This window comes from Grammomys surdaster, unplaced genomic scaffold (assembly GCF_004785775.1).
Source record: "Grammomys surdaster isolate TR1022 unplaced genomic scaffold, NIH_TR_1.0 345, whole genome shotgun sequence".
NCBI classification, from domain to species: domain Eukaryota; kingdom Metazoa; phylum Chordata; class Mammalia; order Rodentia; family Muridae; genus Grammomys; species Grammomys surdaster.
In genome coordinates, this window is record NW_021604764.1 from 2,987,704 (window position 1) to 3,054,256 (window position 66,553).

The following is a 66,553-nucleotide window of genomic DNA, read 5'->3' on the forward strand; positions in this document are numbered from 1 at the left end:
CTCTCCCTGTCCCTCTCCCTCTCCCTGTCCCTCTCTCCCTCTCTCCCTCTCCCTTTCTCTCTCTCCTTCTCCCTCTCCTTTTCCCTCTCCCTCTCTCCCTCTCTCCCTCTCCCCCTCCCCCTCCCTGTCTCCTTCTCCCCCTCTCCGTCTCCCTCTTCCCTCCCCCCTCCCCCTTCTCCTCCCCCTCTCCCTCTCCGTCTCCCTCTCTCTCTCTCCCTCTCTCCCACTGGCTTGGGAAAACACCAACATCTCTCTTTATCTACCATGTTTAGAACCCATAGTTGTAAAGGGATTCTTTTTTTCATACTCCATACTTTAATGATATCTGAACACTGAAAAATTATCTTTTTTTGCAAACAGCTATTAACAGACTTAATGGAGGAGTAATCCACCTTTTCAGAATAACCTTGAAAAAGAATTAACTTTAAGCTTCCTAGAGTTAATAAAAGTGATAGCTATTAAGAAAAAAAAAAGAATTTTTCAGTGATCAGATAAATTACTTCTTCAAGTATTGAAACAGGTTATTCTTCATCTTGCTGATCTTTGTCCTTAATGTTCCTTCATATAGATGTCAATCAAAGGAAGAATGTTAAACTTCGACAGTTGCTGACAGATAGTGTAGGTTGAGTATATTTGATTGCGTACATACATTCTGTTTTCTAGAATGTTTGCTGATAAATGAAATCAAAGTAAAAGTAAACCTCACCATATTCGTTCTTTCCTTCTAATCAATGAGTAAAAATCACAGCATTAGGAATTTTAGCCAATTACAGTCTGAAGCTTTAAATAGTAGGTTTCATGAGTAATGCTTAAACAGGTATTTCTAGAAAAGTGTTTGGTAAAGCTAAGTATACATTTGATGTGGTAAACTTTGAGCTTATGCTGTATTCCAGACTCAGTGGAAGTCAGTTACTCACCTGTTACAGACTCAGGTTACAGTTAGAGTCCCAGGTTCTAGTTTTGCTTCTGACACTAACTCTCTCTGTCCCTTTAGATGAACTCTTTTTGAGGATTCAAATTGCTAGTTATTATAAGCTGTATTTCCTTCCCTTCACCCTAACCCCAAATCTAAGTATGTTGAAAAGTTTACCCCTGCATGTCATCTGTGTGCTTTTATTTGGAATAGAGCTGTCGCAGGTCTAATTATTGAAGATGAATCATACTGAAGAAGGGTAGACCCCTGGTCTGATGTGACTACTAGCTTTGTAAGAAGATGGCCATGCCACACAGAGACACACAGAGCATAAGGAGATGTGAAGATAAAGATATTGCTGAAACACAGAGTGTTGAATACCACTGTGAGAAGCTAGGGAGACCATCTCATAGGTTTCAGAAGGAGCACGGCACATCTTGATTTCAGACTCCCAGCCTTGAGAACTGGGAAGCAGGAAATCTTGTTGTTTTGAGCCCCACAAAGTGTGATACGTGGACACTAACATACTAGTCCTTGCAAATGAAAATCTGACTAGAAACCTTATATGAAAACCGTTTCATTATTCTACATCAGGGGACATCCGACTTTCTTCATAAAGAGCTAACTAGAAAATACTTTAGACTTTGCATGACAGTTTGTGTTGTAAATATTCAACTGTTGATTAAAAGCAACAACGGGCAAAAGTTAAGTTAATCATTGTGGCTATGCTCTATTAAACTTCTATTTATAGGTACTGAAATTTTAATTTCATGGAATCTTTCCAAATCACAAATGATTATTTTTAATAAAATTTTCCACAATCCACACACACACACACACACACACACACACACACACACACACACAGAGTTCAATTTCTTTGTCAAATACTACAATTACAGGAGTGAACTGTATAAACATAGTAATAAACTATTACTTAGCCCTGGGAAAAACACAGGATAATTTAAACTAGACACTGTTTCATAATACATTCTTGTCTAACAATGAAAAAAAAAAGATCCTGTTTAAGGACCTCATTCAAGTCTATTGACAGATGACAAAAAAGAGAAGAAAGAACCCAGATAGGGAGATAGAGGACGATATAATAAAGTACAAAGGCATCTGGACCCCATCCCAGTGTGACCCAATGTTGGTGTTCAAACCTCTTGTAACATTACCTGACAGATCCCAGACCAAATTGTAACATGAAACATTCATTTAACCAGCACAGAGGAGCAAAGCACTTCATCCATGTAAAGGTTAAGTCAATGAAATTATTCAAATGGTGGAACAGGATTTGAGGACTTAACCTACAAGGATATGCCATCAGCCTGGCACAAGAAGAACATAGAATATGCCTGCTACAGAATGTCCAGAGCGTACAAGCCCAAACCCAGCAATCTGCTTTGTGTTACTTTCTAATAAACGTCAATGGGGAAAGTGTGTTTATAACTCACAATATAGGGGGAGGAAATCCAGTAGCTTGCCATATGGGAATACATGCTCCTTGTTGATTCCAGGAAAATGTCAAGTCTGCACAACCGGCCAAAGTTTTTCATGATGAGCTGTGTTCGTGTTGACTCAATAAGAATAGCAGGCCCCACAAAGTTCCATGAGTGTGATACTCACAGTTATTTAGCAGCCAAACTAATTAAAGCACTCTGAATCAACAACCTGCTTTAGAACTGGACGTCAGAATTGGATGTCAGCACGAAGACTGAGGTCCAGCCTTGTCCTTCTATTTACCTTATCCTGGGATGGCTGGATCACAGAGTTTAATTTGGGTATTCCTCTGTTTCAGGGATGACTTAACAGGAACCATTCACTTCCAAAGCTAGCATAGAATCATGTCTTCTTACTTCTTCAAGTTTTTTTGTGCATTTGAATTTGGTTTGCCTGGCACTTGTTAAGAATGGTACTTGGCCTAGAGGTAACAATGCTGCATAAAGACAGCTCCCAACCGTGAGGGCTTTAGATTTCTGTGAAGAGTGGAAAGTCTCTGTAAAGCAAATAATTTCATCTAAATAAGCTGAGGGAATAAAAAAAGAAAGATAAAGATATCGAGTAAAATACAAAATTAGAGGGACAATGAGCCCAAACTGAGAGTGAAAAAAAGGGGTTCCAAGAGAGGATGGGGTGAAAATGAGAGGGGTAAACATAATGAGAACAAGGGGGAAGAGAAGCTCAGCCCACGGGATCTGCATGAGGAAGAAAAGTCCAGAGGCAAGAAATGCAAGAGCATGTCTGGAGCAGATCTGACCTAAAATCTCCAACTCAGAATATTCCAGAACAGAGAAAATTAGGTTTACCTGGACAACACTATTAAAATCTTTAAGTTCACAGTGAAAGCTATAGCTCAGACCGTCTATTCTTGTTGTTATGTGATGCTCATATCAGGATGGAGAATCTAGTTTTAGGGGTTATTTTTTTATTATTGTTTTAATTTTAGAAAACCAAAATACTCCCCCTCCCCCTCCCTTGGCACAGGCTTTGTTTGTGTTGGACTGGAGCTTTGCCTTGACTCCAAGTAAGTCAAGCAGAATGACAATGACTTCTCATCCTCCTGCTGAGCCTACATTCTTCTCTTCTCCCTGGGGCCTCCACACAGGACACTCTATAGCTACCCCAGAGTCACTTTTTAGAAAGAAGGAAAAGGCGGTCTAGAAAACAAGAGCTGTGCCTGTTCTGCCCATCTTGACTGTTGGGCAACAAGCTGTATAGGGTTGTAGGTAAAAATACTCCTAAATTGGAGGGGCGCTATCTTATTGCTACAGTCAGTTCAGGCGTTCTTAGGTTTCAGCCTTGAAGTGCTCTAAGCAGGGAAAGGCAATTGTTTGAGAAAATGTAGCTTTATCTCTTGTTGTTTCTTCCCCTTAGTTTCTAAAGCCTTGGTGATGGGCATCTGTCACTGGATGCCCAGATGGAGCCCCACTGGGTCAGGTACTCTCCAACCACAAGTGGAAATATACAAAAACACCAAGAAGGAACCATGGCAACAAAAGTGTCTGTTTAAGCTAGCAAAGCCTTGATTTCTCTCCATCCACAGTCGAATCCCTGGGAAGAACACTAGCATGAAAGAGGAGGTAACCTATCAATACCATGCACACACAACTTTCTGACTCTGAAGATGTGAGACTTACTTATACAAGCTCGAGCACCTGACCATCAGGGTCCTTCCTGGCCAAGCTGAATTGCCATGTAGCACAGAAGTCAAGACTGCCTGGGTCTGCACACCAGTGCTATCACTTACCAGTTGTGTGACCTGAAATAAGTCATTTAGCTCGTTTATTTGTTTTTTTTTTTTTAACTTCAAAACAGAAACAATCATAGTATTTAGGATTAAGTGAGACAGAAGTCAAGACTGCCTGGGTCTGCACACCAGTGCTATCACTTACCAGTTGTGTGACCTGAAATAAGTCATTTAGCTCGTTTATTTGGTTTTTTTTAACTTCAAAACAGAAACAATCATAGTATTAGGATTAAGTGAGAAAATGTCTGGCTACGGTTGCCGCATGTAATATGTAGTCAGTAATGATCATCAGCGATAGGCCTCTCATTTAGCAGTCTTAAGTCTAGAAAGTATATTTTTCCTTAACAAAAGAACCCTGATGATTAGAGCAATAAACTGAGTCACACTTCAAGTTATCTGCTATGTAGCCACAGGGAGTAAAGCATCTCATTACTACTAAACAATTCTACAGAACGCAGACTGTATCCCTACCACTGGACCTTCACCCAGGCTATTCACTGCCCAGGATAGCCTAACTCCTCACATACCATCCAGTCTGAGCATAATACACAGCTCTCCACTCGTCATCACGTATTCCAGCTCTTTATAATGAAATAGCATCATGTAGCCCTAGAACACTTAAATCCGTATAAAGAAAAGCACAGTATACTCCTTCCCTTTGGAGTAGCCATAGCAGCAGGCGTAGAAATGAGATGAAAATGAAATGTATTAGATTAGTTGTGAAATGAGCTTACATGTTTCAGAGAAAAGACTGCTGAAGCTAAGTACATTTAAATACCAAGCCACTATTAAACGGTGTGTGTGGATTCTTTGTTGGTCTGAGATATTTAGGGTTGGTCTCTGTTATGGGAACTCAAGAACTCTCCCCAGGGATGCTATGTACAGCCAAGTAGCTTATATTTTTAAATGGAGGCCTGAAATCGAGTCTGTCTCTCATTTACCAAGCCACGGGGCAACACATTTTCAGGAGGAAGGACAGGGTGACATTTTCCAATTTACACAAGGCATCGTGTAGGCTGGCCTCTGACTGACACATCTCCATTTTTCAGTGTGTGACAGAGGCTAAATGACCAATTGTTGACACAAAGTGTGTTTACAGAAGCGGAATGATGCAACATCGACATTCTGAAGCCTAGCTCTCCCTATGACAGAGCCATCTATATATTTCCACAAGAAAAAAAGTGAATGAAAGGGAGTTTTTAAATAGTTCATCCTGTTGGGATAGGACCCACCACAGGCTAACCTGTAACTGGCCTTCAATTACTAATGGTTGAAATTTAAATAAAATTTAAAAGAGTTATAAACAGCTACTGCTTGGTACTATGCTGGAGAGGTGTCGTGGAGAGGTAAAGGTCAAACTATACCATCCGATGCTCCAGTTCAACTTCCTTAATTTTTAACATTTTACATTTCGCTTTTCTCTTCACTCTTGGCCCTATTTACATCATGAATTTATCCAGAGGCAACATGGGCCAGTGTATCTAGCATGCCTAGAATGTGAACATATTTATTGTTAAAGAGGAAATTGGAGAGTCCCCACTCCTTCCATTAGGAACCCAGCCGCTATGCTGCCCTTCCTTTACGGAGTTTCCTTTTACCATATTAAACCCTCCAGTCTTCCTTTCATGTTACTTTAAGACACTGATCAAAATCTTTTGTTCCAACTTCCCTTCCCCATAAAATAAAAATTAGATTTGTTTCCAGGCTTTAATCCTGCTAAGATAAAGTGAATCAGCTCTGTTTTCATTACTGTCCAGTCGGTTCCATCAATCACTGAAGGGAATCACTAAAAGCAATCAGCGAACAAGGTCAACAGCAGTCAGCAGAGGGCCAGCACAATGGTACTTTAGCAGATCAAAATGAACACTGGGAACAGGATGACAGCGCTTCACAGCCCTGAGAGGCCCAGGACAGCTTCTTACGAAGTCGTCTCTAAATGGGGAGAAGATAAAGCAGAGAAAGGAATTATCTTTATTGCATAACAGGTCTCCCAATACCAAGCTTGTCAATGAACAGAAACCTATAAGCTTCTGGTGGTTAAGAGAATCGTTTCTTGGTGCAGTGACTCAGAATTTGAGATCAAAAGCCTACACTTTGGGACATCTTACTCCTCTCTGGTCATTTGTGTTGTCCCATCTGAGAATTGTGGGTTTTTTTTTTTTATGCAGATATAGTCACTAATTGGATGACAAGCAACATGAACCAAGTCTATTAAACTTAAGAAAAATAGGGGGAGCATATTTGAATGGGAGAATTATGAGAATCAACTTAAAAAAAAAGAGCCAGGCTTTAAAATGATAGAATCCAAGATGTCTCATGGGGAAAGCATCCAGAAACTAGTCAGTGGTCTACCCTGTATAAGTTCTGAAAAATTTCCTCATATTTGTATCCCCGTTTGAAATACAAAATCCCAAGTAATGGTTTAACTGGCCTAGCAGTAGCTTTAGGCCTTCAACCTCCTAGGGCTGGACAGAGACCTTGATTTGGGGCCCCACTAAGACTGTAGCAAAATGAAAGGGTTGAGAGGAGAATGAGGAATACCAGTGTTAACTACCCATGCAGGAATCTGGGTGGTGTTATCAGCATACAAGACAATGTATCTCTGGTAGCCAAGATGCCGTCAGTGTCCACTACTGAACAGATTGTTTTAACCCTAGAGGCCAGAATTCATCTTCCTTAGGTTAACAGACATCTAATAAAGCACATGTAGACTCGCTTCAGTAAGCAGTACTGTACTTGAGGCAGTAAAAATATATCATTTCTTGACTACATGTTATTTGTTCTCACGTTTTCCCTTATACCAGCTATGTTTCCTAACACCTGACAGATATTCTATAGTCAAAATTGATAAAGTGGGATCTCTATAGAGAAGGCTCATTGCATTTGAATCTGTACTCATTTCTACCCAATGTGACCTTGAGGACGGGTCACACCCACTTTGGATTTTTCTCTTCATCTATAAAATGAAATGGTAGAGGTAGATGCTTTTTAGAAATCTGTCCAATTCTCTTCAGTTTAACATCATGGTCACAAACATACAGGATGACAGAGACTCATCTAACTTAGAAGAAATGTTTATAATTTTCACAGTGTGAAGTGGCTCTACCCTGAATCTGGACTGAAAGTAAAATCCAACTTACTTGGTGGCATTTAGGAGAAATTGCCAATATTGTAGAAAATCTAGATCACTGTTATCAAACTTTAAAAGAAGGGCGGTAGAATCAATTTTTCAAATAAAGTCCAACATTGAATTCCAATGTCTAAAACAAAGAAAGGTCAAAGTACTCTGAATGAAACAAAGGCGGGAGACGGGGCCCACCCTCCTTCTCATCCTCTCCCATAGGCTCCTGGCGGCATCATTAGTTGTAACTCATCCACTTGCCGACTAACCATGCCTAGACTCCTCTGTACCCTGAAATAGTTTTAAGATGAAATTATCAATCTTCCTTAGGTAATTAAAGTAGAAAAAGGCATTCCTTAGAGAAATAAAGTCAATTGCCTTAAATGTTATTTTGTAAATTTGTCAACAGTTAACTTTAATTTTAAAAATATAGCAATTAATCCTCTACATTACTAAGAGTATGTAGAATATTGTTTTAAATAAAAATTTAGGCTCTGTGTGTTCATTTTTAAACATATAGAACTTATTTAACAAATTGAACTATGAAATATGAAGAAACCGCTTAACACGTTAGGATATGATGATTAGACTGTCTCAACAAACTGCCAACCTTAGGGTCTGAAATAGAATCTATAGACTAACTGCACAGGCAGCCAGGCACAGGCAGGCTCAGTGACATCCACTAACCTTGTTCTTTTTTATGACATTTATTTAGTGTGTGCATGCCACAGTGCATATATGGAGGAGATACCCATGGGGTCAGCAGATAACTTGTAGGAGTCGGTTCCACTACATAGGTTCCAAGGATCAAGATCAGGTTGTCATTCCTTTTCCTGCTGAACCATCTTGCCTGCCCAGAATCTGGTTTTTACAAGTTTCTTTGAATAGCCTCAGCTACAACCTGAAACTTCTTTCTAGATGATTGTGGTGTTCCATGCTTCTGTATTTACATCCAGAGGAAGAGGCTGGCTTGGTGAGGCTATGAGGCAGGTTTCCTCTTTGTCAGAGCATCACAGCCTTGTAGTTTCACTCGTTCAAAATTCTTTACATTTGCCCACCCTTGACTGAACCATTTCCAAGGGAGGAGTTACCAGGACTGGCTGAAGACTGAGCAGAGCCCACCCTGACCTAGGAGGGCTGTTTTCCTTGATCACATGTGAAAACAGATTGGCCATCAGAAGAGGTGATCTAAATTCCTAATGAAATAGGAGGGCAATGGAGGCCAAGTAGACAAGACTGGTGTCAGTTACATGAAGGAAGAGCTGACTGAGTTTGCCAATAGGTGGGGTACATCAGAAAACAGAAGATAAGGCAGGTCTTACAACTTGGCCTTCAACCGTTGGGTAGAAAGGGTGAGATAGGCAAGAGTGGTGAAATATCAAGTTTGGGAAGGATGATCAAGGCTCCCGCTCTTCCATCTTCAAGTGAATTTCAAGATAGCTGCTCATTTTCAATGCAATAACAGATTAGCAGACAGATAGGAGTTTAAAGGTTTTAGGGACAGACCATAACTGGAAACCGATTTGCAATCATACATACTTACGTTCATACAGATATGCATACATTCATATGCACACACATTTTTAAAAGCAACAGATACGAGTAGAAAATACATGGATATAGGAAGGAATAAACTCAAGGTAGACTAGCTGCAAACTAGGATTTACAGGTAACTGTTCAAGAAGACACAGGAAGTAGCTAGGAAATCTAAAACCAATCCCCAATGTACATGTCAGTTGACAACTCTGTCTAAAGCAGTAGTTCTCAACCCTCTCAATGCTGTGATCCTTTTACAGGTTCTCATGTTGTGATCCCTAACCATAAAATGATTTTCATTGCTACCGCATAACTGTAATTTTGCTGTTATGACATATACTATAAATATCTGTGTTTGCCCATGGTCTTAGGTAACCCCTGTGAAAGGGTCCTTGGGCCCTCAAAGTGGTCTCCACCCACAAGCTGAGAATCACTGGCCTAAAGGGAAGGATATCAGGGTAGAATCAAATGGTATCCTTTTTGAATAAGTACAAACCAAGAAATACGGTAAAAAACAAATCCCCAGGTGAATTGCAGGGGAGTGGTTACACGGCCCCTGAAATGGATGTTGATACACACATCTCAAGCTGCTCTGCTCGAGGGTATGAGGGTATCGTATCCACAGAGACCATCCCAATGGCTTCCTTTCCCCATGCAGTATGAGATAATGTGCTGAAGTGGTTGCATGTTCCTGGTGAGGGGTAGATACACAGATAAGAACAAGCCACCCAAGAGTAGGGCATCCCAAGAATCCCAGGGAGCTGTCTCCTCAGCATGGGCTCTGTAAAAGGCTTCACTGTATGATGCTATACTTTGAGCACCTTAAGAGATTTGGAAAAGCACCTGAAGGGACAGTAAAAACAGTAAGGAGTCTGAACTAAGATACACTAAGTGGAAAGGATAGTCCCTAGAGCTGTAGGGTTGCTGGAAGAAAATCAGGGCGTAGAACTGTCTATGAGCTAGTTATTGGTCACAACACAGTAAGCCCGGAGAACCTATTGCTAGCTCTTGGTTACATTTGAGAACTAGACAGTAAGTCTCTATTTGCAGAAAACACTGCATGCTTTGGCTGCAGTCCATGGAGAAAAGGAGGGTGGGACTCGGCTGGAAGCGTTCAGCCTGCTGGCTGACTTGGCAGCACAGGAGCTACTGGGGAAGAACTGCTGTGTGCTACCTGAACAGCACTAAAGTGATACACAAGAAAGACATGACCACTGGATAACAGTGGCACTACTTTTGCAAAAATATCAGCTACATGTGCAGGACATTTACTCTGTCCAAATTCTTTTTGGTTATTTTAAGCCATTAATCACCAGTTCTATCAGGTGGTTGAGAATACACATCTTTATGTCCAAAATCATTTTAAGGTATAACTTTGTATTTCAGGTCACCAACTATTTGGTGTCTGTTTACTGACTTGGGGATAGAATACAGATGAAAGGTAAGGTTGAGTGGTAAACAGGTGACGTTAAATAGCTAAAAAAAAAAAAAAATCCAAGACCATTCCCCAATGTCACGGTAGGGGGTCAAAGTGGTACAAAGACTCTATTCAAAGGGCAAGACGACTCTATTCAAAGGGCAAGACGTTTTTTTCCCTTTCAGTTTGGTTAATGTGGATACTGATACTCTATTTCTTAGTGAATAATGGATTTAAATTCATACATATTTCTAAAAACACTTTGTATATTAGCTTCAAAGGGTCCTTTATATACTAAGTTAAATCTCCCATTCTAACAGTAGGAATGGCAACAGTAACAACTTCCATAAACTTGGTTGTGTGAAATAAATGTATACAGTCGCTGAGAATACACACATTGCTAAAGTATCCAGGGCCCAGTTCCCCAATTTTAATAGAGATACAATTCTTAGAAGTGTGACCAAAGAGCAAACAGAGTCTACCAACCACTTAAGAACATTAATGGCTCAGAAACTAAGTTAATTACATTTAAAATCATTAATATTTCAAAAACACGGGTTTTAAAGGGCCTCCTTATAAATTTCAGTAAATGTTGCTTACAGCAAAAGAAACACAGAAAACATTAAAGTTTAATGTCATATAATAGAAACATCTTGTAAAATTGGATATGGAAATCTAATGAACCCCAACATCTGACTGTTTGATTAATATTAAAAAAATTTATAATTGTGGACTTTACTGGGACAATATAAGTTTCTTAAAAATCATGAATATAAAATTTAACAATAGAGGCAAAAGATAAAGACATCTGAACCAAAAGATTAGATCAAAACATTTATTTACTTATGTTTTTGTTATAAAAACAAAAATAAATCCAAGCAGATAATGAAATAAACATATTCTTTAAAGTATCCTCTCCTGGTTTCTCTGTCCTAGAATGTGGTAGAGTCCATGTTTAATGTTCCTGGAACATTCCTGGATGCTATGAAGTCTCCATCTTGTAACCATGCTTCTCCAGCTCAGCGCTGCAACAAGACAAAGATCAGTATTAGAATCTTTTTTTCTAAGCGCTTTTAAGACAGAATAACAAAATCAAGCTTGGGTCACTAGGTTAAAACATTACAAAATAGCTTTATCTGAGTTCCTAATAAAACCGGCTATAAGAAAATTGAGTATTTGTTAATATAATAATTTAAAAATATGTTTATCCTCTAATTACATTTTATTTTCATTTTCTCATATATAAACCCACTTACAAAACAAATGAAAGGCTATTTACTATCCTCCAAGAACCTTGCAAATACTAAAGTCTTATTTCTAATTTATATATATTTCTGTATACTTAAATAGAATTTAAAATATTCTTTCAGATTTAATTATTTTATGTGCATGAATTTTTGCCTACATGTATATGTACATACTGTTTGTATGCCTACTGCCCACAGAAGTCAACAGAGGGTGCTCAATACCCCAGAAATGGAATTGCAGATGGTTGTGAGCCATGTAGGTATCAGAATGAGTCTGGGTCCTCAAGAGCAACAAGTGTCAAAATCACTGAACCATCTTCCCGATCCCTAATGTAAGTTTTTGTTGGCTGTTTACCTGGCTGTTTGGCCTAAAATCATGAAAGCAAGATAGATATACTACCATTCAGCTGCATTTTTAGACACTTCAACAAAACTAAGACTTGGAAAGTTCACATAAATATCAACACTTTATCAATTGTACAATAATCCCAAGTATAAACTATATAAGGAATCAAGTAGTTCCTGTTCAACAAGTGGTGAATGTTCATATGTAAAAGTGAGTTACACACATATCATATGCCAAAATTTATTCAAAATGAATTGAAGGCCTAATAGTAAGAGTTCAGCTATGCAATTCTTCCTGAAAGACATGGGGATAAATCTTTACTATCAATTTAATAATGAGTTCTGATACCAAAAGTACAAATAACAAAAGAAAAAATAAACTTGACCATCAAAATTTTAAATTTTGAAAATGATATAACAAAGTAAAAGAGACAACCTAGCAGACTATCTGACAAGGCTGTAATACCAAGAATAAATAGACTCTCCTTTCTCCCAAATGTTACACACAGTCAAGAAGTACACAAAAACCTTAGTCATCAGGGAAATTAAAATAGAAATTACAAGGAGATACTGCTTTGTAACCTTCACTTACAAGATTTAAAGAAAAATAAATGAATAATAACATGTTTTATCATTGCTATTGGGAAAACTTTTCAGCGATTATAGACAAGTCTGACAGTTCTTCCAAAAGTTAAAACAGAATTACCATACAACCTAGAAATGTCACTTCAAATTCCCCCAAACCTGAAAATAGTGCTCAAATACATGCCCATGTGTGTTCATAGCAGCACATTATACAAAGCATATAAAAAGTAAAAATATCCCCATACTGGCAAGCACATAAAATATGGTATATCCTACATTAGAAAATTATTAAGTTATAAAAGACAATGAAGTACTGCTATATACTACCATATTCCTGAATTTGGGAAAGACTATGCTAAGTAAAGAAGCTAGATACACAAAGACATATCTTTTATAGTAGAGTTTATATTAAATGTTCAGAATAGGCAAATCAGGTGAACTTTTATCAAATAGAATAAAGTAGACTGCTATAACTCCAATCTCCAAAAACAAGAATCACTTATTGAATTCTCAAATTACTTCTATTATTCTAATTTCTGCTCAGTTATTGAACAGTCTGAAAATAAATGTTGACAGGATCCAATTCATGAAAAATAGTAAATATGCTTCTATTTAACTACCTTTTTAGAAGAAACTTAAGTTGTATGCAATTTCTCAAAATATTCCTGTTTAGAAATCCAAAATAACGAAAGAATCATCTCAAAACTTTTAAGAGGACAACTATCCGTGGAAGCTGGATATTCCATGTTTAAAATTAATACTGAACTACAATTAAAATGTGGCTGAAAACCTACCGTAACTGATTGGAGAAGTCATCTTCTACATTGTCATCATCCCAGTTATCCTCCCAGACATGTGCATCTTCATCTTCATCTAAGCCAGCCCAGTCTGAAAATGAAAACAGATATCTAAGTAACAGATATCTCATAGGTTATTTCCACAAACATAAAATTTGCCATTAAGTACCCCTGCAACTCAAAAATAAAAAACAAAACACTAACAATTTACCTAAGAAAGACTGTAATCTTCCCCTACACATCTGCAGTGTTTGCTCTCTTGCTCTCACCTCCTCCATACATAGCAGTGTAGCTGCGCACAATGAACTCAAGTGATTTTGTCAGCACACATCGGCCTCATGCAAACTCAACCAGGTCAAATGCAACATCAAGTCATCCAACGTCAAGCCAGGATGTGGACGTGGGTTCCTAGGCCTAGCTGAGGAGCTACTGGCAAGTAATAGCTGCTTTGAGAGTAAGAGCCATTTTTATTGTTGTTGGTGGTGGTTTTTGTTTGGGGCCTATAGTAAGTTGACCATGCTCCAGAGGAAGCACATACTGGACTTGATGGGTGGAGGAAAAAGATACAAAGTTGAGTAGGGTGGGGAAGGAGGTAGATCTAGGAAGAATTTGGGGGAAAGAATGACTATGATCAAAATAACACTGTATGAAATTTTCAAAGAACTAAAAAGAAACATATTCAAATTACAAGCTACCACTAATATTTAGCAATCAGAACGCAATACATAACTCAGAAGTGTTTTGAGAGAGGATCTCATACAGATCAAGAGTGGTGTTAAATCCATTGTGTTGGGGAGCATGGCCTTGCATTCTTCATCTTCCTGCCTCCATATCCTAGGTGCTGAAATGACAGATGCACACCAGGAAGCCCCACCTGACTTTTGATAGAAGGAAAAACCTAAGTAGGTACAGGGGGAGAGAGAGAGTACTGCTGTTTTTACTTTAATTTTTGTTCTTTTTCCTCTTTCCTTTTGGCTTAGAACTAGAAAAACACCCATGTAAGTATCTCTAGGCATTCTTACAGAGAGTAATTGTCTACTGATGGGTTGGAGAGATTGCTCAGTAAAGTGTGCATGCCTAAGGAACTGAGTTCAGACTCAGCACCTGCCCTGGCAGATGTCTGTAATACAGATGAGTTCCTGGGCTCAGCGAGAGGGCATGGAGTTAAGAAGAACAGAGAAAGACTGCTGATATTCAACTGTGGCCTCAGCACACCTGTGTACACACATCTGCATATATGTGTACACACACATAAAAAGAACTTCTATTGCTAAAATAATACTAAAAGTACAGAAGCTCCCAAACAATTATTCAAGCAAAGTACTAATCAGTTAGCTTTATACGACCAAACATTTAGTTAGTACTTCTAGGAAGTGACCTCCAAAATCTTTTTCTTTGTGCTTTTGAATACTAACTCATAGAATGCCTGAATTAGGAACTGCATCCCTAATTTACCCTCTACTTTTAGTATATCCTTCAGTAATAGTTCAGAAATACACTGCTGATTTCCAAATATATCTCCACTGTTAAAACTATCCTTTACACCTTCTAATTCTACATGTAACTGACTCTTGACACTAATCTAAAATCTAACTGGCCTAGAGATGGAAAAGCAGAGAAATTTCTTTTCTATACATGCACCAAATTCTGTTTATTTAGCTTCTAAAATAATTCTAAAATTGATCTTCTATTCCTTTTTTTGTTTTTCTGTTTTTCAAGACAGGGTTTCTCTGTATAGCCCTGGCTGTCCTGGAACTCACTCTGTAGACCAGGCTGGCCTCGAACTCAGAAATTCACCTGCCTCTGCCTCCCAAATGCTGGAATTAAAGGCATGTGCCATCACTGCCCGGCTCAATCTTCTATTCCTATTACCTTTAATCTAGAATGAACATTCACACTAGACAAGATAAATCCCTGTTGCTGAAGACACCATGCAATTAGGGCACATGAACCAGAAGACTTGAACTGGCTGTGATCTGAAAACATTCACCTCCTGCCTGAGGAATATATTTCACAGTATCAGAAGGTGCCATGCAAGCTTCCAAAGGAAAGGAACCAATAGTCCTACCCAGCTATGCTACTTACCTATGAACCACAGGATGACCAGCCTGATACCATAACCCTAAGCAAGTTTGATGGTAAGCCAAATGCTCTAGAATTGGACTTAAGGCCTTCTGAACAGGAGGGAAATCATGCTTGGGGCTAAAAAATCAGCCAACTATCCAAGGCTAGTGAAGTCATGGGTCTCGGAGGAGAATCTATAGCCACCACTCTACTAAAGCAGCACAACCAACCCCTAATTACATTCTAAATAGTTGTACATGTACCCACAGATAAGTTCTCCTTATCACAGAAATTGCTTTCAACAAATGGAGACTATTACAAAAAACCCCAACTGATCAAATACAGACAGCAAATGACTGACTGTCCAGCCCCAAATGATACATCTGCAACACAATTCCTAACGTTCAGGGATCATTCCAGAACAGAGGGCACAAAGATTGTAAAGCAGAGGAATAGGAGGTCTGCTGTGAGATTGTGTCTCTTTACAATGTCAGAAACTACACCTGTGAAGTCCCACCAACAAGGCTGAGACCTGAACAAGAACACCAATAGTCCTGCTAACATGGAAGGGGAAAGCTCATAAGGCCTCAACAATAAAGCGCTACAGACAACTAAGGAGTGCTAAGAGCTGGACAAGTGTCCCCAATGCCAAATAGCCCTGAAAACATGCATGTACAAGTGACATTAGACAGATTATGGGTTGTACTTATGTATTTAGGAACACACCATCATCACTACCACCACCACCACCCCCCACCATCACCACAACCTCCTCCTCTTCCTCCTCCTCCTCCTCCTCTTCCTCCTCCTCCTTTCTCTCCACCTCCACCTCCACCAAAAACAAGAACAAGAATTTGAAAGAGAGCTGGGGAGGGGAGGATTATAAGACAGAAACAGAAGGGAGAACGATGTATTATATTATAATCTCAAAAAAAACCATTAAAAATAAAAACCCCAAAATATCCACAATATTATTTTTCATTTGTTCCTTCTACTTTAGATCCTGATGAAAATTTAGCCTTCAAGGGAATGACACTTTGACCAGCCCTACCCCCCAACCCCCCCAGTCTTTTTCTGTCATTTTAATGACACCAAACTATCCCCAAAACAAAAATAGATGCCCCTGAACTCCTGCTTAGGTTTATACAACTGCTATAATCCTGACTGACACACTGTACAGGTTAACACATTTGTTTTAAATAAGATTACTTTTCCAGGTGTGGTAGTGTCTACCTGTAATCCTAGCACTAAAGCAGAAGGAGAAGTTCATGAATTCGAAGCCAGCTTTAGAAAAGTCCTGTATGAGAAGTATCAAAAATAAAGTTGTGTGGGTTGGGGGTGGGAGTGGGATACGACAAAAAAAATTTTGAACATTCAAATCTACTCACAGTTTCTTCATGTTTGTCATGTGTCTTTATGCATACTATATAATGAAGAATGACCCATGAGATCTTAATTTTTAATTAGCTCCTCATTTTACATTTGATATTTTGAAATGACTTAACCCTTTCGTTGGTGTACGTGGGGTACACATGGGAGTGTGGGAATGCACAGGTGCACGTGTGGAAGTCTGGGGCACTAGGATGCTGAGGGTCAAACATTCGATGTTGTTATCTTTATACCAGCTTTTGACCTCACTCACTACTTGACGTATACTTCTTCACTTAATCCAAACACTATTCATTTAGTCACCATTATAAAGGCTATCATAGCTTCTTGAAGAAATGGTTGATTTCAAATCTGTGACATGCAAACCACCAGGCAAGTTAGATTGATTTTTAATGCTAGAAGAATGTCAAAGCTCAGAGTTTTCCTGAAACAAGTAACACTGAACTAGGAAAAACAACAACATGTCCTTTTACAACAAATACCAGACAGAAAAACAGATAATATTCTTTACAGTTACATTTGTGTAAGTACAAAAAAATGACAGAAATGATCATTTTGCAAAACTTCATTGCAAATTAGCAATGAAGATCACTAACCACTATTAAAATTATGGAATGAAAAATGGGTAGATAACAAACAGGACAGATTGCTTACTCATTATAAAGGGGAAATTGGTGAGGCATAGCCATTGTCATCTTAGCCAAGTGCACAAACAGTATCTCTACTAAGTTAGAACAATGTAGCACGTGCTTCTTAATGTCAGCAGTAATAGATACTCATCACCCCTACAGACCTTGGATACAGTTAATTCTGAATCTATAAGACAAAAGAGAAGCTGAGACTTTCTATATCTGGCCTCTTCAATGAAGTCATCAACAAAGGGCCCAGGAGTGGCACCACCCACAGCAGGCTGGGCCCTCCCACATCAATCATTATTTAAGGAAATGATCCAGAGGCTTGCATACAGGATAAAATGATAGAGACATTTTCTCAGTTGAACTTTCCTCTTCCAAGACGGCCCTAATTTGTGTCAAGTTGACAGAAAACTCATCAGCACAAAAACCCACCTGTGGTAAATACAACCTCTAGAATTTTGAGTATCACAACATTAACACCCTGGGCAATAATTAGTTAAAATATGTCTCAGTTCCTTAGGAATAAGATCTACTATATCTGCCTCTGTAATTCTAAATAACAAGTAGCACTTAGCATATGAACAAGGTTATAGAACATGTACAAAATCCTAAATCACAAGAATAAAATCTGATCCTGTATATTTTTGATTTTCCCTCCCTTCATCCAAAACCCAGTAACTCTTGGGTAGTTTCTGAGTCTGTCCTAATCATGAGGCTCATCTTACTAGTGGCCTATTAGAAACAAAGACCAGAACCCACATAGGTCTGCATCAAGTCCTTTGAGTATATATTATGGCTTCAGTTCAGTATTTTTTGGTGGGATTTCCCAGTGTGAATGAGTGGGTCTCTGTTTCTTGTGCCTTCTCTTGGGCTCTTCTCCTGTCTCTTGAATCCAGTTCTAAAGGTTTGTATTTTATTTTGTTTTACCTTATTTTGTTATTATTATCCCTTAGAAGCCTATTTGTTTTCTAATGAGAAATGGAAAAAGAATGGCTCCAGATGAGAAAGGAGGAGGGGAGGAACTGGGAAGGGACATCATAATGAAGATATGTGTACACACACACACACACACACACACACTGAATAAAAGGAGAAGAAAAAAGGAAAAAACAGCTAAAAGGTTTCAGTCTTACAGTTTGATTTTTTTTTTTTTTTTTTTTTTTGGTTTTTCAAGACACGGTTTCTCTGAGTAGTTCTGGCTGTCCTGGAACTCACCCTGTAGACCAGGCTGGCCTCGAACTCAGAAATCCGCCTGTCTCTGCCTCCCAAGTGCTGGGATTAAAGGCGTGTGCCACCACCACCTGGCAGTCTTATGGTTTGAATCTGAAATATTCCAAACGTTTAAATTTTGATCTGTAGCCTGTGGCACTTCTCTGAAGGCTGTAGAGCTTCTAGTAGGTAGACTTGGCTGGTTGAAGTACATCACCAGGAGTGGACTTTGGAAGGTAGTCCAGTTGAGCTTTCTACCTTTCTTAAGGACAATCATGTGAACAAGTCCCTACCTCATACACCAGGGGCCATGCTTTCCCTGCTATTATGGGCTGACATCTCCCGGAATCTGTGAGCTAAAATAAAATTTTCCTACCATAAATTGTTCTGTCAGGTAACATTCTGTCAGCATGGAGAAAATAACACAGATCTCAGAAGAGAAAAAAGGAAAGAAGGAAAGAAGGAAAAAGAAAGGAAGGAAGGAAAGAAGGAAGGAAGGAAGGAAGGAAGGAAGGAAGGAAGGAAGGAAGGGAAAGAAAGGATGCATGCATAATTTGACTTTTTTCTGTACATAGGTAATAGATTTAAAACTATTCAACAGTGGCTCACAAAGGTTATTATTCCAGTTACATACTTATATTTTTCTGAGAACAGAAAGAAGAAAAGTACTTTCATTTCCTTCTTCCCACAAACCAAAAGAGAAAAGAAATCTGGAAGACATTACAGCTATTCTTCCTCCTTCAACCACCACAGTCACATCTTTTCTCATTTTAATTCCCAAATATCTTAAATTGTTCACCTCTTCCCTACACTTATCACAGGCACGTCACTTTTGGTGAGATTATTTCCTTTGTGGACTACTACTGTGCCTTTTACTGTCAACAACACCAAGAGACTACTGTGTGAAATCATGAAAAGGGGTGACAGATGCTAGGATCAAACTTTAAATACAACAGGAGCTTCCAAGAAGAGACATGGCTCAGCAGCTAAGTGCTTATAGTTCTTTTAGAAGACCCAAGTTTGGATCTCAGCACCCACAGCTCATAATCATGTTTAGTTCCAGCTCTGGGGATACTGACAGTTTCTTCTGGTCCTCTGTGGGCACCTGCGTGCAGGTAGCATATACTCACATAGGTGCATACACATAAATAAAAAAATAGTAATGTTTAAAGGAGCTTCATTTCAGTCAGTAGATGTTTCTCTACATCACAAAGATCAATGTGATTGGTTTTAATCTTTAATTAAAATGGGACAAAGCCTCCAAATAACCCCAGATCTGTTTATAAACATCTAGTTTCTTGAAAGTCAAGCTTGTAATAGAACAACTGAATTTATTAATAATTTGCTGATAATATTCGTTTCGCTCCTTCACAGTCCCTCTAGTCTCACTGTATGGACTGTAGTTCTATGGCGCTCCTTCACAGTCCCTCTAGTCTCACTGTATGGACTGTAGTTCTATGGTCATTTAGTAATCTAACTAGTTTCCCCCTAAAGAAATGTTATCATTAAATCCTTCCTTATTAAAAATCAAAGGAAACTACTTCATTTAATTGCCTTACAACAAATTTAGGCTTTCTACTTGAAGTTTTTATAAAATGCTCAAGACATGACTATTTAAAAATTACTGATATTTGGAACTAGAACAGGTCTTAAAAATCACTCTACATTACCCTTTTTGGTTTGAGAATAATCACCCATTACCACAATCAAAACCAGATGAAGAGAAGGCTGCCTCACAAAAAGATATTAACTTTTTAAAACCAATCTTCCACCCTCCCGTCTTAAAACCCTGGTTGTAAATATGCTGTTTGGCTAGAGCACGGAAACAGGAAATGTCAAATACCTGTTGAGGTCCTTTCAAGAGTGTATACAATCAGACCTGAGGGAGTTTAAGTTAAAAACAAAATTAGCTAAACAGTAATCGGAGCAAAGACTCCACACTACGTTTTTGAGAAAGGGTGTGTGTGCATGTGCGTGTGTGCATGTGCGATGTCAGTAAACCTACATACAATAGAAGAATAAGTAAAGCCACTTCAGCATCAAGCCAACAGTCAGCCTAAAACACTTCCAACTAAATAATTTCCTGTTAAGTAAGCAGTTTCCATTTGTACTGGCCCCTAAGACGGAAATGATCATGTGTGGAAAGACCTAACTTAAAAATATAAAATAATAAAGATATATTACTTTTTGATGCAGCTTATGTATGAAGTCTTTCAAAAGCACTGCAGAACCTTAATTGTCTTCTAAAGCAATTGCCTTTTTAGAAACGATAAAATTATAGGGTTCCAGAAACTATTAATCCAAATTATTATTTGATTCAAAATGTTGATTTTAATATTGTTATTACTTGGTGTCATTCAAATGTCTCCATGATGGCTTTACTTCTTTTAACTTTGTGAGAGGGGAACAAAAAACTTGTTAATTTGTAACCAAATGCTTCAGAGAATCACCAACAAGAAATGTAACTGAGTTGGTAATATGTTTTATGAAGTGCCAATTCTTAATCTGAAAAAGTCAAAATTCTTAACCTAAGTCTTTGTTTCTTTAAAATGGTGTGATTTCTAATGTATCTCAATGAATACAGATGAGCACTTTAAACAGCCTCCTCATGCTTTAATAGGAGAGACAGTAAAGGGCAGAAATAAAAGTTCTTTGAAAAATAAAATGTCTCACAAAGCAAGGAAGGCAAGAAATACCACAGGCAAGTCTTGAGCATTCATGAAAATAGCTCTTTCTCCTTGGTAATTTTAGAAATGACACTTTATGTAAGTATGTCTACATATGTGGGTGCACAGCCGAGGTACACATGTGGAGGTCAGAAGACTACTCAGGAGTTGGTTCTCTCCTTCGACCATAAGGTCCTAGAAATCAAAAGCACAACATCAAGCTTGGTGGCAAGTGCGTTTACTCACTGAACTAGCTACCTTGCATGCTGATTCCTTGGTATTCTTACATAGGTTTTATAACTTTATCATCTATTGGTTACAAAGACAGAAATGCTGGATCAAATTCTTCACTAGACTTCTTCTTATCTACATTTATCTATTTACTGTGTGTGCATGAAGGCACCTCCCACAGTGAGCATATGGCAGTCTGAAGACAACTTAGGTGGATTCTGGAGAGTAAGTTCAGGTCACTGTTAGGCTTGGCAGTAAGCACCTTTAACCTGCTGTGCCATCCTGTTTAACTTAAGAAATACCTTTCTTTTGAATTACAATTATTAAATATTTTAATTATTTGATAAAAACTTTAGAAAAATTAATCATATTTGCAAATCAGGATATAACATCTATTCTACAGAGGAACTAACAGTTTTGCTTAGTAAATAAAATTATGTACTGACCTTGTTCTGTGAAAAGATTAGTAGAGTTTAAATACCTCCAAATATTATTTTCAATATATATAAATCCTCTATAGCAAATACAAAAGTTATATATCTTGTTACTCATGTCATTTCTGAATGCATAACATGGGTACTTTGCAAGAAGTATTTGAATTGTGTTTTAATATTTAGTTAGAGCACAAAATTGACAGTTTTACTTATTTTAAAGTCTTAAGGGACGCCTTATTATATGTAATGTTGTCCTTTAACATATCAATGAATATACAGTTTTAACTTCAACATTAACTGTATTGCTAGAATTGTGATTAATGAATTATAGCTATTTACTTCAATGTGTCTGCCTTCAGATGTGTACTGTTTTTAAAAAAAAGTACCATATTTTTTATAACAATTGGAAATAAATTTCTAGTAATTCTAAATTTAAGACTTTGTCTCAAAGTTAGCTTTCTTCTCATTTGACAAAAAAGAACTATATTTGTGACTACCTTTAAATTTTAAAGAACTGAGACCACCAAATATCTCATCTATTGCACTGACATCGGGGTCAAAAAGCTGCTTCTTAGAAAATGTTTTTAATGTCCTCATCTCCTAGCGTATGTTAAAAAAATGAAATATGCTCCCTTGGAGAAAACGGGGGAGAAATGAGAGTGATGAATGTAATCAGAATGTGCTGTATAAAATTCTCAAAGAAAACAATACAAATATTTAAAAAGAAAAAAAAAACCAATGAAACTGAATTTCACCAAACAGAAAAATATGTATGCATATGCAGAGCATCACATGATGAAAGTATATCAAACTGCACACTTACTATCAAGTGAACTTAAATAAACCAGAGCAATTACAAACTACTATGACACAAATGTGAGAATGGAGCGCACGGACTCTCTCCTCCTTTAGATTACAAAACCAGAATGAATTCTTTTCAAAACTTTGATTTCTATAGGTAACCCCTATGCAAGCACATCTATAGAATATTCTCCACTCTAATGTCCGTTGAGTAGACAAGGGACCCAGCCCAGTACCCCTGTCCTCCCGGGGCTTTAGCGTCCATAAGCAACAGCAGTCCATCAAGGACGGTGCTCCTCAGCCACCGATGAGCAGCTCCTGGCCACGGTGGCAAGGAGTCTAAAATGTCTCATGCTCCAGTAACCTATATTACAGCCACTTATAATTATCTTTGTCAAATAAATTCTTTTCATCAATAACACGTATTTGACAGAATGTTTCCACTTTGTTCACTTTATTAATCAGTACCTTCAGTTTTACTTAATTTAATAGAAGTGCCAGGGATCACTACTCTCAAAATGCCCTTAGGACTTAAACTCTTACCTCAAACTCTGACCCTGCTTCTTACTACTCAGTGCTGTTCAAACTGAGCTCCATCATCTATTTCTTGGGCACAAAAGTGCAAAATCAAACCCCTCAGTCTCTTATTAATTCCTGGCACTCCATATATAACTAGCAGACCAATATTAATCAATCGGCTTCCTGATATTCCTGCTTTTCATCCTCACCTCACTCCTAATAACCTACTGGAGACCCTTCTTATCTGAGTTAGTTCAACAATTTACTACTTAGTCCACCTGACTTTGGTCTCTATCATTCTAAATTAATTCTGCTGGCTTAATAGCTCATAAATAGTTTAGTGTCTATACAAAAACTCAAATGCCTCATTGTCAAAAGCAAAATAAGCAAATAAAAAATAAAAAACCCACACAAGCACTTCAAATCTACCTAAGAATGAAGTCCAAAATAATTCTGACTTAAAAGATTTCCAAGATCAGATCTCTAGTTACCAACGTTTACAAATACTACTTCTTATTTCCATATTTCCATAAATAAATAAATAAATAAATACTTTTAAAAATTACTGACAGGGAGAGGGGCACATGCTACATTATATAGAGACCAGGGGACAACTGAGGACAAGTTGGTGGAGTCTATTCTCTCATTCCACCTTCATGTGGCCTCCAAGTGAGGCTTACAGAGCAAATCTTCACCCATACCACCAGCATTAGATCATCTACAAGTAATAAATACATATGTATTTTCGATTCCAAGCATTTACTTACGCATTCTTTTGGAAGCCCCTTTTTTACATTTTAATCTCTCTCTCTCTCTCTCTTAAAGATTCATTAATTATTTGTATGAATGTTCTGCCTGAATGCATGTGCACAATATGCATGGCTGGTGCCCTTGGAAGTCATAAGAGGAGTCAGATCCCCTGGAACTAGAGTTGCAGGTAGTTCTAAGCTGCCATGGAGGTGCTGGGAATTCAACCCAAGTCCTCAGCAAGACATGCTCTTAACCAGAGAGCCAACTGTTCACTCAATTCCATTCCTTAAATTATCTGTTCCAACAGTCCTAACTCGTGTTTTAAATCCATGAAAGTAACTAACTAACACTCTCTCACTCTCTCTCTCTCTCTCTCTCTCTCTCTCTCTTGAATTGTGGTTGAACTTAACATTTAGCTAAGTTTTAATATTCCAGTACACACACACATACACCCCTCTACAGAAGAAGGAAATGGAAATCTCACTCAGAAGCACAACAAATAATATAGACTAAACCACAATTGTCCCCGTTTAACAGGGATGTGGGTATGGATGGGGCTGGAGTAGGAGGGAGCCTTAAGGGACTCTTCCTGGAATAGGCATTTCCCAAATTAAAGCACTCTGTTTGGTGACAAAACCACTGGTCCTTATTCCTCAGCATTTATAGTCTTTATTAAATTCAAACACAGATCCTGTAGAGTTGAAATTTGCTTCAGTACAGTATCTATCTAGTGTGACCCCAGTTATTTTATAAGCCCTGGGTAAAAAGTCTACACCTCACAGAGATGTAAGAGACTATGTAAAACTTTAGGACAATGGCAACTAAAGTCATTTTCTCTCTCTATTCCTCAGTAACAGATTTATAGGAGGCAACTAGTATATATCAAATGAATAAATCATTTGTTACATGTTAACTACAGAAGCATTTGTAGGATTAAGAAGTTCAAGTAGAGAAACTTTCAGAATAAAAACAGCTACCGAATTGGATAAAGATATTTGGTGAACTTTAAACACTTCAAAAGAAGATCATATAACTTTTGCAATTTTTACTTCTTTTAATATTTTCATAATTCAGTTTTCAATGATCAAAACTTAACGACCAGGTAGTAATGTTAAACACTACAAAAAACACTACAAATGCCTGTTGTTTGCTCAGCCTGCATAAACACTAAAACAGTCACATGGTTTTCAAAGAATTTGTGCTGTCTAACATTCTGGTCTAATTTTCATATCCCTAAGCAATGTATACTATGTATATACAAAGTATGCTACTTATATATAGCTATATATTTCATGTGTTTTTAAATTTTATATGAATAGCACTCTACGGGGAGTTGGGGGGTGGGAGATAATTCAGACTGAATGAGGTCATGAAAGTGGGGACATCATGATATGGAATACAGAAAAAGAGAAGGCAGCTTTCCTCATCACTAGAAATGACCGTCAAAACCTGTCTCAGAAGACTGAGAAAATAAAATTCTGTTGTTTAGGCCATCAGTCTATAGTATTTTCTTATGGCAGCCCAAGCAGGCTAGTACAATTAGAAAAACCTTTCACAACTCAAATTACTATACATAAATCATAGACAAAGAAACTAAAGATTAGGGTTAGCAATTCGAGGAAAAGTATGAAAGTTAATCTCCCTCAAAAAATAAAAATCAATAGAAAAGAAGGGGCTAGGAGATAGCTCAGTCGGGTAAAAATGCCTGCAGTGCAACCACAAAGACCTGAATTTGGCTCCTCAGCACCTAGGGAGACCCTGGAGTGTGATGGCCTGTACTTGTAGTATTGGGGAAGAAGAGAAGATCCCGACGGCTTGCTGGACACCTAGTCTTGCCAAACTGATGAGTTTCAGGTTCACCGAGAGACCCGGTTTCAAAGTAAGACAGACAAGGTTGCCCCTGGTGCCAACTTTGGGCCTCCATATAGATATGCACACATCACATACAACTAAAAGAAAAAGAATGAAAACGACTCAACATAAAATGACAGACTCTCACTTTTCACACATCAGATTGGCAATGACTAAAATGTTCAATATTTGGTACAAGAAAGCTTAATAAAGAAAATATGAATTATAAATGGAAATATGTTTCAGTATAACTCTTCTCAGAAGGAAATTTAAGAATGTATGTTTAAATTTAAAATGCACCTGCTTTTGGATGAGGTGTCCAAGGTAATGAAAGAGAACATTTCTATGACAAGGCAACATCTGTGGTCAATGTCTCCCAGCCTGGAGAGAAGGAAGAAGTCATCCACACTGGAGTGAGGGAGAGACAGGGAGAGCTCTGTCATACGAAGGCTAAGCCCAAAAAAAGTGAGCAGAGCTTTGCAGGCCAGCAGAAAAGTGGGTAACAATGCACAACACATTTAAGATAACTGTTGAAAAGACAAACAAAAGAGCTACCAGGAACCCGTGGTTCTTCAACTCCAAGTGGAGGATCTAAAACTTGTGGCTTTACACATAGACACATTCATATAACTGCATGGTCTCTTGTTCCTTCCACTGAGAGCAGTAACACCCTAAAAACAATGAGCATAGCTACAATCAAGTTCCTGTTTCCACTCCAACCAAAGCAGGGAAATACAAGATTGGCCTCAAGCATCTTGTGTCACATGATAGCAAATGTAGAGAGAATAATGACATGTAAAAAACCACACACACACACACAAGCCTGAGATTTTCATATTCATATCAAAAGGTAAGAATAAAAAGAATAAAATAATAATTCCTTAAGAATCCATTGAGGGGCTGGAAAGATGGCTCAGCGGTTGAGAGCACTGACTGCTCTTCAGAAGGTCCTGAGTTCAATTCCCAGCAACTACATGGTGGCTCACAACCATCTGTGATGGGATCTGATACCCTCTTCTGGTGTGTCTGAGGCCAGCTACAGTGTACTCATATACATAAATAAATGAATAAATAAATCTTTGAAAAAGAAAAAAGAAAAAAGAAAAAGAATCTATCAAGCCAGGTAGTGGTGACACACGCCTTTAATCCCAGCACTTGGGAGGCAGAGGCAGACGGATTTCTGAGTTCAAGGCCTACACAGTGAGTCTACAGAGTGAGTTCCAGGACAGCCAGGCTACACAGAGAAATCCTGTCTCGAAAAACAAAAAAAGCACTCACCAGATGAAAAACCAAAAAAGCACTCACCAGATGTTTAGAACTCAACAAAATGCCCTACTTTGTCAGATACCAGTGAGAGGGCCTTAGTCACCCAGCAGAAGCTTCAGGAAATGGCTAGCCCACTGTCTGACTCAACAGACAGATTCTCAACTGTATCAAGGTCTTACCCAGGAATTTAATGGGACAGGGTGAAGTTGTGGGGAGTAGTGTACTCCTGATTTTTCAGTTTGTTTGCATGTGTGTATGGAAAAATTATACAACAGTTAACATAGCAGATCTCTTGCAAATCCTGTTCCCAATCTCACTTAAAATATTCTAAAAAAGCAAGACAATATAAACCAAACATCTTAGCTCTGGAAAAGAGAAAAGCAAATAAACAAAAGACTAAATGACCACTGTTTCTTCCCACTTTTATCATCCACTTCTAATTGTCAGTGAAAAGAAATCAGCAATACTTTATAATCCTTTCAATATCTGTCTGACAAGGAAAAAGTAGCTTCAAGTTTCAATTATACAATAACTTCCAATTTTATAATCCACTATGTAACCACCAACCTAACTGCATGGATAAAATTTGAAATGTTCTCACAAAGTTGTTACTTGGGTCTAACACTCTTTCTGATGGCCCCCAGAAATATATTAAAACCAGTCATACCAGAACTGTGGATGTGAATGGCTTCCTTATAAAGCCTATTCTCACTCAGCATAAACAACTTGAAATTGTGTAGAATACAGTGCACAAAGATTCTAAACATGATTTTGTAACAGCTCCGTCTGAATGACCATTATAGTGCATACCCGCCAATTAGAACAATTTTAAGGAATTGCCAATCTGACAGATTCAGACTAAACAAGGGAACTAGGGGGATAAATGGAACATTTGTTCCTTTGTACCTTCAGAGACTCATTCCAGATGTTATACTTCACATTGACGAAGACCTATTCAATGAAACAATGAGGTCCCCATGCAAACATTAACTTAAGGTTTCTTTTTAAAATAAAATTTATCTTTAAGATCACTAAATTGAAATCCCATCTAGCAGGTTCTTATCTGGGAGGAGCTGTAGCAACAACACTCCCAACAGACAAACTAGGAAAACAATTCAATGACTTGCCTGTGAAAAGCTCTACAGTGTACAGTCTACACAGAGAGTGGTCAGCCCCACCTTGGCACACTCTCAAGTAACAAGACTCTTGGAGTAAGAAATCCTATAAATGATAGAGATAACTCTAGATTGGTTTAACAAGAAAATATTTCATTTACTCTATTAGTGAGTTTGTCAATGGTGTATTTTTCATAAAGGGTGATCACAAGAAAAAATGAGTTTCCCAAAGGGAAAGCTCTTGAAAGTAAATCAGGGTACAAAACTTTAACAGAAAACTCAATACTGAAGGGTTCAAATTCTACAAGATGTTTCTAATATCCTCCCAAACAATGCAAATGCCAGGACTGGTGGTCCATGAACTACATTTCAACAGCAACAGAGAATCTATGTCATGACAGCACCAAAAATACAAAAGAACATGTTTAGTCTCAAACAAAAAGGTTCTTCAGTGTTATCTTTTTCAGATTCAACTCTTTCTTTTAGTTTATAATCAAAGGTTTTAATTTGTAAATATTTAGTAATTTCACCCCATGAATTAATCTTTATATACAGCAAAAATCTCCCTAATTTAAATTAAGGCTATGTAACTGTTAACTAGAAGAAACATAGCATGCATAACAAATGCATTTCAAATGTTACTTCTCATTCTAAATGTAAAGATTTCTCAATTAAACTAGACTCTATACATTTGAACAGAGACCAACAAATTTGGAAGATCAATAAATGACACTGCACTTACATCTCTTGTGCATTCTTTTGTCTTTAGAATCTTTGCTTTTCCTTAACTTCAATGAAATGTTTAAACACAATACAACTGTCAACACTCTAAACAGACTACTGCTCAAAATATAGGCTCTGAAGGACAGACACTATATTACAGTTGACAAAAGGTGCTGAAAAAAAAAATCTAGTACATCATCAAGCTGATAGTTACCTCTAAATTCTCTAAGTTCTCAACTAGTTATTTCAAATGGATACCTAAAGGTAATGGTTAAAGTCTGGGTGGGTGCGTTGGTCAGGAAGACCTTATAGCTTGACTCTGAGTTGGCCACTTAATGGTAAGAGTTTCTGTTTGTTTTATTTTTTTAACATGTGAACTCTACGGATTCAAGATTGGATGTTGGACTATACAAAGCAAGTGTCTTAACCGTGTAGCTTGTATGTAATAAGGAATAAAGATAAAGATCATCTGAAATATGTAGTTAGAATAAAAATCTGACCCTGCCCCCACTTAGCCAATTCTACCACAAAGTTCTGTTAGGGGATTATTAATTAACCTGAAAACAAAACACTAGACTGGGCAGATAAATTCATTACCAAAACAAAAGGTAAACTATCCCATAATCTGGTCTAAACTCCTAACTGGGAGTCTGTTCTGAATTGGTTTATGAGGTTTCATAATACACATACTAATGTTCTTTCACTAAAACTAAAATACTGCATTATATGAAAACAGACTAAATGTTCCCTCAGTGGTGTGATTTTATGCACATCGAGGTCATGGTGGGGTAACTAGGTACAATTTTTGTCAAGTGATAACTGCTGGATGCCACTTATGTGCACACGACTAACCACAACTCTCTTCCTACCATCTTCAGAAAGACAACGGTATAACTCACTTTTTAAAAACAAGGTAAAATATTTGGGAATTCTACTCAAAACAATTAGCCAATAAAGTAATCAATTTGAAAATCTAACATGGCAAAAGAGGCCTAGCAAACAGAAGATAACTGCTAAAGTTAACGACTTTGATGTAAATGAAGGCGTCTCAGTTTCATCATTTCCGTAGTGTTGACAGTGGGCCCGTATCTCGAGTGTTCCAAACTTCAGTTTCCTTATGTGAATAATGGTAAATACATTAGTATCTACTTCTTAAATTTGTGGAAATGGATTTTGCCAATACAGGCGGAAGCACTTACACTCCCATGATTATAGCAACCTCTTCAACATTAGCTACAATGAGAAAACTAAAGCATCCCTGGTATTGAAGTTAGTTTACAATGTAGATGTTTAAGAGTTTTATAAAGCTTGGGTTAACTCAAGTGACCGTACATGTAGAGGAACAGAAATTGAGGCAAATTTTGTAAAGAGTACAACCATGCATGACTCTACCATCCTACTTCACACAGGGCTCATTCACGCTGTCCTAAGAGTGGATAGCACTGGCTGACTGGGGCAATAGTGGGATTCTGATGTTTAATACCTAGGGGAGGCTATGAAACCGAAGCAAAACAAGAGACTGTGCAGATGCGTAGAGTCCCGGGCTGAAGTTAAAAGGCCACAACCTCGCTACAGCGTGGGCCCAGCTTCACCTGGTTCCTCCCAGCGACGAGGCACAAAACATAGGGTCGCGGCTTGAAGCGACGGCTACCGGGACTCGGAAGCCGAAGCCCGGGCACCCGGAGGCCGCACCGGGATCCGCGCCGCTGGGCACAGCTCATTCCCTGCAGACTCAGCGAGTAGGCCCGGCGCCGCCCCACCGGAGGCCACGGGCCCAGCGCGCGGCCAGGCGGTTACCTTCCGCGGGAAACTCCTCGAACTCATCGTCCTCTTCCAGGAGACCCAAGTCGACAGGCTGCTTCTTTTCGGACATCGCGCTGCGCCAAGCCCCACGCTGCTCAGATCGGCCGCAAAGTTGGAAGCCTCAGTACTCGCGAGTCGCCGATACAGCCAACGCCGGCGCAACCATAGAGACTAGAGGGGAAGAGCTACAGGGCAGCGCGAGGAATGCTGGGATAGCGAAGGTCCTCCCAGAGCTTCCTGCGGGTGTAGCAAGTCCTCCCGACTTCAAACAGTGAATTGTTTTGTTTTATAGTGCGTTCATTCGTTTTATTATTCATGTAGTTGCCTACATGTGAAAGATTTACAGTGTATAAAGTTACTAAAGACCAATACTTAGCTTACAATCACGAACAGAATTCTAGAAAGAGAAAGTAATATCAACTAAGAGCCAGGCCCTTAACAAACATTATTCCACTATCCAAACCTATTCCTTGAGCATGCTGTTAAATAGCTCCACATCACAGGAAACCCAGGACTAAAGGCAGCCAAAGTCTCGCATATGACAGACACTTCTGACTGTCTTCCGACGTTTCCATTGTGCTGTGCCCCTTGACCTTAGAATTGTATGTGGTAGGGGCTTTGTGTTCTAGTTGACAGGTTGATGTAAAAAAATAAACGAGTAAAAAATGATGTAAGGTTGTATTGTTGTTCAAAAAATATGATTTTGGTTTCTTTTTCTTTGTTTTAATTGTTGTGGTACATAGAAAAAACAAGACAATGACAGATGTGAGAAAAGTTAGTGCCTAAATTAGCCACTCAGTAACACGTATTTGCTGAGCTTATAAACCTGTGTTCTATGGCTGGCATCTAAATGGGTCTTAGAGGGGGTTCTTAATTTCTCTTTAGTATAATTGATTTATTTGCAGCGCCACAATTAAGGCTATACATATAACATGCATAGTTATACATGTAAGTATAACTCTATTAGATAGTATGAATATTGAAGCAGGTTTGTAATCTCCACTATTCAAAAGACTGGGGCAGAAGGAATCCTTGGGTACAATATGAGTTTAAAATCAGCCTGGACAACTTAGTGAAACTGTGTCCCTAAATAAAAAGTAAACAGAGGGCTAGACATATATCCCCAATGGCTCACTACCTGGTGCCAGAGAATTAAAAAAAAAAATGGGAAAAATTTTTTAACAAATCATATGTGATTCATGGATATAAATATGAATAAGGTATGTTGTTTAAAAAATATAACAGAAAGTAGAAAGTGGAACATCTTTTATAGGAAATACTTTATTTTAAACAAACACTCTTCCCTAATTTCATTTTCATTGCTATGATAAAATACCCTGGCAAAAAAGCAGCTCAGGGGAGAAAAGTTTCATTTGGCTTGTATTTCTAGATTGTTCTCCATCATTGCAGGAATGTCAAGGAAGAAATTTAAAGCCACTTTCACATCCACAGTCAAGAGCAGAGAATGAATGTGTGCATGTTATTTGTGTTCATCACTGTCTGTAAACTTACAAAGCCTAGGATTGCTTGCCTAGGGAATGGCCACCTCATAATGGGAAGACCTTTCCATCTCAATTAATGTAATCAAAACAGTGGCTCATAGATATGACCATAGAATAACACAATACAGATTACCTCTCATTGACACATTCTTCCCAGAATGTCTACATTGTGACAAATTGACAATTAAAACTAATCATCACACACACAGTTTCCTGATCAAATATTCATTCTTTCTAGACCTTTAAGACTAACTCACCCTGAAGGAGACCTTGAATGCCTTAAGAAAAATAGACTCTTTCCTAGTCAAGTGGACTCTGGACACTTGAAGCTAACTCTAAACTCTACTGGGATTTTATTCCTATTATGGCAATAAGACAATATGAGATCTACCCTATAAAATGTTTTATACTTGGGGGGTTTACATCATAAATTAAAAAAAATATTATTGATACTTTGATGATTTCATACAATGTATTTTGATCATTTGATCAATTCCAAGTCCTCTTCCTAACTCTTCAAAGAACGATTCCACCTCATTTCCCCAACTTTGTTTCCTCCTTTTCATTTTAACAACTCATCACCTTCAGTTTATATTGTCTGAATTCTCCTGGATGTAGGGCCATCCACTGTTGATTATGAAGAAGCCAAACCTTCAAAGAAAATTGGCTTTCCCTGCCCCAGGACCCATCAGTTGTCTATGTGCTCTTCCCTCCACCTGATGTTGATGGACTGGTTCTTGTGCAGGCAGACACAGCTATTATGAGTTCCAGTAAGTACAGCAATCCTGTCACATTCAGAAGACACTGTTTGGCTCTAGTCCTCTGTGACCTCTGGCTCTTACAATCTGTCCATGACTTCTGTGATAGTGTCTGACCTTGGGGAGGAGGTGTGACACAGATGCCCCATTTGTGGATGAGCATTTCTCTGACACTTTAACCAGCTTCTTTGGCGAGGGACTTTCTATCCCAGCTTGGGGTTCTTGGCTAGATTGGCAATGTCAGGTATGTGTTTTCTCCTGTGAGCAAGCTTCAGTTGAATCAGAAATAAGATGGTTACCTCCATGACATTGGTGCCACTCTTGTACCCCGGGGGCATACCTTATCACACTGTCCATTACTGAGGTTCACAGGATTTGCTAGGTAAGACTGTGAACTGACTTCTTTCACCCAACATCTTGCATAGCACCTTCTGGTCTCATGAAAGTAGCCAGCAAGGAGGAAGCCTCCTCTCAGTACTGAGCTGATTTCTCCACATCTTGTGACTAGGGGCATCTTAGTTTTTTTTAGATTGATAGACCAGCAATGGGATTTGAAAGCACAGGTAGCTCTCTTAAGGGAGGAAGGTGTTTGTTTGTTTTTAGAGGTGACTTACTGTGTAACCCTCCCTGGCCTGGAACTCACCATGTAGAACAGACTGTTCTGAAATTCACAGAGTTCCACCTGCCTTGCCTCCCAAGTGCTAGGATTAAAGGTATGAGCCACCATGTGCAATGCTTTTGATGTTCTGTTATACAGCAAATTTCTAGAAATTACTCATTATATAATAAAATTCTCAAAGATTAATGTGTTTTTAAAATTAAGGTGCAACAAAACCCTCTAAAATGCTTTTTGTTTTTTTCAAGACAGAATTTCTCTGCATAGTCATGGCTGTCCTGGAACTCACATTGTAGACGAGGCTGGCCTCGAACTCTTAGATCTGTCTGCCTCTGCTTCCCGAGTGCTGGGATTAAAAAGGTGTGCCACCACTATCTGGCTAACTTGCAAAGAATTTAAGAGATTAGATCTTATGTTGTTCTCTGTAATAATAAAATAATTCCTAAGTAAGCTTTAGAGTCAACTTCATGTATCCAAAGTCTGTTTACAACACCCTATTTCCCCTGACTCTGGCACCCACCACTGTATTTCCTGTTTCTACAATCACCTTTTTTGGATACACCATTTTATGTTTCAGATCTTCAAGGTCTCTAGGGATTCATACTCTAAAGGTTTACTCAGTAACCTATGGCACAGTGGTGAGGTGATGAAAACTTGAAATCTAGTGCAGGAAGTTAGGTCTTATGGGTGTGTCCTTGAAGAGACTGTAGATAAGCAGCTGTGCTCTACAAGTTCCCCACCACACTGTTCTGCCTCACCATAAGCCCTCACATTGCAGAAGCCATCCAGCCATGGACTAAAATCTTTAGAATCATGAACCCAAATAAAATTTTCTCCCAGTTTTAAGTTAACTTTGTCCTTTTAATTCAATTTCTCAATTATACAAAGATCTGAATATAATACACTTTAGGTTGAATCAAACAGAATTTTTACATCTGTAACAAGCTTCTTTCACTTAAAATAATGTCCTCCCCACATGACTTTTAAGAAGCCCGCATTACACAAGACAGGATTTTCTTTTTCTTAAGATCAAATTCTGTTGCATACCACATTCTAAAATTCATCCATTGATGAATATTGAGTTTATTTCTATATCGTGACTATTATGAATTGTGCCTCAGGGAACATGGGAGTCCAGCTATCTCATCCGGCTCCTCCTTTTGATTCCTTTGCATCTGTAGTCCAGAGTAAGACAGTAGGGTCACACGTTGTTCTATCTTTAACTTTTCTGAGGAGCATCTACCATGTTTTCCATGGGTGCTGTTTCCTTCCTCACTCTCACCGTAGTGTACAAAGATCTTGTTTCTTCACATCTTCATCAGCATTTACTGTCTGTGATTTTGGCTAATAGCCCTTCTAAAAGGTATGACACATCATTTCATTATTGTTTTTTGTTTTCTTGGTGATCAGTAATGGTGAGACATGTTTCATGTTGCCTATTTTTAATGTCTTCTTTGGAGAAGTCATTTCTCTATATTTTAATTGAGCTGTTCTGGGTTTTACCTTTGAATGTTAGAAGCTTTCATTTCTGTAAAAAGATACTGACTCTTAGCAGATGTTTGACAAGAAAATATTTTCTCCAGTTTGCTGTGCTATCTTTTTAATGTGTTGATTAGTTCCATTACTTTGTATGAGTTTAGGAACTTTTGAGTTTTATGTCTTGCTTATCTGGTTTTGCTTTTGTTTTTTATAGTCTAGAGTCATAATCCAGAAGTCATTGAGTAGACCAATGAGTGGTATGCAGCTCTTCTGTGTTTCTTTCTAGGCTGTTCATGTGACAGGTCTTCCATTTATAATAAATTCATATGGATTGGTGTACATGCGTGCACGCATGCATGCAATTCACCTTACTGAGTCAATATTACGACTATTTGATATCCAAATCATTAATTCTGGGCCTTGAAAAGAATTTCAAAACCAATGTAAAAAGATATTCTTGATGGGTGGGGGATGTCTTTTTGTCACAATAAAATGAAATGTCTCGATACATAGGATAGAAAAATTATAATTTTAAAACATCCAATCTTATTGTAATTAGCAATGAATAAAGAAAATACTATATAAACTCAAAAGTTAATGAGAAATACTTAATCCACCATGAAGTGAAAGCACAGCCCCAAAGACCCATCTTGCACCAAAATACATGTTCAAAGATAGATATTTGCATGCCCAAGACTTGTTTGAAAAGGCGATTATGGTCTCACGAGCAAATCATAAGAATTTTAAAAATTTTGTAAATGCTGTATTTATATGACAGACAAGAACCACTCTGAAGGAATCATTATGGTTTGGGAAATGATATGCAATTTCAAAATCATCTAAATCATTTCAATTGCCTGTATTTACATTTATATAATGGGTATTTATAATGGTGATTATTTTAGAACTTACCTTGTTTTGCAGGATCGCACATTGGTTTCTATGGGAACCAAAATGGCTCTGAAGAGAAGCGTTTTTAAGAACTCTTTTCACATTCAGTGACTGTTAACTGAACTGTAAATTCTGTTTGTTAACGGTTTTTAACACTGAAATTTTAACATCTCAAGAAAAAAGTTGGGCATTTTAACTTTATAAATCATTTTAAATAGTAAAAAAAAAAATGAATGAAACATCTGGTATACTGTAACGTTTTTATAAAATCAAAATAATTAGCTTTAGGAGCTAATGACCTATTCCTTTTATTGAATTCATCAGTTACTAAGTCCTGTTAGCCACATGTTCCTTGCTCTTGGAAAAAATCGTACCAAGAAAAGCTTCATGAGATATGTTGTTTCTATGCGCTTTATCTGCTAGTAACATATGGATGTCTGTTTTCTTACTTTTGTATAAAGTCCCTTTGTAAACAATATGAACGCTTCTGCTTTTGAAGTTTTCCTCTCCATGCACCCAACCCATCCTGCCTATTTCCTTAGGTCTCACTTTGTACCTTGCCGGTAAGTTGGGATTCCATCCCTCTTCCCACACCACCTGGAACTTATTTTTACTGTTTTTAAAAACAAGCTCCTAAGTCTTCGAATTTCAATTTTTCTTTTCCTTGGATTAGATTTGTAGATCATAAAAGCCCAACATATAACTTATGTATTACATTTTTTTTCAGTTTTCTATATTTAATTCCCCCCCACACACACACATTTCATGTTTTCCCATAAACTTTATTTAATTGCCTGGAAAAATGAAATTTCACTATATGTTTATTTAATTCACTCTCCAAATAATTAAAGGCCACTAAAAAGAAGAAAAACCTATTTCAAACAAATACTAAATTTGAAGTTTTGCTTCTACTCAACCTGTAAAAAGACACCGCCTGCGAACACATGACAGCTCAAAACCATACCCAGTTTCCAGAATAATTCTCACAGTTATTGCTGACATATAATCTACGTTCCCAAATCCAGAATGCACAGATTGCTGGCAGGGTGCCAGGTAGGGTTCAGTAAACCCTGAGCTGTCAGATTTGCTCTTTCTGCTTCTTTTGGATTGTGGGTTTCTTCTTGTTGTTGCCTGGTCCTGGTGTTGGGTTATTGGAGTCTGAGTAGTTTGAGAAGTGGAGCTGTTACGATCTCTGTGACAAAGAGATTTTTCTGTAACTTAGCTGGGTGGATAGTCTATGACATTGTGGTGATTTTTAGCTGCCTTTCAAGTATATTGGTATTGAATTATCACATGACATCACATGAAATATGTACAGTTATGAATAATAATTTTAATAAAATTAAAATTTAATTTAAAATGTTTATATTCTGATTTCATCCTATGAGATAATTTACAAATTTCCCTACAAATTTTCCCCAGAAACCAGTAGCCAAGGTTTGGGGATAAATTATCGATTGATTGTGTGTTCAGCTCTTCATTTGTTTATCCCGTTTTGTTTTTTACAAGCTCAAGTAGTTCATTATAGGGGGTCAATGCGTACATCCTTCTGAGTATTCTGTTTTGTAAGCTGGCCTTAGTTGAAATAGATAGAACACAATGCAGATGCAAATCTAATGAGACTCTTTGGCATAGAAAGGTTTCTCTTCAAAGGCATTTCAATCTAAAGGTAAAGAATAATCCCCGATAGGCCCTTCAAAATATGCCTGTCCAAGATGGCGACAGGAAGCTGCCATGAGCATTTAGACTCCCGTAAAGCAGTCGGACAACACATTCATATCATGTTGTTCTGTATTTTCTAAACATAGGTCTATGGCATTTGAAAAGTTTTAAAATTCACCCTTCTCTACAAATAAAGACTTTGATTTAACATAGATCACTAATCAGCCTGAAAACTAGGAGTGTCATTTGAACTTTACAGTACTGAGAATTATTTATCGTGTGGCACTCTGAATGCTGGGAAGTGGGATGCTTTTACCCCTGAAAGATCTCTTTCTAGCCTTAGAATCTTATATTTATTTCCACAAGACTGCAGTAACAGAGGCTGAAGCGGCTGTTATTCTTTCCTATTGTGGATACAGAAACAAGGGAGCAAACGGAGTGAGTGAGCTGTCTGATATCACACACAAACCATCGAAACATGAGAGGTTTGTTAACACCATTGCACAAAACTCACTTTTTCTTCTCAGGAATAAAACATTTGTTCAGTGAGTGACTAGTGGAATTACACAGACAGCAAATTAAGATGAAGACATGCAAGAAATTCAATAAATAAAAGTAAAATTAAACAAAGAGAAGGACAGAAGATTTCACTAAGAATTCACACGTGGTTTGGTTAAAAAGCTGAGAAAACAGAAATATAAGTCTACGCCTCTTTGAAAGACACAAAATGCCAAAAGGGAAAGGAGATTGCTAACTTGAACTATAAATTGGAGTAGTAAAAAGAAAATAAGGAAGTTTAGACAACATGTCGAGAATTCTTGTTAATTGTCAGGAGTATTAGATTTGTTGGGTTGGTGCCTGAAGGAATCTCTGAAGCCATTTGAAACCTCGCTGAACAAAGCCGTGGACATTGTATTGTGAAGCACAAGAGTTAATGGCAAGAGGGGAAGCCCGGATCAACGACAAGGATTCTTCCAGCTCTAATTTCTACTATTCCATAGTTCTGTGAAGAATAGTTGCTAAATTGCTTGATCAACCCAGACAAATAGAACTCAACACAAGAACAAAACCTCAGACAAAACAATAAAGCCAGCCAAAATTGAAACACGCCCCTAAAAAAAAAAAATCCCTAAACCTTGCATCATACACTAAAGATGACAAATCTAGGCCCTGGCAGTCTGCCCAGAAGAATAAATTCCAAAAGACAGGATCCCTAACTGAACAAGCCCAACAAACAGGTTGGGAGGGTTTTAATGGCTTGCAAAACTTACCTGATTAAAATACTATAGCAGAGTGACAGAGGAAAGAAACATAGATTCAAAATCTCCTTTATCCATGAATTAATTTGTTCATTCATTGTGCAAGGGTGTATTGGGTGCCTACTGTCTGTCAGTCATTACTCTAGGCCTGAGCACGTGAGTAAATAAAACAGACAAGAGCCTCGTCCTTTGGAGTTTACACTTTTGGTGTGAGGAACAGTAAACCATCAACATCATCTACCGTATCTTCAGTTAGGAGGTAGCAATGCTAAGACAGGGTAGGATAAGCAAGAGGAGGAACCAGAGGTCTGGAGTACGTAACAGTGGAGACCAGAACTCGTGGATGGGGGGAGGGCATGAGTGAGACTAGAAGGAAATGCAGAGACAACCAAAGACATTTTAGAGGAAGAACATTCCAAGAAAAGAGACCTCTCAAACCTGCTATTGTTTGAGGAACAAGAATGAGGCTACTGTGGGAAGAATGTTAAGACATGAAGTCAAGATGCATTCTAGGCTGTGACAAAGACCTTGTCTTTTCCTCTCAGTAAACGTCCCAAAACTTTTTTGCTTTGAAAAGCAAATAATAACCATATTAATACAAAGCTTAATAACCATATTAGTTCATAATTCATGAACCATGAGACGTCACACACACACTCCCCACCCCGATCTCATGAGGTACTACTATGTGTCCAGTCAGAGTGTTCAAGGGGTGGTGCTTAATGATCGCCAGCATATCCACATGTCCTACAGTGACTGCTGTTTACAATGTTGGAAGAATCATAAGTATTAAAACTTAGAATACTTGCTTCTTTTTTTGACTGACAATAAGTATCTAAATTTGCATGTAATCCTTAATGTTTGTGCATATATTGAATGTATGTTTGTTGTAATAAAATACAAACTATAGGAAATTCTATTATAGGTTGATTATCTTTGTAAACATGTTTCTACTGAGGATTTGGCAAACATTTAAAGGTAACTGGGAACTTAAAAATCAATTTAGAAAACAAAATAAATTTGATTGTGAGACGTAATAATAAAAGAGATGTTAGATTTTTTTCAGATGTTAAAAAAGATAGCTATTGAATAAGGTAGAAAACCACTGTTAGTGTTCATTAATTAAATGAAAAAAGTTTAAGTGTCTACTGTGTTCTAGACAGAATCCATTAGACTCCACAGATACAACAGTAAGCAACACATGACGCTCAGGGTGTAATGTGTGACTTCATTAACATTCTTTTCAGAAAGATTTCTGGCTTTTCCTAGTAAAGCAATATACACTAAGGAGATGTGTCAATGCAGGTTTATACACAACCCATTATCACCTGTTAAGATGGCCAGGAAACAACTGATGGCAGACTACCTCTGGCCTCTTTCTCAGGCACAGCCGACATCTCTGAATATTGAAGAATTTCAGAAGGAGAAACCAACACAGGTTTGAATCAAACTTCTGCTGTTCTATAGGACAGCCACAGTTACATGAGGATAAATACTGAGGAACTGAAATTTGATAATTCGAAATAGAGACACACTCCAAAATACACTGCATTTTGACTGGCTGAAAATTTAATATGAAAAAAATGGAGTATAAACATATTAAAAATTTGTATTGATTATGTGTCAAAATGGTATTTTTGATATATTAGGTTGAATAAAATACATTTAAATTTGTTCTGTTTTTAACTTTCTAAAACTGTGACTACAAGAAAATACAAGTGTACGTATGTGACTCATTTTATGCTGTGCTAAGGGAAATCTGTGTTTGTGCCCCAGATCAGCTTAGTACTGATATATAAGTGGTACCATTCGTAACTACTCATTAAAAGGCTGGCCCTTTTCAAGCACACCCCCTGTGTTAAAACATTCGATCCTCACAATAACCCTGCAAGGAACTATTTTTCCAGATGAATAATTTAAGACATAAAAAGGTCAAGAAATTTGCCAAAGGCTGTGCATGTAGTGAGTGGAAGAACAATTATGTTTGAAAAACTGTCACTAAAACCACTGGCTCTCAAAGCCGAGTGAGCATCAGAGTCACCTGGAGCGCTTGCTAAAGCATCTCTGAGCCCAGCCCTGGAGGCTCTGACTCAGGAGCTGGGTGTAACCTGAGAATGTACATCTCTAAGCTTGCTTCTGGGTAAGGCTGATACTGCTGAGCTGCACACCAGGGTTTGAGAAGCACTAAGCAGATCACCACCCCATTCCCCTCCTTCTTAATAAAGTCGGCAGCTCTTCCTAATTGTAGTAATGTTTTTCTTAAAGTACAGAGAGCCCAAATTTCTGACTTACGTAGCATCAAAGTCTCCATTTCAAAGTGTACAACTCATGACTTTTACTCTACTTGCAATTTTGCAACCACTGTCACTAATTCTACAACATTTCTGTTACTACACAGAGCACTCCAGTATGTAATATAAGACATGTCTTTTGTGTTTAACTTTTTGTGTTTGTTTGTTTGTTTGTTTTTGTGTTTTTTCGAGACAGGGTTTCTCTGTGTAGCCCTGGCTGTCCTGGAACTCACTCTGCAGACCAGGCTGGCCTCGAACTCAGAAATCCACCTGCCTCTGACTCCCAAGTGCTGGGATTAAAGGCGTGTGCCACCACTGCCCGGTATGTTTAACTTCTTTACCCAACATGTTTTCAGAGTTTATCTATGTTAAAGTATGTATCGATATATTTTTTTTTACATTTTATGACCAAATATTATGTAGTTATGTATGAGTGTGTGTGTGTGTGTGTGTGTGCTACATTTTGTTGATTCTTCAGTTTATGGACATTTTGGGCAGTGTCTATATTTTGACTATTTTGAATGTTTATTGGCATATGCTGTCATCGCTCTTGGGATGTAACTATGAGAAGACCTAGTATGATACTTACATTTCTGTTTCTGTGATAAAATATCTTAACCAAAGGCAATTTAAGGTAGTTTACTTTGGTTTCTGGCTCTGTCGGGATAAGTCAGTCATGAGTGTGTCTCTTATTGTGAGCATAAAGCAGAGAGATGGAACTGGAAGTAAGGCAAGCATAGATAGGCGCAATTCCCACCCTCAGTGATGTACTTCATCTAGTAAGGCCACACCTCCAAAACCTTCCCAAACAGAATGACTGACACTGGACAAAACATTCGGATATGGGAACCTGTGGGAGACATTTTCTGCTTATTTCGCTACATGCTGCAGGCATGGAGCCACCACTTTTACAGTAATATGTTTGCACTTTTAAAAGATCTGTTGAATTGTTTTTAAAGGGCTGCACCATTTTGTATGGCTATCAGCAATGTATGATTTTCTCCACACTTTTGCTATGGCTTGACATTTAACTTTTTTTAATGGTCATACTAATGGCTGGAGAGTTGTTTCACTTTGGCTTTAATCTCCATTTTCCCTAGTGACTAATGATACATGCTATGTATCTTCTTTATTTGCTAACTGGCTCACAAGATACACACACACGCGCACACACACGCCCACGAGCACACATGCACGTGCGCGTGTGCACACACACACACACACACACACACCTCTCTATATATGGGGATCAAAGGCATGTGCCACCATGCCTGGCCAATGAGTTTATTATATGCTCTGCATATAAATTCCTTATCAGACATAATTTACAAGTAATTTCATTCATTCTGAGAGTTATCCTTCCCCTATATGACAGTATCCTTTGAAGCAAAAATATTAGGGTTGATGAAATGCAACTGTCTAATTATTTTCTTTTAGTAAATAAGCTCATGGATCCCATTTAAAAAAACATTGTGTAATCCAGAATCATGCAGATTTATACTGACATTTTCTAGTAAGGAAATATGACTTTCACATCAAGACCTATCATCCATTTTGGGTTAAACTTTGTTCATTGTGTGAAGTAAGAGTCTAGTCCCATTCATTTTCATGTGGATATCAAGTTGTCCTAGCATTATTTGTTGATTATAAGATCCATTTAAACTTTAGGTAGGAATGTTTTATAGGCTGTACCAATTAATATTTCATTAATATAAATTATACTATTTTTCCTCTCCACATGGTTGCCTACTTCTAGAAAATCTTTTTAATCACTGTAATTAAGTCAGAATAAATGACTTCTGAATTAAAACTCCAGGTTAGTAATGAATGACCATAAATAGGCTTGAATAATTAATTCCACTCTGTCATTTACTGTTACATTACACAGAGTACAAAGATCTTAACATTATGTCATTCAGTGTTAGTTCTCTATTTACATTATAGAAGGCTAGACAAAGGGGTGTTTATCCTAAATGAAGCTCCTCTCTGATTTAATAATAACATTTTATTGTTGCCTATGCTGATGCAACCTATCTTATTTATGCTAGAAATTCAAACGGGAAACATGGAGACTTGTTCCCATATATTATTGGAATTATTTGATAGGCAGACTTGAGATAAGAAAAATGTGGGAAAATACATTTTAAACAGTTAAAAATAAAAGACAAGATCTGCCCAAGTGCAACTCACAGTAATTAGTAAATTATATACATGGATACTTCCTTTCCTGAGGGAGTCAGGTAAATAGAATATAAAACAACAGAGATATTATTGAAATGTTATAAGATGGTTGCAATGAGGATGAAAAATATAAGAATTTTAATGTGTGGATGCATACAGCATCCATAAAGATATGAATTGTAAGTAAGAGTTTTTTGTTATGTCCCCAAACTAAAGGCATCCAGACCTGTGATGGGAAAATTTAGACTCCTGTATGGACATAACCATGAGGTGCCTCAATTACAAGAGGAGTTGTAAGCAAGCCATCTCAATTTGAAGACTATATCCACTGTTTATTTCCACTTCCTATTGCTATCCTGAGATTCTTTGTGAAGCTGGTAGCTGGAGAGAAGAGAAGACTGACCTTAGAAAGACTTGGGATTACAGCTAGTTGACTATTCTGACTTTGCAGAGCAAATGTGAGTGGAAGCACTGGTTGAGCGTTTGATCTAAGGAATAGGTGAGGAAGGACATATAGGTGAATGCCGAGTGCCAGCAACATTGCTGGTAAGAATATGATAATGAAACTGTAAACCAAGCCTTGGTGCCTTGTGGATGAACTTCAGAGACATGCGTATACTCAATGAATTCTGGTACCTTTCATCAGTAGACAGAATGACAGAAACAGGAAGAGATGAAATAAGTCATTTATTCTCGCTTTTTCAGTATATTGACTCACACTCTAGCAATGCCTGGGAGGGACATTATCATCCCAGTGATATAATCCATACGGGATGGTTTCTGTGTTGCAAAGATGCCCACCAAATTTGGTAGTATAATCCTGATACTTACCCAAACTGAAACATTGGCCATAAATAGCAAATTAATCAATTTTCCCTTATTATTCATTCTGAGTTTGACATTTATGAACAAGAAATAAAAGCCAAAGAGTGTCATCCTCCAACAACAGGCTGGAGACTGCATTTGAAAGAATTTTACATAGTTTTTTTTTAATGCTTTTAAAAGTTTCCTCATACTTACTACCATCTTATCTGGTGTCAGCATTCCTATGGTACAAAACTTCTATACCAGAAATGCTGTGCCTGTCTCTACAGTTAATGAGAGAGTGTTAGAACTAATGTTCTGCTCTACTCACAGTCCAGTGTAGGGATGAACAGGGGGCAGAACTCTGGGGATAGAAACAGTACAGCAGTATAAAAGAGAAGATAAATGAAGAAAACGGAACCTGGTCTACAACCACCCAGGTCATAAAGCATTTAAAGTCAAGCATAAAGTCCAATGAATTTATGCCTCATACAATTCTTGTGAGTATCCACCATGAGTCAGGTTTTCATCACCATGAGTTCCTGGGACCCATCTGGGAGAAGAAAGACACTTAGTTATTGCCTTGGGTTAGGGAGTAGACCTACTAGGTTCCTTTGCATACCACACTTGTCTTCCTGTTGCTTCCACAGATGGTTCTCTTGAAGTAGGAACCAACAGTAAAACCCCATAAGCTAACAGAACACAGATGATAGCTGTAGTTCACTCTGTCTATCCAGTTCCTGGTATAGGCACAATCCCATCTCCTTTGAGTACCTGGAGTCATGTTTTCTAAGCTGTAGTTCCTCTGATAACATATGCAGTGGTTTTGCCCATAAGCTTGTTCCTGACTTGAATAATTCATTTTACATCACATTACTTTAGGAGATGGAGCAATTGTGTGTTAATACGGAGGACCGTGACCCCCCACATCCTGGGCAGATCCAGTCTGTACATGTGGTGGCCCAGATGTCTTCTTCCTTAGCAATCGAATCTTTGTCTTGAAACATCATAGCCATGTTGTCAAGGATATGTTTCTTCCATGGAGGGGCTGATTCATCAAATCAGACTTGCACATCTGGGTCACACTGTGTCCTGGATTTTGAGAACACTGCAGGAGCCTGGGTGTGGACTGTCTGTGCAGGTCTGCCCCCAGCTTGTATCAGCACGTTTTGGTATTTGAGCAAGGTTAGAGTTTGTGGTCATGTGTAAGTAAAAAATTTTAAACGGATAAAATCATAGTATATTGGCCTCGTTATTCAGAAGTTCATCAAATCTGGCCAGCATTTGAACACTATTTTAAAAGCTGTGTTGTTAGAAAGCTAGACCAACCCAATTTTTTTTCATGTACTATCTATGTATTAGCTTATTAAATTCAAGAAGCCAACTCCAAGGGAGGATTTGATCTATTTTGCAAATTTGAAACTACTCTTTTTCCCTCCAATTTCAGGAATACATTTACTAAAAAGTTATGGTTTTCAATAAAATTGGATTCATTTGTCCAGTCTTCATCGATCAGATTTTTTTTGAATCTACATACTATACTTTTAATTCATTTTACTTTTGGATGACTTTTAAATATCTCTGATTAAGAACAAAGCTAAAGAAGCTGGAGATTAGGCTGTTTCCTAATCTCTAGTTCTAACATCAAGATGGGGAAAGGCTAACTTACTAATGCATTTATTTTGTCTGAAGAAAACACATTTTCTGTGAATAAGGAGTAGAAGAACACAAATTTTAAGGAATTTATTAAGGACAAACTCTCATGTGTCCTTCTACTTATTGTAATTAGCATCCCTGTTAAGAACATATTCGGATTTGAATTTTTAAAAGGAATTATGGAGCTAGTAAAGAGGTTCTCGTCTGTCTCACTCTTAGTCATCTGTAGAAATGAGCCAGTGTTGACACACCATTCTTCTTAGTCCGTACCTCATTCATATTTCCTTAGCTTTTAGCCAATGTCTCCTTTTTATTTCATTCCAAGATCCACTCCAGGAGAACAACATTACATTCAGTCTATGATCTATGATCACGTGTCCTTAGGGTCCTCACAACTATGACAATGCCTTAGACTTTCTAGATTCATTATGACATTGGGTATCATTTTCTATATTATATTATATACACATAAGCATTACTTATCCAAGTAGTAGTACCTCTAGAACTACCTATGAACCATTCAGATTACAATACATTAAAGATGACATTGCATATTTAGAAGCATTAGGAAGAGGGATTGCATAACAGAAAGACAGGTTTAGTGAGTTTGAAAGTTCATTTTGGGTACAATTTGTGTGCAATAAATTGATACGATCAGATCTTGCTTATTGTATTTGATTTTGAAAAGCATGTCACAATCACTCTGGGTGTTTTTCCCAGTATCCCTGTGAGGATAAACTTTGGGATCAGAGACTTACATTTGATTCTGAGTTTAGGCTCTTTAGAATAATCTTAGGGTTATCTCATAAGATCAGAGTACATAGCATAGCCCTTATGTGTAAATAATGTATGAAAGATTTCAACCAAGCTTCCCAAATACACAATGGGACACGGTCTTTAACACTGTTCCTTCCACTCCATCTAAACTTAGAAGTAAGCAGTTCAAGACTTTGGAATTACAAGGACACATGATATTTTTTTAAAATGACAATTAGTATTTTTAAAAATTATATTGACTTATGTTTGTGTGCCTGTGTGTGTTGCTGCACACATGAATGGGTGTGTGGCTTCCATATAGATGGGTGTGGAGAAATGAAGACAAATTGCAGGAATCAGTTCTTTCTTTCATGCCCTTGGGATGAAATTACACTGTTAGGGTTGGTAGCAAGCATCATACCTGCTGACCCACCTTACTGGCTTGTGATGGTTAATCTTACAATCTTGTAAATACGTAACAAATGTCTTACAAGAAAAATTTGACTTCAGACCAATGCCAGTCTTACCATGGTGAGCAGACACAGTTCTTGTGCCCATCCAGACATTAGTAGAATGCCACACCATGGTCGTGAGAAAAATCACAATTTCCTATAATGCTTGGTCATAATTCTAGATCTCCCAGATCCTATGTAACAGGCTCCCCACTCGCTACTTTAAGTATAGGAAGAAAAAATCATTAAAACTATAATCATCACAGTGAGTTTGGATATTGGTTGGTAAGGACATTGCATTATTGAGGTTACCTTAACATGGTAGCTCGAGGATCTGTAATAATGTGAGTCTACACCATAGGTAGGGAAGTTCTTTGTGTATGTATTTAATGTAAGAGAAGACAACTGTGTGTATATCAAGCAAAATTTACACTGCTGTCTCTTGTTACCTGTGTTGAGATAGTTCCAAAACTTTCAAGTATACTAAAACCTGAAAATGCCCAAATCCCATTTATAAAGTACCATAATGTTTGCTCATGAACTGCGCACATCTTCCTATATACATCTTAATAGTTGCATCATTTATATCTGCTACAATGGGCGTTCTGTATAAATAGTTACTGCACTGTATTATCTAGGGAGTGATGACTAGAGGTCCGTGTCTCTCAGAATTCCAGAGATTTTTTTTTTACCATACCACATGTGACACTGGTATTTAAAGATATTCATTTTTCATAGAACAAGATTCCTACATGTAAGCCCACTACTTTGTCTTAAGATTATACTAAAGAAATTGAAATGTTATCCAAAGTCTATACTAGTGCTGTTTATCTTCAGTGTGAAAGATACAGTCCCTCAAATCTACTTCAATGACTACTTTTGCTGATATGTCCTTTTGCTTTATAAATTAACACCCTCATATGACACAGCTCCACTGGTTTTCATTATTAGTTTATAGTTAATACAAAATTATCCCTACTGTATCTTTTCCCAGAGAATTACTTCTGGCAGTGGTTAAATAAGAAAAGCAGCTTCACTAGTACAGACCCTGGAATCATTTGGCTCCTGGGAATCAGGCAAATGCTAAATTTTTTTCTATTTTGAGCTGCTTAAATTCCTCCACACTTTGCTTTGGGAGACATGGACTTAGTGCCTCCTAGTTACATGGTCCAAAGTCTGATTCCAAGAGCTAAGGGAGTGGGTGCTAAAGGAGAAACGTTACGTTGCCTCTGAGACTTCACTTCAACCTAACACAGACGAACTCCAGGGATAGTCTCCTCTTTTTCTCTTCTGTGTTACTGTACACAAGGCTGAGATGAACAGATGTCCACACTACTGGGTCAACAGCAAGAGAGGTAATTTCCTGGAAGGGATGGGCTGGCTGTGAGGTAGACAGAAGGAATTGTGCTCTTCTGTCCTGCTTGAGGATCTGTGTGTATTCCTCCTCCTCTTGACCTCAGCAATGCACCAGAGAACGTGAAAATGACTCATTCCTGCCTCAGTTTCATGCATCCTGTATTGTCACAGCTGGTACATTACTAGGATTCCTGGTGAATCGGTTATCCCAGGACCAGCATGGAAACTAATCATATATATTAGTTCCTGGGTAATTTTTTTGATGACTACATACTTGATAGAAAAAAACTTAAGGGGAAAGAAGTTTATTTTGTCCTGAGGATTGATTCTGAGAATACAATCTGTTATGTTATGTTATGGAAGGAAGCCATGGTTGCTGAAGTGGCTCCATCTATAGCAGAGGGAACATGAGACAACTGCTCCTTACATCCTAGTAGACCAAGAAGTGGAGAACTCAGGGTCACAGGCAAATCTTAACTTCCAGGCCTGCCTCCCAATGACCACTTAGAGATAAGCCACAGCGCCCCTGATTCCACTGCCTATCCAAACAACGCCACCAGCAGGGGACCAACTTCTCAAACATATGAGCCTGTGGGGGACATTTTACATTCAAACCATGACATCAAACACATGTAGGGGAGGGAGAGGTGATATAAAGAAGTACATTAAAAATATGAATTCTGTGGCTATTTTACATATATATTCATAAGCATAATTACATATATATTATAAGCACTCACAAGCCTGTTATGGTGGAGAGCCTCAGGCCTACTAAGTAATCCACAGTCATCCTACCTCTTGTGAGGTTAGTGAGTCCGGGTGTAGGAGGTCAGAAAATCGATGTTATTTTTTAAAATATCGTGATGCGTCACTTTCTACTGTGTGGTACACGGCATGTTACTGAACTTCTGTGTTTTGGCATACATCTGTAGAATGTATACGATTTGGAGGATTAAAGGAATGTATCCAGCAGATTACTAATGTTTATGCAATGTGAACTGGACCACATTTTAACTGGCCTTGGAGCAGTAGAGTCAATTAGCCTCTAGAATAACTAGAAGGAAATTATAGCACTTTCGTAGCTCTTTACTTTTGGTGAAAGAGTTGGGCTCATCATGTCCTAGAAGACCATTCTTTTGACATTTTGTTTAAGGCTACTTGCTAATTTGACTCAGTTATTCTAGGCAAGAATGTTTAAGAAGACCTAAGTGATATTATTAACAAATAGGCTGTATCTTCTCTTCACAGAGTTAAGCCTCTAATTATACGTTGAGCTGATTTATTAGTACTACAGGCTTAAACATTTCCTAACAATTAAGATTGACTAGAGACACGATAACTGTCCCCCTGTAAGGGATCTGACAGCAAAAGTGCCGCAGAGGCATAGGAACTACCTGAAGGATGAGTCACAAGGAATGGCACAGAGAAAGGTATTAATTAGACTAATAGGAAATCATAACAAGTAAAATATAGGTTAAATATCAGCAAATTTCCCTTAAGGACATGGTTCCTATGATAGTAGGGGAGGCTCTTGTAAAGGAGGGTGATAAAAGCTTTGAAGCTTAAGACCTTTAAGACGAGACTGGACAGAGTCCACATGGACACACCTACCATAGTTGGAGGGGCTGCGTTAGGTAATCTATCAGCCCTCGACACTGCTGAAGGCTGAGAGAGCTGGCCTCACCACTAATTGAATACATTACATACTATTTGGTAAGAGTCTCTTCCTGAAGAATATCTGTCATTCCAATCCACTTGCATGATGTTATTTTAGAACGACTCTTCCAACTTAACTGATGTTAATATAAATGCCACAGAAAGCTTTCTGTTTTTATGACCTAATATATATTTTGATTATTCTTTTAGCAGAGGGAATCATTTTCCTTAAGACGGATAAACAAATATTAACTTCAGTTTCTTTACGAAGAACATAAGCTTTAGTAAATGCAAGGTTGACTCTCTCTTCTTTGTACTTAATTCTTTAGTTTCTTGCTTAGTGAAGAAACAATGTTTGTTTGGCATCCTCACACAGGCAGGGGTGTGTCATGTCTTCCAGACACTGTACCAGTAGAGGAGGTGGCTTAAGAAACTGCTGTAACTATTCCTATGCTAACTGTGCTGTGAAGAGAACTCACAGTGCCTATAGTATTATTTTTGGCTTCCAATTATGATGATTATTTCTAAACTGATCTGGATTGGATAACACGGCCCTCAGACCTCCTCCCCGGCACACTTCAGTTTAAATCTACCCCTACCCAGCAAGCCTGCTGACGTGCATAGACTGATTTCAGGAATGCTTAGAAGATCCTCCTTCCTTGTCTGGTGCAATCTGATGAATGTGGAGTCTTTATGTTGAATAAATGAATAGTCAAATTATGAGGGTCTTTGAAAGGCAAGAAAAAGACCTAAGATCCAACTGCTGTTGGAGATCTATTAACCCACCCATCACTTTAAAACAGATGAATATCATGAAATTTGAACCGATTATTCTTGAATTTTTGGTCTGTGCCTCTACCCTCCCTTCACCATCCTCTCTGCTTTTCCTTGCCTTCTGTCTACTCTCTGTCTCTCCATCACATGCCCCATATTAATAACATGGCTATTTCCTTTGTCTGCACTAGAAATGTTCTTATTCAAAAATACTAACTAGCTCCCTACTTCCCAGGGTGTGAATTCTTCACCAGCCTTGATTCCCTCCCATCTCTGGGTTCTATGGAAATTTCTGACCATTTTGAATCATAGACAGCTCTCCAATGATGATGGCCCTTTCTTTCCTGCTTTAACTGCATTTCAATAATCCATCTTTACTGAAATAACTCCCACCACTCAGATCTGACCATAGACAACCAAGCCTGAAAATCTCTTACCATATCTTTGTAAAATAGCACTTTAATCCACCCCCTGAGGCTTGTGTTCATGCCTTTGCAGTTCTCTGACCCCATAATCTTCTTCAAGATATCAACATGTGATCTTGGCCAGAGTTCTGTTTATTCTGTTATCTCTAACATTTAGAACAATGTTGGCTTTTAGTCAATACTAAAATAAGAAACTAGAAAATGTTTCTTAGAATGAACTAGTGACTAGAGATCTCACTGGGAGAAGGAACACATTGGTTGATACCCTAAGACGTATATAAGTTGGGGAAAATTATCTAGGGGACAGAAGTCATTAAGACTGAAAAAAAGAAGATGGCACCACAGTCAAAATACACTTTATGAACACAGACATTAAGAAGAAAATAACTAAAAGATGCTCATCACGTACTGAAGAGTATCCTGTTCTGAGTGCGGAGGCTTTATGTTGGATAAATAAATAGTCAAATTATGAAGGTCTTTGAAAGACAAGAAAAAGACCTAAGATCCAACTGCTGTTGAAGATATATTAACCCACCCTTCACTTTATTTTTTATTGGTTATTTTGTTTGTTTACATTCTAAATGTTGTCCCCCCTTTCCTGGTTTCCCCTCAGCAACCCCTCCTTTTCCTTGTTGAGTCCTGGGAGCCTTTTGCTTCCATGGCACCAGGGACTTTCTAGTGGCTACCCCCAGTTCTCCACCCCCACTGCTACACACTTCCATTCAATTTCCTGACCCTCTATACTTTTCCCCCATCTCCTCCCACACCTGATCCTGCCCCACCTTTTCCTCTCCCCTTCCTTTCTCCCTCCCAGGTTCCTACCTTCCTCTATCTCCATGATTATTTTGTTCCTCTTTCTAAGTAGGACTGAAGTATCCACACTTTGGTCTTCCTTCTTGTTGAGCTTCATATGTTTTGTGAGTTGTGTCATAGGTATTCTGAGCTTTTGGGCTAATATAAACTTATCAGTGAGTGCATACAATGTGTGTTCTTTTGTGACTGGGTTACTTCACTTAGGATGATATTTTCAAGTTCCATCTACTTGTCTGTGAATTTCATGAAGTCATTATTTTTAATAGCTGAGTAGTACTCCACTGGGTAAATGTAACACATTTGCTGTATCTATTCCTTTGTTGAGGGACATCTGGGTTGTTTCCAACTTCTGGCTATTATAGATAAGGCTGCTATGAACATAGTGGAGCATATGTCCTTGCTATATGTTGGAGCATATGTCCTTGTTATATGTTGGAGCAACTTTTGGGTATATGCCCAGGAGTGGTATAGCTAGGTCCTCAGGTAGAATTATTTCCAATTTTCTGAGGAACTGCCAGACCATTTTCTAGAGTGGTTGTACCAGCTTGCAATCCCACCAGCAATGGAATAGAGAATATTATGACAAAAAGGAGCCATTGATAGAAGAGAAACTTGGGACATGTGTAGAAGAAGCAGTGGGTTTTGATAACACCACAGTCACCCAAAGCCACTGAGAGCTTGTGTGCTGTGATATGTGGGTGGGAAGACATGGTGGACGCATTGGTATTTGCATTACACACTCTCACTTTCCGCTTCTGTCCACTAACTCCTGGCTAAAGATTTGGCTGGACAATTCACCTTGGTTGCTAGAGTATGAATAAGGATATGACCGAGAATTTGAGAACCATTTATATTATGTGTGACTGGGCAGGATACCATCCTCACCAAGAGAAGAAAAGTTGGCTAATCTATGTTTTCAGCCTCAGGAGCAGCTGAGACCTTTCTGAAACCAGTCTTAATCAGTTAACCCCCTAGCCATCCCTAAATGCATGGTAAATGCTAAATGGCTATTTTAAGACTGAGTTTTAGGGGGTTTCATTATGCAGGGATAGCAATTGTTACAGGAGATTAGAATGTGGTAGTGTAATGGAAAGGAAGGATGAGAAGAGTATGAGACATACTTCGAAGGCCAAAGTTCTTCAGAGGTAAACAAGATTGGGGTTGAATAAAATTCAAAACCCACTGTAAGTTTGTAAGTCTGCAATAAAACAGAGATTATTACATTTCTGTGACAGAGAAGAGAATGCACAAAATTTGATTGTAGAGTCTGAAGTGATTTGTGGGAAGATCTGGGGAAACGGTTGTAACAAGGAGTTAGAGGTAAGGAGGAGAGGCTTGCCTAGAGGACACAGAGGATTGTCTCAATTGTGGTACTTGAGTCTCTATTGGAAGCCTTGGCCTTGAATGGAACTGTGTTTGGAAAGGGGCTTTGACAGGATCATTGGGATTATGTTACAGCATAAAGGTGATAATCTAGTCTAGTTAAACAGTTGGCCTCATTAGAAGAAAATACACCAGAAGTTTTCCTGCATTTGGAGAGTTAGAAGGCCATTTGAGGGCACAGTAAAAAACCAGCTGTCTATAAGCCAGGAAGCCCTCAGCTCTGACCATGTTTGAATGCCAGTTTCACCCTTCCAACCTCCTGAACTGCAAGAAAAAAAAACTATTCAAGTATAAACCACTAAGTCTGAAGGATTTTTCTAGGGCAATTTGAACTAACTGATGGAACTCTAGAAATATCCTGGAGAAAGAGTCAAGGTTAAACCAAAAAAAAAATGTTCCTTTGACTTGTGTATATGTGGAGAGATGAAGAAAATGTGTCATACACAAAGAGAGACAGACAGACAAAGACATATGTGTGGATCAGGAGAGTGAGAGTGGAAGATAGTGCATACATTGGCTCAGAGCCAACGTGAACAAGAGTTGAATTCCTCCTCCTTCTCATCTGGATTGATGAGAAATTACTTAACTCCTTCACATGCCACCACTTGGTATTTTTAAAAATGTTATCAGTAAAGGCTCCCACATTGAGTGGTCATTGTGGAAACACGAAAAGATACATCTGCACACACACCACGTTTGGTAGTGTGTGCAGCATATGGTTACCTTTAAACGGGAGGTATTCCAGAATGTATTGTCCTTATCAAACATCAAGATGGCTTCAATGCAGTAAATGGTAACACAATTCACTAGATTCTATCATTGGAGTTTTTAGTGGCCTTTGAGGGAGTTAGTACAATGGCCACAAGTATACATATGTGTGTGGAGGTGTGGAGAAGGAGAAAGGACACCCATTTAGCACAAGACACAGCAGTAAACAAGTGGACAATTCATGTCTGAAAGTGAAAGTACATTCAGATAAAATATAGCTGAATGAAACCAGGAAGGACTGCTGAGGTAACCCAACCCGAGGCATGGTTGCTATGTCCAGAAAGAGGAGATATGGGCAGACCATAAGCAGGAAAGATAAATCCATGAATCATTTCTGCCAAATGCTCACAGAGCTTTGGAGTCCGGTGTTGTATAAGTCTAGAAAAAATTGCTCACATTAGCATAAACAGTCCCCAGTGTTTCTTCTGTCTTGACAGACAATTCCTTGATCTGCTGTTTGCTTCCTGGGTCTGTCCCTGTAGTACGGCACATATTTAAGCCTGGGGAGATTCACATAATCAGTTAAGGATGGATGATTTCATTGTCTTGCTTGGCCAAGGAAGAGTCTATGTGGAGGATGAGGAGTGATGTTGGGAGGGACTCTGGAGAGAAGCCAACATTAACAGCTTCTCTCATTCTCATTTCAAATTCTTCTTTTGAACCAGAGGTTGCAAGTAGTTTTCTTTGGACTCTTCTGGCCAGATCTGAAAAGGGAAATTACAAAAATAACTAGTAAGTATTATTCATAAGGCACACTTATTTAGGTATATTCCTTCCTTTTAGGGGGTAAGTTTATTTCTCTATTCATCGCGTGCCACTTGCTTTGTGATTTGCAATCACAAAGCCCCTTATTTGGTGAAATCCTTCTTTTGGAAAGTGTACCCAGCAGTTAATTATCGACTTACAAAGAAATGAAGGAGGATGATGTCATTGAAAACTACTTATTCTTGTGGATTTACATAAATGCAAAATGCAAATAAAATAACATTTTTTTTCTGAATAGATCCCTGCACATTTTCTGTTTAGTAAGAAATAAAACTTGATTGTATGTTTCTGATGATCTTTCCCATCAGTAGGCTACAGGTAATTTGGAGAGACTAAGCTGGCAGTCTTTATTCAATTATCTGGCTTGCTCTGGCAAGAAACACATTAAGTGAAATCAGAGGGGACATTATAATTAGAAGAACAAAGAGAACCACAGTGTTTTGCTTATAAGCCTACCTTTTGTTGTTGGAAAAATTGCATAGCAACATTTTTATTTCAGAGTCAGATCAGTCTTTCTTGTCTAAACATAATCCTTAGGCTATAGTAGAAAGAGTTTCTCCCTGCCTTTCCGCCAAACTTCCTATGAAAAATACTCTTTTATTTGTGTCCCGCTGGGTAGGTTAATACTGCTGTGGGCACATGGGTCCTGATTATTTTCCTGCACAGGGAGAAAATGAGATAAAGAAAGGAGATACACACACACACACACACACACACACACACACACACACACAGTAGGGGAGAGGGAAGGGGAGACAGAGAGAGGCAATCAGGGAAGGGAAGAGGCAAAAGAAGAAAGAGAGAATGAGTGAAAATGTGTCTACTTTCTGGATGTCAACAAAATTTAGTTAGAATTCATTTTGCTGTGCCAGCTCTAGCTATGTTCTTCATCAAATGGTGGCATAGAAGTGCTACCTCAAGTTTTCTGTACAGCCTTTCCTGGCATTGCAGTGGTAGAATTTTCTGGAAGAAAGTCTTGGTCTTAACTCTACGTCTTTCTTTCTCTCTCTGTTTCTGTCTTCCTTCTTTCCTTCCTTCTTTCCTTCTTTCCTTCCTTCCTTCCTTCCTTCCTTCCTTCCTTCCTTCCTTCCTTCCTTTCTTTCTCTCTTTCTTTCTCACTTTCTTTCTTAACTTTTTATTGATTCTTTGTGAGTTTCACATAATTCACCCCAGTGACACACACACACACACACACACACACACACACACACACACCATAGAAAAATATCCCATTGTGGAAGCTGTAGTATGTCACAGTGTGTCCCACAATCTATTTCTCTGCCCGCACATCTTCACTTGCAAATCTTCAGGCAATGAGTCATTGGTCAGGTTTGAGATCTTTGGCTTTTGTGACACCATCAATATTAGATCCTCACTGGACCTCTTCCTGGTTATCTTGCTGTTGCCTTGTGTCATAGAGACCCTGCAGATTAGGATCAGCAGGACTAGCCATTTTAGACTTTCCGGTAGTGGGTGGAGGAGTTGGGGGAAGTGTGTGGGGTGTGTTTGTGGGGTGAAGTTCATCTGCCCTCATGAGACCAGAGCCAGCTCTCTTGTCTGCCTACCACAGGTGGTTAGGGGCCAGGGGAAATAACATGCTTTCTAAAGCACATTTTATCAACAATCCTGTATGTACATTTAGGAACTCTCAGAAAGTCACTGGCTGATCCTCTCAAGAGTGAACTAGTCTCGGGATCTTTTTTAAGCAAGATATCAAACAGGAGATAAAATAGATGGAATCTTGGAGATTCTTTAGAGGCAACAAAAAGCATTGTCCTAGTATGAGAGTCATGGCAGTCCACAGTAGATTCTGTCCTGCGCCCTGAATCAAACCATGGAAAAGAATCCATTGGAGGAAGTCACTAGAGCAAATGTGAGAAACCAGGCCTTAAGGTTGTTCTTTCTACTCTCTCCCCTCCTCCATGTCCCATGGAATCCATGACAGGAGAGTGCTTCCACTAACAAAGCTATAGGGCGGGTTGAAAGTGGGCGTCTGGCAGTATGCGGGCCAAGAGAACAGCAGGATGAGTAATCCAGGTTGATTTACAGTACCCAAGGCTTTCTTCCTTGAGGAACACTTTTTCCCAGTGTTAAGTACACTCTGGTGAGGAGAAACAGAGCCTCTCTTTCTCCTACTTTACTGAGAAACATTGGTAGTCAAGGAAGTAGTTCCTTGAGGTCCAAGCACCAGAAAACAAGACAAACTGAACAATGCAAAATAAACAAAGGTGAAACACTGTTAATATGTATAAAAGAACAAAAATGTTTAAAGCATAATCCTTGAGAAAATAAAAAAGGATGAAGAACACAGAAGAGACATAGCTAGTTCTAAGAATGAATCAGTGACGAAACATATAAGACCTTAAATTAAAAAAAACAAAACAAAACAAATATACCTATGGCTCAACAGGTAAAAGTGCTTGTAGCCACACTAGAAAAAGAGGGCATCTTCAACAAATGGTACTGGTCAAACTAGGTGGATGCATGTAGGAGAATTCAGATAGACCCATATTTTTACCCTGCACAAAAGTTAAACTCCAAGTGGATCAAGTACCTCAACATTAAGCCTGATATACTGAACATGATAGAAGAGAAGATGGGGAATATCCTTCATCTCATTGACACAGGAAAAGACTTTCTGAACAGGATACTAATAGCACAGGTACTAAGATAAAACATCTAAGAAATTGGGCCTCATGAAACTGAAAAGCTTCTGGACAGTAAAGAACACCATCATGCAGGCAAAGCAAAAGCCTATAGGATGGGAAGAAATCATTAGCAATTATATAACCAACAGGGGGCTAATATGCAAAACATTTGAGGAGTTTTAAATACTAGGTATAGAGAAAACAAATAATACAATTTAAAAAAGGAGTACAGATACAAACAGAGAATTCTCAAAAGAGGAAACTCAAATGGCTGAGAAACACTTAGAGGAAATTTCAACATCCATGGTCATCAAGGAAATGCAAATCAAAACTACTTTGAGATTTCATCTTACTCTTTCAGAATGGCTAAGGTCAATAAAACAAGTGACAGCTCATCCTGTTAAGGATGTGCAGTAAGAAAAACACTCTTCCATTGCTTATGAGGATACAAACTCATACTGCCACTATGGAAATAAGTGTGGTGGTTCCTCAAGAACCTGGGGATAGATCTGTCAAAATCCATCTGTATCACTCTTGGGCATATACCCAAAGGACTCTACATCCTGCTACAGAGAGACTTGCTCATCCATGTTCAACACTTCTTTAATCACAGTAGCCAGACATTGGAAATAGCCTATATATTTATCAACAGATGACTGAATAATGAAAATATGATACTTTTTGCACAATGGACCTCAGATACTTAAAAAATGAAAATTTCAGGTAAATTAATGGAGTTAGAAAAAAAATCGTCCTGAGGTAGATAATCCAGACCCCAACATGTTATATTTTTCCTTATATGCAAAGGTTAGCTTTTAAGCCTTCAATAACCATGCTTCTATCTATATAATCAGGGGGCTAGGTAAAGAGTGAGGCATGAGGTGGGAAGCGAAAGAGATCCTAAGATGGGGGAAATGGAATATATAGTTATAGAGATACTGGGGTGAAGACTAGAACAAAGGGATTAAACAGAGAGGTAGAGAGAAGAGATGGATTAAAGAAAGAAATACAGGGAAGGACAGCTAACACTGAGGGCCACCTAAGGCATCATATGGAAACCTACTGTAGCAGAAGCCTCTTAAAATATATGCATATATGAAAGAAATGTAGATGGAATCATCAAATAACAGGGGTGACAAAGCCTCAATTAGATCTCTCTAGATACTAAATAAAATTGTAGCCCCAGTAAAGTGTTATATCTAGTTGAGCTATTGGTCAACAGGGCCATATAGAAACCACTAAACAACTCAGGCGATTGCTAAGGTTACCGGTTACTCTGCACAAACTCATGGCAAGCCTCTGTTGCTAATGACAACATATACATATCTTACTGAACATATAGAAGTCAAGCTGGTGCCTAATCAACATCATTATCACTGTTGACTAGTGTTCATGGTACTAGAGGATATTCTGCACATTAGTAGAATAGAAAGGAAAACATTAACCCGACTGCAAACCCTTTTACCTAAACTGACAACCTTTCTGCAATATATATATATATTGTTAGAATAGTGGCATAACAGTTATGGAAGTAACCAGCCCCTATCTGATATGTTTAAGGCCCATTCCATGAGATGTAACCCAGGCCTCACATTGCTCAGGGGGCCAAGAATCTGAGAATAGAGATGCCATGGACATTTAATAGAGATGCCATGGACATTTATATTTCCCCAGTACTGGAAAAACCAATATTATTGTTTTGTTAAACGAACACAGCAATAAAATGACTCCTAATGACATTCTGGTATAGCCATCAATCTGTGTTACTCAACCAACATCAGAGAAGCTTTCTCCTGCAAGAGATGGGAGCTAATAAAAAATCCACAACTGGACAATATACAGATAGTGAGAGAACTTGGAACACTTCATCCTATATGAGATTTCTTCACCAAACCACTCCCCTCAGGGTTTAGGGAACTATGTGGAAGAGGAGGAAGAAATGGTATCTGCTATGAAATTTTCAAAATTAAGGAAATCTATAAGACCTAAGTTTGTATATATAAGAGACAGTGGAGATGGAAGACCTCAAAGAATCACTCACTGCCTTCTAGAAATGACTGGACTGACACACATATGAACTCACATAGACTGTAGCATCATGCACAGGTCCTGCCCAGGCTCAAGTCAAATGGTGTCCCAGCACTGAGAACAGACACAAGCCTAATCTAGAAAGTATCTACAATTGACAACTGCTTGTAAAAGAAAATATGTTTTATACCATTGTTGTCTCACTGAGCATACAAATCACACTTAATGGCAGGTAGACCCCATATACAACAGTAGATGGCCAACAGAAAACTAACTCAACAGTGTTTGGGGGAAGTGTTTTGTCTCATAATGCTTAGATTACACATTTTTTAACTGGTCTTTTGCTTATCTATTATGGTTTCTGATTTTGTGTTTTTATGGGTTTTGTATGTATGTGGGTCTTTGTCTCTGCATGCGCTTGTGTTTTCCTTGCTTTTCCTTCCTTTTTTCTTTCTTCTGTCTGTTCGTTTTGTGTGGGTTTTGTTTTGTTTTATAGCCTGCGTTGTAGTTAGGGTTATTACTACTGTGGTAAGACATCATGAACAAAGCAACTTGGGGAGGGAAGGGTTTATTAGGCATACCATTCCTAATCACTGTTCATTACTAAAGGAAGTCAGGATAGGAACTCAAACATGGCAAAAACCTGGAAGCAGGAGCTGATGTAGTGGCCATGGCTTGTTGATCATGATTTGCACATCCTGTTTTCTTAAAGAACCCAAGACCGAAGTATCTCAGGGATGATACCACCCAGAGTGGGCTGGGCTCTCCATCAGCAATCACTAACTAAGAAAATGCCTTACTCCAAGATCTTATGGAGGCATTTTCTCAGTTGAGGCTCCCTCCCTTCAGATTAATTCTAGCTAGTGTCAAATTGGCATACAAGTAGTCAGGACAGTCTGTTAGTTTTCTAAGAGAGAGAGAAGGCATGGAGTTGCATATCTGGGTAGGTGAGGAAAACCTATGAAGAGAAGTGAGGGGGAAACCATGATCAAAATATGTTACATGAAAAAAAATACATTCAATGGGGGGTGGAGAGGGATGGTGCTTGTGGCCAAGGCTGACGACCTGACTTCAATCTCTGGTGTCCCACATGTGGGAAAAGTAGAACTAACTCCTACAGTTTGTCATTTGTCTTCTGTGGCATGCATACCCCCCATTTAATAAATGTAATAATTTAAAAGTCACAGATGGGCACAAATAGATGAAAAACCAAAATCACACATAGGTATAATATTATTAACATTTATAATCGTCATCAACAACAAAATTTTTTAAAGCTTTCAAAATACTGGGAGTGGGAGATAACAGGATTGGGAGTCAGGAGTTCAAAACGGCAGGTGAGATCATGATCAGTAGATTAAATAATGTATATCTAGGTATATTTGTTCAATTCCCTTTTTACAGCAATCAAAACCCTTTTTGTTTTAGAGTTGTTTTGCTGAATTATTAAAGAACTGCTAAACTTTGTATGAGTCATTCCAGAAAGCAGAAAAGAAGGAAAAGTGTGTTAACAAAGTTGGTAAAGCTAGAAAGAACTTGACTATATACTCACAAGGAAACTGCAAGAAACCAATATTTTGTACAGTTGATGTGCTAATCAAAAGAAAATGGAATGAGGAAAATTATCTGGTGTGCCTAACAAGATGGCAAATGAGAAAAGACTGAAACGCTAATAGATAGAAATGTAGGTCAACTCACCCTCTGTGTCTTGTGAACACACTGTAAGCTGAAAATATGTCAAGTTGAAGGAATACTTAATTCTCTCAGCCAAAGATCCCACCCGGTTTTACATGGTAATCTGTAGCATGTTGTAGTTTACACTGGGATCACGTGGCTTACGTGGACTTGGTGCACTTTGCTGCTGCCCATGTCCATGATGGAATGCCACATTGAACGTATTCAGTTTCTGGAAAAAAGTTTAAAGTCTACTTTTTATGGACCAGGGACCCATTTTACCTCTTATAAAATTGTCAATTGTAGATTGATCTATCATTGACTTGGAGACTATAATACAGTTTTGTGAAATTGTAATGAATATCTAAGGCAAGTAGTTACTAAAGATAAGTTGCTTATTTTAGCTCAGCTTTGCAGTTCTCTATATGGTTGATGAATGAGCTTTCAGTCTATAGTAGCACATCATAATATAAGGATGCAGCCAAACAATCTCTCCATCTTGTGCCTAGAGAGTGAAAGTAAAGACTGGCTATCACCTACTTTCACCTTCATGAATATGCCCCCAGTGGCTTAAAGACTTCCCAGTACACTCCAACTCTAAAGATCATTCCTTAATTCGTTTAGCTGGGAAACAAGCCTTTACCATATAGATCATTGGGAGACACATAAGATTCTAACTATGACATCTGTATATTAAGAAATTTGGTGACCAAGTCAATTTTAGCCTAGGAATACAAAGGTGACAGCTTAAGAGAATTTGTACATTAAGAGATTAAAATAGAGGGAAAAAAACACTGTGGAGTTTTTTAGTGGTAGGAAATTTTTAAGTAAAAAAGAACTTAAAGGATGATGCTTTCCCTAGATAAAATTTATCAATTAAAAATTTACAACTAACAATATATCTCATAAAGACACTTAGAAGACAGTCCACTATAATTATGTTTTTATTTTTATAATAATGGCTAAATAATAATATAAAAGTACAAAATAAGATTCAGAAATGGTAACAGATGTAGCCTCAGCTCCTTGACATGATTGCTTGAGACCAGGGGTCTAAAACTCCTTAGTGTGATATAACAAGACCATATTTTAAAAGGAGAAGAGGGATGGAAAAGGAAGGGATTAGGGAAGGAGGGAAAGAATTAGAAACAAACAACTATTTAATTTCATGGTTACAAAAAAATTTAAGACACCAAGTATGTAACATACAAAATACTAGAAATATTAAAAGTCTATCAAATTTTCCATTCAAAATGTGCTTAAAATTTTAACCAACAATATTTAGCAAAATCAACGTAAAGAAAGTTCCATTTACAGCAACAAACCAAACTATAACACCTAGAAAACAACTTCAGTGTTTAAAGAAAAATACTTCATGGAATCTTTACAAACCCTTAAAATTTGAGTTTAAAAGAAAATCTGGATAAACAGGTAAAATGTCTACTTATTTATGAAATAAGTATGAAATAAGTATTTAGTAATAATTCGTAAATATATTTATGAAATAAATATGAAATAACATCTTTTCTCCTAATGTTAACTTCAGATTATTCACGTTGGAATGTTTTGAGGAACTTAAGATTTATGTGGACAAATAGAAGTTTTTAAGTAGCTAGCAGGCAAGTTAAGAAAGGAAGAGCAAAGTTGTTGACAATGAGTCAGCCAAGACGAATTGCTGACTCAACTTAAAAATAAAATAACAAAGACAAAGCAAACAAATCAAAACAGATCAAATTGGCATTTGTGCAAAGCAAATAAATGACTGTGTAGAACAGAGAGCTTATGATACTGGTACCTCATTGCACAAGTACCACAAGTCAGCAGAGAAAAACAGATTGTTGAAAATGACACCAGCTGAGCTGGCTTGCTACACAACAAAAGGAAATCAACTCCCCTCATTCCTGCATGCTCCAAATAATGTAAAGAGCAATAAGTGCAAGGTAAAAATGAAAAAGTAATGAGGTAAAATGTAAAGCAGTATTTTCTGATTTCATTATGAGGACAGCATTATCCTGAAACAAATGTTACAACAGTATAAAATACAAGAATTTCTGTTGAGTCAACAATGGCTCCAAGATGCAGTCAAAAAAGAAGTCGTGGAAGAAATTATGTGCTATCTTTAACATGAGAATGAATAGACATTCAAAGCCGTTTTAAATAAGAATATAGAACCAGCACACCAACAACAGGAAAAACCGTTTTCTGTCTGTAGAAGTGCTGGAGAAAATCAGAGACATTTGTTTTAGTCAGTGTTTTACTGCCATGAACAGATGCTGTGACCAATGCAACTCTTATAAAGGACAACATTTAATTGAGGCTGGCTTACAGGTTCAGAAGTTCAGTCCATTATCAAGACAGTAGAACGACCACATACAGGCAGACATGAGGCTGAAGGATCTGAGAGTTACTTCTCCTTCCTAAGGCAGCTAGGAGAAAACTGGCTTTCAGTCAGCTTCCTCCAACAAGGCCACACACACCTACTCTAATAAGGCCACATCTCCAAATAGTGCTACTCTTTGGGACAAGTGTATTCAAATCACCACAAAACCCAAGTCACTGGTAGTTATCTAAAGAAATGTTCAATCTCACTGACAGTGGGAGTGTGCATGGTAAGGATAGGAGAGGCAGGTTATCAGTGAAATTAGAGAGGTGAAATTAGAAACAGGACACTATCCTTGTTGATGAAATCCAGGTGGATCAGGAATCCCAAAGTTCTGTTCAGAAAAATATAAGCATCCTTGTCCATTCTAATTACAGTAGAAATAAATATTGAACACACATAGAGACATGTTTCTTTTTATTTGTTTGTTGCTTTTTTGGCTTTGTTTCGGGGACAGTTTCTCTAAATTTGCTACACTGGAACTCACTCTGTAGACCAGGCTAGGATTAAAGGTCAACACCACCACTCACTGCCCTGCAAAAGATATTCCTTCATTGGGATTCATTGTCTCCTTTGGTGACCTGCCAGTCCTACTTTGGAATGGCAGCCTGGGAAATTGTTTCCATTTATGAGGATCTTCACATGATGTCATGTGTGAGATGAGTGACTTAGAGGCCACTTAGGTCTAATGACTCAGAAAACATATAAATAAGTATTGCTAATATATATGCATATTAGTTAGAATTCCAAGTAGCAGTTAGAGCCATATGCCAGATGTATACATAGTTGTATGGATAGACCATTTAAAAGGGTTGTGTTGAGTAATCAAAGCGTTGGATTCATTAACACTGTTTTTTAAAGAGATGTGCTTTTTCAAGGTCACAATCACCTAACTATTCAGGTGATAATCAATAAATGGAGTAAACAATGGTGTTGTAAGGGAAAAATAAAAATACAATAAGACAGGAGGTATACTGAAATTGAAATTCAAGTACAGCAAATATAATTATTCCTCCATTGTACAAAAAGAGGGGAAGCAAACCTAGATGTCTTGCCTAATTGTTCATATAAATTTACTCTGTGCTCTCAAAGTATTGGATCTATCTATCTATCTATCTATCTATCTATCTATCTATCTATCTATCTATCTATCTACCTGTATATTCCAAATCAGACAAATTTATTTCTAAAGGCTCTAATGAGTGGTTTTTTTTTTCTGCTTGTTTATTTATTGAGACAAGATCTCACAATGGAGCTGTAGCTGGCCTGAAATTTGCTGAATATATATGAGGTTGGCCTTGAAGTCATAGAGATCTACCTATTTCTGGTTCCCGAGATCTAAGCTTAAAGGCAGGTGCCACCATGTTGGACAGAGAGAGCTTATATTCTGGCTAGTCACTAGTTACATCAATGAGAGCAGTTCAGCTAATTTAACGCTTTTGATTTCTCTCGTACAAAGGTTTCTCAGCAGTCAGCACCCCACCCATTGCTTCACTCCTCTACAACATTAAAAGATCAATAACATCAAGTACTGAAGATCAACTTGCAGAACTAAGATATCACTCAAATTAATTTAGCAGAAAATGTATCCACTCCATGTACTGAAACTACTTTGCACAGATTAATTGGAGAATGAGGTGATTAAGCAGCAGTTTTGATTAGTAGTTTGCCAACATGAAATTAAACTATAAGCTCCTCCCTTGCTCAGTGGTGAGAGTCTCAAGAAAGAAATGTCAAGACGATGTTTCACCTAAATTACCGAAAGAAAAGTCAGGTTCTTATTAATTTCCCAAGTCACCCCCTCCTGCAAAATTGGTTAACTAGAATCTTATAATCCATTTAACTATTTAATAACCCATTAAACTATTGTGATGCTAACACTAAACAGATGTAATTGAGTCTGCAATAGTTATGCAAGCTACGTGAACCTTATGAGGTTATTCCCATTATTGCTGCTCTTTTCTCAAATGAAGAAACCAAGTCTTAAAAATTAATATTTAACAGGATATTGCATAGCCACTAAAAGACCAAGTGACAGTTTTAATCGATGTTTCTTTTTTGCCACAGAATATTCTTTGCATGCTTAAGTTATGGCACTTAACTTTAAGTGTTAAAAGCAGGTAGAGATATGGAATATACACATGCATTTTCTTTGTATACCAGGCAGACATAATACTTTCTAGCATCTCTGCCAAAATATAATCACCTGGCCAATTAAATGCATAGTTAGAGTGGGGATGGAATAAATAAATGAGTAAGATCCTGAGGATGCAATGTTTGAAGGCCATCCTTGTATTAGCACAGCAAGTGTTATGACAAGGATCAGGACAAAGAAGAAGTCAAAGACAGGAATCTCAGGGCTTCAAGATAATCATATTTGATCTTGCCTCAAGAAGTCAGAATCACAAGGTAATTCCTTTGTGACAAGTGTGGCCAGACCTCTTCTAGAAAAGGAATTGATGCTTTAACGTAGTAGATTTTAAAAAGCATTAGTGGAGTAGTAGACTTCTTTAAAAACTATGCTAAAATCTAAGTACTGGACTACCAACAACAACAACAACAAAAAAGCAAATATGAATTTTTTTCTGTAGAATTTTATTAGATTATTGACTCCATAAATTTAGGCTCTAAATTAGAAACCCTGATTATAAGTGGTTGTCTTAGTCTTTTTTGTTTAGTTCCATTGTTGTGAAGTGTCACCATGACTGTGAAAACTCTTATAAAAGAAAGCACTTAATTGAGGACTTGCTTTTAGTTTCAGAGGTTTAGTCTGTTATCACCGTGGCAGGTATTAGGGGAGGGGGAGGTATGGTAAGCAGGGATTTGGAGAAGTAGTTGAGAACTATATCCTGATCCAGAAGCCGAGAGAGAGAGAGAGAGAGAGAGAGAGAGAGAGAGAGAGAGAGAGA

General features: G+C 38.0%; 1 protein-coding gene across 1 annotated transcript; it reads right to left on the reverse strand.

Moving 5' to 3' along the window:
* Positions 1–11,058: 11,058 nt before the first annotated feature.
* On the reverse strand, positions 11,059–30,835 carry Sem1 (SEM1 26S proteasome complex subunit). The gene is made up of 3 exons (XM_028779165.1): positions 30,662–30,835; positions 13,209–13,302; positions 11,059–11,262 (listed from the first exon to the last, which is right to left on the reverse strand). The coding sequence occupies exons 1-3, from the start codon at positions 30,735–30,737 to the stop codon at positions 11,220–11,222; spliced, it is 213 nt and encodes a 70-aa protein (XP_028634998.1). The 5' UTR covers positions 30,738–30,835; the 3' UTR covers positions 11,059–11,219.
* Positions 30,836–66,553: the final 35,718 nt, after the last annotated feature.

Bases quoted from the DNA above. Each gene is read 5' to 3' on its own strand.
- Sem1 (XM_028779165.1), bottom strand. From the start codon at position 30,737: ATGTCCGAAAAGAAGCAGCCTGTCGACTTGGGTCTCCTGGAAGAGGAC. The intron at 13,303-30,661 runs GTAACCGCCTGG...TTTCATTTTCAG, and splicing joins CGAGGAGTTTCCCGCGGAAG to ACTGGGCTGGCTTAGATGAA. The intron at 11,263-13,208 runs GTAGGTTTTCAG...GTCTTGTTGCAG, and splicing joins GACTTCTCCAATCAGTTACG to CGCTGAGCTGGAGAAGCATG.